General features: G+C 50.8%; 1 protein-coding gene across 1 annotated transcript; it reads left to right on the forward strand.

Annotated features, from left to right (window-relative positions):
- The first annotated feature begins 5,155 nt into the window (after positions 1-5,155).
- On the forward strand, positions 5,156-38,445 carry LOC142302832 (phospholipid scramblase 3-like). The gene is made up of 8 exons (XM_075343944.1): positions 5,156-5,251; positions 33,126-33,247; positions 33,382-33,409; positions 34,959-35,116; positions 35,398-35,547; positions 35,743-35,883; positions 37,841-37,997; positions 38,426-38,445. Exons 1-8 carry the CDS (start codon positions 5,233-5,235, stop codon positions 38,443-38,445), a joined length of 795 nt encoding a protein of 264 aa, XP_075200059.1. The 5' UTR covers positions 5,156-5,232.
- Positions 38,446-72,089: the final 33,644 nt, after the last annotated feature.

Genomic DNA, 72,089 nt, shown 5'->3' on the forward strand with positions numbered 1-72,089 from the left:
AGCTCTATGTGAGGCTCATTATTCTGTATGGAGGGCTATGTGGGGCCCATTATTCTGTATGGAGGTCTATGTGGGGGCCATTATTCTGTATGGAGGACTATGTGGGGCCCATTATTCTGTATGGACGGCTATGTGGGGCCCATTATTCTGTATGGAGGGCTATGTGGGGCCCATTATTCTGTATGGAGGGCTATGTGGGGCCCATTATTCTGTATGGAGGGCTATGTGGAGCACATTATTCTGTATGGAGGGCTATGTGGAGCCCATTATTCTGTATGGAGGACTATGTGGGGCCCATTATTCTGTATGGAGGGCTATGTGGGGCCCATTATTCTGTATGGAGGGCTATGTGGGGCCCATTATTCTGTATGGAGGGCTATGTGGGGCACATTATTCTGTATGGAGGGCTATGTGGGGGACATTATTCTGTATGGAGGGCTATGTGGGGCACATTATTCTGTATGGAGGATTATGTGTAGCACATTATTCAGTATGGAGGGCTATGTGGAGCACATTATTCTGTATGGAGGGCTATGTGGGGCCCATTATTCTGTATGGAGGACTATGTGGGCCCATTATTCTGTATGGAGGGCTATGTGTAGCATATTATTCAGTATGGAGGGCTATGTGGAGCACATTATTCTGTATGGAGGGCTATGTGGGGCCCATTATTCTGTATGGAGGGCTATGTGGGGCCATTATTCTGTATGGAGGGCTATGTGGGGCACATTATTCTTTATGGAGGGCTATGTGGGGTACATTATGATGCAAGGAGGGCTATGTGGGGCTCATTATTCTGTATGGAGGGCTATGTGGGGCACATTATTCTGTATGGAGGGCTATGTGGGGTCCATTATTCTGTATGGAGGTCTATGTGGGGCCATTATTCTGTATGGAGGGCTATGTGGGGCCCATTATTCTGTATGGAGGGCTATGTGGGTTCCATTATTCTGTATGGAGGGCTATGTGGGTTCCATTATTCTGTATGGAGGGCTATGTGGGGCCCATTATTCTGTATGGAGGGCTATGTGGGGTCCATTATTCTGTATGGAGCTCTATGTGAGGCTCATTATTCTGTATGGAGGGCTATGTGGGGCCCATTATTCTGTATGGAGGTCTATGTGGGGGCCATTATTCTGTATGGAGGACTATGTGGGGCCCATTATTCTGTATGGACGGCTATGTGGGGCCCATTATTCTGTATGGAGGGCTATGTGGGGCCCATTATTCTGTATGGAGGGCTATGTGGGGTCCATTATTCTGTATGGAGGGTTATGTGGGGCCCATTATTCTGTATGGAGGTCTATGTGGGGGCCGTTATTCTGTATGGAGGACTATGTGGGGCCCATTATTCTGTATGGAGGGCTATGTGGGGCCCATTATTCTGTATGGAGGGCTATGTGGGGCCCATTATTCTGTATGGAGGGCTATGTGGGGTCTATTATTCTGTATGGAGCTGTATGTGAGGCTCATTATTCTGTATGGAGGACTATGTGGGGCCCATTATTCTGTATGGGGGGCTATGTGGGCCCATTATTCTGTATGGAGGGCTATGTGGGGTCCATTATTCTGTATGGAGGGCTATGTGAGGCTCATTATTCTGTATGGAGGGCTATGTGCGTCCCATTATTCAGTATTGAGGACTGTTTGACGCCTATTATTCTGTATGGAGGAACATGTTTAGCCAACAATTAGTTTAGCCGATGACTTAGGCGGGCTTTGCACACTACGACATCGCAGCCCGATGCTGCGATGCCGAGTGCGATAGTGCCCGCCCCCGTCGCAGCAGCGATATGTGGTGATAGCTGGCGTAGCGAAAGTTATCGCTACGCCAGCTTCACACACACACTCACCTGCCGTGCGATGTCCCTGTGGCCGGCGACCCGCCTCCTTGTTAAGGGGGCGGGTCGTGCGGCGTCACTGCGACGTCACACGGCAGGCAGCCAATCAGAGCGGAGGGGCGGAGATGAGCAGGATGTAAACATCCTGCCCACCTCCTTCCTTCCGCATATCCTACGGAAGCCGCAGTGAGGCCGGTAGGAGACGTTCCTCGCTCCTGCGACTTCACACACAGCGATGTGTGATGCCGCAGGAGCGAGGAACAACATCGGACCGTCGCGTCAGCGTAATCATGGATTACGCCGACGCTGCACCGATGATACGATTACGACGCTTTTGCGCTCGTTAATCGTATCATCCAGCCTTTACACACTGCGATGTCGCATGCGATGCCGGAAGTGCGTCATTTTCAATTTGACCCCACCGACATCGCACCTGCGATGTCGCAGTGTGCAAAGTGCCCCTTAGTCCAAGTTTTTAATTTTGGCATTCTGTGTATGTGAGTTGCACATCCCTGCTATAGAAGGACTGTGAAGTAATTTTCCCTGACTATACACTTCTAATCCAAAACTATCCCTCTCCCAGCAGATATCCCTGCACTGAATGCAGCTAATAATGGTATTAATGGGGAAAAGTAAAGTTGTATGCCTAAAAAGGGCTTTTGGTTTGGATAGCAACAGCCCGGTGTGTAAGGCTACAATCCCTGCCTACATGCCACTAATACACTATCCTTTTTCCACCATCTTTCTCTACACTAAATGCAGCTAAGATATATATTATTAGAGAATAGGATAGTTTTTTTATGTAGTTTAAGCAGCATGCTGTGTAAGTCTAGAATCCCTGCCTACATGCCACTGATACACTATCCCTTCTTCACCATCGTTCCCTACACTAAATGCAGATAAGAGCTGTATTATTAACTAATAGAATAGCTTTTCTATGTAGCAGAAGCAGCATGCTGTGTAAGTCTAGAATGCCTGCCTATGTGCCGCCCCCACGTCAGCAGACAGGCTGCTCGGATCTGGATCCGCAGTGGCTCGAGGAGTTTCCGGACCCGGGGGTCGCGCGGACACTGAAATAAAAAGGGATGTATATGTACGGGGATTGCTGTGGATACTTCGTGACGCCACACACGGTGTTTGGTAAGGTGGAGTACCACTGCTGCTGTTGGGTAGCACCCGGGGCGATGGAATGGCAGCTGGATGTTAACCCCCTCCGTGGGTAGGGATGGATGCCCCGGGGCTCAGTGTCCAGAACACGGGAGGTGATGAGTGCAGTCCATGGCTTGGATCAGGTGGTGCAGGAGTACTCACGATATAAGGCAATAACTGACATGAGTCCAGGAATTAACCAAGTTGCTGGTAACTGGTGCCCTCGTATGCTGTGAGGACGGGCCCCGCACCCAGGGGTGTAATATGGGTACTTTTCTCCTGCCTGATGTCTGTGTCTGTGTCTGCTCCGTGCACGGATCCAGACCGGGTCCCGACAGTCGGCACCGGTGGGCCACTACCCTGTCCCGGTCCACTTCGGGTTCCCCTCAAGCGGCTGGCCTATTCCTGAGGCCCTTAATGCCCCTTTCTCCAAGCTCCACACCGGAGCTCCTTTAAGACTCCACACCTCCTGCAGACTGACTGCTGCCTGCAAACTCCCTATATAGTTCCCTCCCAGACACTTCAGACCTCTAAGCTCCGCCCACTGGTGTTGTGTGTAACTGTGTTGAAAACTCTCCAAGGGAGAGTGAGATCTGCATCAAAAAGATGGATGCAGACCTCTGTGACACCCTGGTTTTGCCAGGGCGTCACACCTACATGCCACTAATACACTATCCCTTCTCCAGAAGCTTGCCCTATACTAAATGCACCTAAGATCTGTATTATTAGAGAATACAATAGATTTTTTATGTAGCATAAACAGCATCTGTGTAAGTCTAGAATCCCTGCCTACATGCCACTAATACACTATCCCTTCTCCAGCAGCTTGCCCTACACTAAATGCACCTAAGATATGTATTATTAGATTATACAATAGATTTTTTATGTAGCATAAGCAGCATGCTATGTAAGTCTAGAATCTCAGCCTTCATGCCACTAATACACTATTCCTTTTCCAGCAGCTTGCCCTACACTAAATGCAGCTAAGATCTTTATTATTAGAGAATAGAATACATTTTTTATGTAGCATAAGCAGCATCTGTGAAAGTCTAGAATCCCTGCCTACATGCCACTAATACACTATTCCTTTTCCAGCAGCTTGCCCTACACTGCAGCTAAGAGAGATGTTGTTATGGAATTTTCCTTGAATGGACTGTTGGTTACTGTTGAACCAGCAGGTACTGTCACGCTATAACACACTGCCCCATCTCCATCAGAATTTAGGCCTAAACCGTACACTATTTTCGGGTAGAGTCCGGTAAACATGGCATCTCTGGGTCCTAAATAAATCAATCACCAAACAATCATAGTAATGCCAGTAGCCAAGATGGCTACGGCATTATCGTGATTGTATCTTCATCATATCGGACTCTCTGGGGTCTCCTTCTATGGGAATGATTTTAACACCACACCTTAAGCCTGCTTTACACGTTGCAATTTCGCATACGGTATCGTATGCGATTTGCAATGCCCCCATCGTATGTGTGGCACGTTCAATTTGTTGAACTTGCCGCAGAAACGATTAACCCCCGTCACACATACTTACCTACCATACGACCTCAATGTGGGCGGCGAACGTCCACTTCCTGGAGTGGGAGGGATGTTCGGTGTAACATCGACGTCACGCTGCAGCCGGCCAATAGAAGCGGAGGGGCGGAGCTGAGCGGGACGTAAACATCCCGCCCACCTCCTTCCTTCCGCATTGCCGGCGGGACGCAGGTAAGCTGTGTTCATCGTTCCCGGGGTGTCACGCACAGCGATGTGTGCTACCCCGGGTACGATGAACAATCTGACGTTCAATTCTAGAGAAAGGTACGATGTGCGTGCGATGAACGTTTTACCGTTCAATCGCAATCGCACGTACCTGTCACACACTGCGATGTACCTTACAATGCCGGATGTGCGTCACTTACGACGTGACCCCGCCGACACATTGTAAAATACATTGCAGCGTGTAAAGCGGGCTTTAGCCCTGGCTCTTTCCCGCAGATTCTCCATTACTGACCCCTCAGCAGGCAGGCACCATGTTTAACCAGTTCTGTAAGGAATCCTGCCCCATTACTAAAGCCTACGAACTCCAGGACCCCGGCCATTGTCAGACGTCCTGGTTACGCAATAATCAGACATTCTCCCTGAGCAGGAAATTATCAGATCTGTGCGGGGAGGGGTCGGAGCAGCACATGAAGCAGCGTGAGCTCGGAGGCTTCTCACATAGGAGCAGATCCCGGAGCAGCACCTTCATATGGATCCACATCCGGCAGGTAAGGAGCTATATCCCTTCACTTACCGAGTCACTAGCTACTTACCCGAAGAGGATCATTTCCAGCAACAGTCCAGATAAAACTAGCAGCGTAACAACCACGGCTGGAGAATGTCCAAAAAATATGTTCCATGCCTTGTTATTAGTAGTGTTAACTCTGTGTTCTCCAGCACACAGGTTTAGCGTTGTCTCCATTGTTTTAATTGTTATTTCATAAATTAATAAGACACTTTGTAATATATCTTATCAGATTAACCTTCCTGGACTGACATTTTATTTCCTGCGCAGTCAGATTTGCATGAATACAGAAATAGGAGAGGACAGTTGGTGCTTTTAACATTCCATGGAGGGAGGAGTCAGAGGCGGAGACATTCCACTGGGATCTCTCCATAGAACTTTATAGGCACCAACTGTCACCTCCTATCTCAGTAATGAGAACATTTTACACATGAATTGAGAATTTTAGAGCAGGAACAAAAAAAATAATTTCTCTAATAAAATGTTACAATTTATATTTAATTTTCCAGTGTATTATTAATTCATGAAAAATAGAACAATCGTTATTATTCAAAGGAGACAATCGATTCTGACAAAGAGTGACAGGAAGTGAAGTTATATCTGTTTTCTCACATGTGTGGGGTTAATATATCAGATCATTTCCCTCAATATTACAAGGATGTTGATTGTAATTTCACTTTACCAGACTGAATAGAAATTCTGGTGAAATTCTGTACGGAGAGATATCAGAGGGGGGAGGGGAATCTACACATCATCTGCAGCGGAAATGGAGCCGAAGGATGTAGCAGAGATGAGTTTGCCTTACTTTGCTATTGTTGTGTTGAGTCGATTGTCCAAAGAGTATTCAATACGATACGATATGATACGATGTGATATAATTTGAGGCAATACAATATGATGTGATACGATGCGATATGCCATGATACAATACGATGCAATATGATGCGATATGCCATGATACAATACGATACGATGCGATATGCCATGATACAATACGATGCAATATGATGCGATATGCCATGATACAATACGATACAATGCGATATGCCATGATACAATACGATACAATGCGATATGATATGATACAATACGATACAATGCGATATGCCATGATACAATACGATACGATGCGATATGCCATGATACAATACGATACGATGCGATATGCCATGATACAATACGATACAATGCGATATGCCATGATACAATACGATACGATGCGATATGCCATGATACAATACGATGCAATATGATGCGATATGCCATGATACAATACGATACGATGCGATATGCCATGATACAATACGATGCAATATGATGCGATATGCCATGATACAATACGATACGATGCGATATGCCATGATACAATACGATGCAATATGATGCGATATGCCATGATACAATACGATACAATGCGATATGCCATGATACAATACGATACAATGCGATATGATATGATACAATACGATACAATGCGATATGATACATTAAGAGGCAATACGAGGCGATACAATGCGATACGCCATGATACAATACGATACAATGCGATATGATATGATACATTAAGAGGCAATACAATATGAGGCGATACAATGCGATATGCTATGATACATTAAGAGGCAATACAATATGAGGCGATACAATGCGATATGCTATGATACAATACGATACGATACGATATGATACTGTATGATATGATACGATACATTAAGAGGCAATACAATTTAAGGCAATTCAATGCGATACACTATGATACAATACGACACGATGCGATATGCCATGATACAATACGATACAATGCGATATGCCATGATACAATACAATACAATGCGATATGCCATGATAGAATACGATACAATGCGATATGCCATGATACAATACGATACAATGCGATATGCCATGATACAATACGATACGATGCGATATGCCATGATACAATACGATACAATGCGATATGATACAATACATTAAGAGGCAATACAATATGAGGCGATACAATGCGATACGCTATGATACAATACGATACTGTATGATATGATACGATACATTAAGAGGCAATACAATTTAAGGCAATTCAATGCGATACACTATGATACAATACATTACGAGGCGATATGATACGAAGCGATGCAATATGATGCAATATGATATGATACGATGCGACACAATACAATATGATACTATATGATATAATATGATACGAGGCGATACAAGGCGAGGTGATAAGATACAATATGATATGAGGTGATACAATACAATGCGATGCGATACAATATGATATGATACTATATGATATAAGATGATACAAGGCGATACAATATGATATGATACTATATGATATAATATGATACGAGGCGATACAAGGTGAGGTGATAAGATACAATATGATATGATACTATATGATATAAGATGATACGATGCAATACAATATGATATGATACTATATGATATAATATGATACAAGGCGATACAATATGATATGATACTATATGATATAATATGATACGAGGCGATACAAGGCGAGGTGATAAGATACAATATGATATGAGGCAATACAATACAATGTGATGCGATGCAATAAGATATGATATGATATGATACGATACGATATGCCAGAGAGTGCCAGTGCTTGGGGACTGCTATAAGCGGGGTGTTCAGCACTTACTTTCCTCTTCAGGGCAGCATCCACCCCCCCGGCCGGTCGCCATCATACATGTAGTAGATTGGTTTCTTACATCTTCTACCTTCATGACAGACATGGCCACACTTATCCAGCTGTGCAGCCGCTGTTTCCCACAATACTCTGGCCTATCCCGCTGACTGTGACCTAGTCCTCCAGCTGCCGGGCCTATGCCTCTTCTTTCCCCCTTTCCTTCTCTCCATGGCTGCCTGCTTTCCTGTCACTGCCTCAGACGGCTTCCAGTCCCTCAACTTCCTTAGGCCTGTCCAGAAGAACTCTCTCTATGGAACATCTGTCTCTCTTATACGACCGTCCCGAGGTGAGCTGTAGGCTCCGAACCCTTGTAGGACACCTCCAGGTTACACATCAATAGCACATCAAAGGTCACACGTCACAACTCCATATACACAGTGACTACAGTGACAACACACTACACATACAGTGGCTCTATCAGGCCTCAGCAACAGGTGGCGGCGGCTGCGGCACAGCTCAGGACCCACTACATTCAGGGAAACTGCATCCCCCCTCAGCATCGCCGCTCAGCACATAGCACACAAGCGTGGCATAAAACACATAACAAAGCATAACTCAGGAGGAATTGGGGTGAGGGCAACACAACCATCTCCTACAGAGTCATTCGAGCATGGTAGTGCCCGCTCATCACTAGTTACCAGTACTGAGCACCCGAGCATGGTAGTACCCGCTCATCACTAGTTACCAGTACTGAGCACCCGAGCATGGTAGTGCCCGCTCATCACTAGTTACCAGTACTGACCCCCGAGCATGGTAGTGCCCTCTCATCACTAGTTACCAGTACTGACCCCCGAGCATGGTAGTGCCCGCTCATCAGTAGTTACCAGTACTGACCCCCGAGCATGGTAGTGCCCGCTCATCAGTAGTTACCAGTACTGACCCCCGAGCATGGTAGTGCCCGCTCATCACTAGTTACCAGTACCGAGCACCTGAGCATGGTAGTGCCCGCTCATCACTAGTTACCAGTACTGAGCACCCGAGCATGGTAGTGCCCGCTCATCACTAGTTACCAGTACTGACCCCCGAGCATGGTAGTGCCCGCTCATCACGAGTTACCAGTACTGAGCACCCGAGCATGGTAGTGCCCGCTCATCACTAGTTACCAGTACTGAGCACCTGAGCATGGTAGTGCCCGCTCATCACTAGTTACCAGTACTGAGCACCCGAGCATGGTAGTGCCCGCTCATCACTAGTTACCAGTACTGACCCCCGAGCATGGTAGTGCCCGCTCATCAGTAGTTACCAGTACTGACCCCCGAGCATGGTAGTGCCCGCTCATCACTAGTTACCAGTACCGAGCACCCAAGCCTGGTAGTGCCCGCTCATCACTAGTTACCAGTACTGAGCACCTGAGCATGGTAGTGCCCGCTCATCACTAGTTACCAGTACTGAGCACCTGAGCATGGTAGTGCCCGCTCATCACTAGTTACCAGTACTGAGCACCTGAGCATGGTAGTGCCCGCTCATCACTAGTTACGAGTACTGAGCACCTGAGCATGGTAGTGCCCGCTCATCACTAGTTACCAGTACTGAGCACCCGAGCATGGTAGTGTCCGCTCATCACTAGTTACCAGTACTGAGCACCCGAGCATGGTAGTGTCCGCTCATCACTAGTTACCAGTACTGAGCACCCGAGCATGGTAGTGCCCGCTCATCAGTAGTTACCAGTACTGAACACCCGAGCATGGAAGTGCCCGCTCATCACTAGTTACCAGTACTGAGCACCCGAGCATGGTAGTGCCCGCTCATCACTAGTTACCAGTACTGAGCACCCGAGCATGGTAGTGCTCGCTCATCAGTAGTTACCAGTACTGACCCCCGAGCATGGTAGTGCCCGCTCATCACTAGTTACGAGTACCGAGCACCCGAGCATGGTAGTGCCCTCTCATCACTAGTTACCAGTACTGAGCACCCGAGCATGGTAGTGCCCACTCATCACTAGTTACCAGTACTGAGCACCCGAGCATGGTAGTGCCCGCTCATCACTAGTTACCAGTACTGAGCACCCGAGCATGGTAGTGCCCGCTCATCACTAGTTACCAGTACTGAACACCTGAGCATGGTAGTGCCCGCTCATCACTAGTTACCAGTACTGAGCACCCGAGCATGGTAGTGTCCACTCATCACTAGTTACCAGTACGGAGCACCCGAGCATGGTAGTGCCCACTCATCACTAGTTACCAGTACTGAGCACCCGAGCATGGTAGTGCCCGCTCATCACTAGTTACCAGTACTGAGCACCTGAGCATGGTAGTGCCCGCTCATCACTAGTTACCAGTACTGAGCACCCGAGCATGGTAGTGCCCGCTCATCACTACTTACCAGTACTGAGAACCCGAGCATGGTAGTGCCCGCTTATCATTAGTTACCAGTACTGAGCACCCGAGCATGGTAGTGCCCGCTCATCACTAGTTACCAGTACTGAGCACCTGAGCATGGTAGTGCCCGCTCATCACTAGTTACCAGTACTGAGCACCCGAGCATGGTAGTGTCCACTCATCACTAGTTACCAGTACTGAGCACCCGAGCATGGTAGTGCCCACTCATCACTAGTTACCAGTACTGAACACCTGAGCATGGTAGTGCCCGCTCATCACTAGTTACCAGTACTGAGCACCTGAGCATGGTAGTGCCCACTCATCACTAGTTACCAGTACTGAGCACCTGAGCATGGTAGTGTCCACTCATCACTAGTTACCAGTACTGAACACCTGAGCATGGTAGTGCCCGCTCATCACTAGTTACCAGTACTGAGCACCTGAGCATGGTAGTGTCCACTCATCACTAGTTACCAGTACTGAACACCTGAGCATGGTAGTGCCCGCTCATCACTAGTTACCAGTACTGAGCACGCGAGCATGGTAGTGCCCACTCATCACTAGTTACCAGTACTGAGCACCCGAGCATGGTAGTGTCCGCTCATCACTAGTTACCAGTACTGAGCACCTGAGCATGGTAGTGCTCACTCATCACTAGTTATGAGTACCGAGCACCCGAGCATGGTAGTGCCCTCTCATCACTAGTTACGATTACTGAACACCCGAGCATGGTAGTGCCCGCTCATCACTAGTTACCAGTACTGAGCACCTGAGCATGGTAGTGCCCGCTCAACACTAGTTACGAGTACCGAGCACCCGAGCATGGTAGTGCCCTCTCATCACTAGTTACCAGTACAGACCACCCGAGCATGGTAGTGCCCGCTCATCACTAGTTACCAGTACTGAGCACCCGAGCATGGTAGTGCCCGCTCATCACTAGTTACCAGTACTGAGCACCCGAGCATGGTAGTGCCCGCTCATCACTAGTTACCAGTACTGAGCACCCGAGCATGGTAGTGCCCGCTCATCACTAGTTACCAGTACTGAACACCTGAGCATGGTAGTGCTCTCTCATCACTAGTTACGAGTACTGAACACCCGAGCATGGTAGTGCCCGCTCATCACTAGTTACCAGTACTGAGCACCTGAGCATGGTAGTGCCCGCTCATCACTAGTTACGAGTACCGAGCACCCGAGCATGGTAGTGCCCGCTCATCACTAGTTACCAGTACTGAGCACCCGAGCATGGTAGTGCCCGCTCATCACTAGTTACCAGTACTGAGCACCCGAGCATGGTAGTGCCCTCTCATCACTAGTTACGAGTACAGAGCACCCGAGCATGGTAGTGCCCGCTCATCACTAGTTACCAGTACTGAGCACCCGAGCATGGTAGTGCCCGCTCATCACTAGTTACCAGTACTGAACACCTGAGCATGGTAGTGCCCTCTCATCACTAGTTACGAGTACTGAACACCCGAGCATGGTAGTGCCCGCTCATCACTAGTTACCAGTACTGAGCACCTGAGCATGGTAGTGCCCGCTCATCACTAGTTACCAGTACTGAGCACCTGAGCATGGTAGTGCCCGCTCATCACTAGTTACCAGTACTGAGCACCCGAGCATGGTAGTGCCCGCTCATCACTAGTTACCAGTACTGAGCACCTGAGCATGGTAGTGCCCGCTCATCACTAGTTACCAGTACTGAGCACCTGAGCATGGTAGTGCCCGCTCATCACTAGTTACCAGTACTGAGCACCCGAGCATGGTAGTGCTCGCTCATCAGTAGTTACCAGTACTGAACACCCGAGCATGGTAGTGCCCGCTCATCACTAGTTACCAGTACTGAGCACCCGAGCATGGTAGTGCCCGCTCATCACTAGTTACCAGTACTGAGCACCCGAGCATGGTAGTGCTCGCTCATCAGTAGTTACCAGTACTGACCCCCGAGCATGGTAGTGCCCGCTCATCACTAGTTACGAGTACCGAGCACCCGAGCATGGTAGTGCCCTCTCATCACTAGTTACCAGTACTGAGCACCCGAGCATGGTAGTGCCCACTCATCACTAGTTACCAGTACTGAGCACCCGAGCATGGTAGTGCCCGCTCATCACTAGTTACGAGTACAGAGCACCCGAGCATGGTAGTGCCCGCTCATCACTAGTTACCAGTACTGAGCACCCGAGCATGGTAGTGCCCGCTCATCACTAGTTACCAGTACTGAACACCTGAGCATGGTAGTGCCCGCTCATCACTAGTTACCAGTACTGAACACCTGAGCATGGTAGTGCCCGCTCATCACTAGTTACCAGTACTGAACACCTGAGCATGGTAGTGCTCGCTCATCACTAGTTACGAGTACCGAGCACCCGAGCATGGTAGTGCCCTCTCATCACTAGTTACCAGTACTGAGCACCCGAGCATGGTAGTGCCCACTCATCACTAGTTACCAGTACTGAGCACCCGAGCATGGTAGTGCCCGCTCATCACTAGTTACGAGTACAGAGCACCCGAGCATGGTAGTGCCCGCTCATCACTAGTTACCAGTACTGAGCACCCGAGCATGGTAGTGCCCGCTCATCACTAGTTACCAGTACTGAACACCTGAGCATGGTAGTGCCCGCTCATCACTAGTTACCAGTACTGAACACCTGAGCATGGTAGTGCCCGCTCATCACTAGTTACCAGTACTGAACACCTGAGCATGGTAGTGCTCGCTCATCACTAGTTACCAGTACTGAGCACCCGAGCATGGTAGTGTCCACTCATCACTAGTTACCAGTACTGAGCACCCGAGCATGGTAGTGTCCGCTCATCACTAGTTACCAGTACTGAGCACCTGAGCATGGTAGTGCCCACTCATCACTAGTTACCAGTACTGAGCACCCGAGCATGGTAGTGTCCGCTCATCACTAGTTACCAGTACTGAGCACCCGAGCATGGTAGTGTCCACTCATCACTAGTTACCAGTACTGAGCACCCGAGCATGGTAGTGTCCGCTCATCACTAGTTACCAGTACTGAGCACCTGAGCATGGTAGTGCTCACTCATCACTAGTTATGAGTACCGAGCACCCGAGCATGGTAGTGCCCTCTCATCACTAGTTACGAGTACTGAACACCCGAGCATGGTAGTGCCCGCTCATCACTAGTTACCAGTACTGAGCACCTGAGCATGGTAGTGCCCGCTCAACACTAGTTACGAGTACCGAGCACCCGAGCATGGTAGTGCCCTCTCATCACTAGTTACCAGTACTGAGCACCTGAGCATGGTAGTGCCCGCTCAACACTAGTTACGAGTACCGAGCACCCGAGCATGGTAGTGCCCTCTCATCACTAGTTACCAGTACAGAGCACCGGAGCATGGTCGTGCCCGCTCATCACTAGTTACCAGTACTGAGCTCCCGAGCATGGTAGTGCCCGCTCATCACTAGTTACCAGTACTGAGCACCCGAGCATGGTAGTGCCCGCTCATCACTAGTTACCAGTACTGAACACCTGAGCATGGTAGTGCTCTCTCATCACTAGTTACGAGTACTGAACACCCGAGCATGGTAGTGCCCGCTCATCACTAGTTACCAGTACTGAGCACCTGAGCATGGTAGTGCCCGCTCATCACTAGTTACGAGTACCGAGCACCCGAGCATGGTAGTGCCCGCTCATCACTAGTTACCAGTACTGAGCACCCGAGCATGGTAGTGCCCGCTCATCACTAGTTACCAGTACTGAGCACCCGAGCATGGTAGTGCCCTCTCATCACTAGTTACGAGTACAGAGCACCCGAGCATGGTAGTGCCCGCTCATCACTAGTTACCAGTACTGAGCACCCGAGCATGGTAGTGCCCGCTCATCACTAGTTACCAGTACTGAACACCTGAGCATGGTAGTGCCCTCTCATCACTAGTTACGAGTACTGAACACCCAAGCATGGTAGTGCCCGCTCATCACTAGTTACCAGTACTGAGCACCCGAGCATGGTAGTGCCCGCTCATCACTAGTTACCAGTACTGAGCACCCGAGCATGGTAGTGCTCGCTCATCAGTAGTTACCAGTACTGACCCCCGAGCATGGTAGTGCCCGCTCATCACTAGTTACGAGTACCGAGCACCCGAGCATGGTAGTGCCCTCTCATCACTAGTTACGAGTACAGAGCACCCGAGCATGGTAGTGCCCGCTCATCACTAGTTACCAGTACTGAGCACCCGAGCATGGTAGTGCCCGCTCATCACTAGTTACCAGTACTGAACACCTGAGCATGGTAGTGCCCTCTCATCACTAGTTACGAGTACTGAACACCCGAGCATGGTAGTGCCCGCTCATCACTAGTTATGAGTACCGAGCACCCGAGCATGGTAGTGCCCGCTCATCACTAGTTACCAGTACTGAGCACCCGAGCATGGTAGTGCCCTCTCATCACTAGTTACGAGTACTGAACACCCGAGCATGGTAGTGCCCGCTCATCACTAGTTACCAGTACTGAGCACCAGAGCATGGTAGTGCCCTCTCATCACTAGTTATGAGTACCGAGCACCCGAGCATGGTAGTGCCCTCTCATCACTAGTTACGAGTACAGAGCACCCGAGCATGGTAGTGCCCGCTCATCACTAGTTACCAGTACTGAGCACCCGAGCATGGTAGTGCCCGCTCATCACTAGTTACCAGTACTGACCCCCGAGCATGGTAGTGCCCGCTCATCACTAGTTACGAGTACTGAACACCCGAGCATGGTAGTGCCCGCTCATCACTAGTTACCAGTACTGAGCACCCGAGCATGGTAGTGCCAGCTCATCACTAGTTACCAGTACTGAGCACCTGAGCATGGTAGTGCCCGCTCATCACTAGTTACCAGTACTGAGCACCTGAGCATGGTAGTGCCCGCTCATCACTAGTTACCAGTACTGAGCACCCGAGCATGGTAGTGCCTGCTCATCACTAGTTACGAGTACTGAACACCCGAGCATGGTAGTGCCTGCTCATCACTAGTTACGAGTACTGAACACCCGAGCATGGTAGTGCTCGCTCATCAGTAGTTACCAGTACTGAACACCCGAGCATGGTAGTGCCTGCTCATCACTAGTTACGAGTACTGAACACCCGAGCATGGTAGTGCCCGCTCATCACTAGTTACCAGTACTGAGCACCCGAGCATGGTAGTGCCCGCTCATCACTAGTTACCAGTACTGAGCACCCGAGCATGGTAGTGCTCGCTCATCAGTAGTTACCAGTACTGACCCCCGAGCATGGTAGTGCCCGCTCATCACTAGTTACGAGTACCGAGCACCCGAGCATGGTAGTGCCCTCTCATCACTAGTTACCAGTACTGAGCACCCGAGCATGGTAGTGCCCGCTCATCACTAGTTACCAGTACTGAGCACCCGAGCATGGTAGTGCCCGCTCATCACTAGTTACCAGTACTGAACACCTGAGCATGGTAGTGCCCTCTCATCACTAGTTACGAGTACTGAACACCCGAGCATGGTAGTGCCCGCTCATCACTAGTTACCAGTACTGAGCACCCGAGCATGGTAGTGCCAGCTCATCACTAGTTACCAGTACTGAGCACCTGAGCATGGTAGTGCCCGCTCATCACTAGTTACCAGTACTGAGCACCTGAGCATGGTAGTGCCCGCTCATCACTAGTTACCAGTACTGAGCACCCGAGCATGGTAGTGCCTGCTCATCACTAGTTACGAGTACTGAACACCCGAGCATGGTAGTGCCTGCTCATCACTAGTTACGAGTACTGAACACCCGAGCATGGTAGTGCTCGCTCATCAGTAGTTACCAGTACTGAACACCCGAGCATGGTAGTGCCTGCTCATCACTAGTTACGAGTACTGAACACCCGAGCATGGTAGTGCCCGCTCATCACTAGTTACCAGTACTGAGCACCCGAGCATGGTAGTGCCCGCTCATCACTAGTTACCAGTACTGAGCACCCGAGCATGGTAGTGCTCGCTCATCAGTAGTTACCAGTACTGACCCCCGAGCATGGTAGTGCCCGCTCATCACTAGTTACGAGTACCGAGCACCCGAGCATGGTAGTGCCCTCTCATCACTAGTTACCAGTACTGAGCACCCGAGCATGGTAGTGCCCACTCATCACTAGTTACCAGTACTGAGCACCCGAGCATGGTAGTGCCCGCTCATCACTAGTTACGAGTACAGAGCACCCGAGCATGGTAGTGCCCGCTCATCACTAGTTACCAGTACTGAGCACCCGAGCATGGTAGTGCCCGCTCATCACTAGTTACCAGTACTGAACACCTGAGCATGGTAGTGCCCTCTCATCACTAGTTACGAGTACTGAACACCCGAGCATGGTAGTGCCCGCTCATCACTAGTTACCAGTACTGAGCACCTGAGCATGGTAGTGCCCGCTCATCACTAGTTACGAGTACCGAGCACCCGAGCATGGTAGTGCCCTCTCATCACTAGTTACCAGTACTGAGCACCCGAGCATGGTAGTGCCCGCTCATCACTAGTTACCAGTACTGAGCACCCGAGCATGGTAGTGCCCTCTCATCACTAGTTACGAGTACAGAGCACCCGAGCATGGTAGTGCCCGCTCATCACTAGTTACCAGTACTGAGCACCCGAGCATGGTAGTGCCCGCTCATCACTAGTTACCAGTACTGAACACCTGAGCATGGTAGTGCCCTCTCATCACTAGTTACGAGTACTGAACACCCGAGCATGGTAGTGCCCGCTCATCACTAGTTACCAGTACTGAGCACCCGAGCATGGTAGTGCCCGCTCATCACTAGTTACCAGTACTGAGCACCCGAGCATGGTAGTGCTCGCTCATCAGTAGTTACCAGTACTGACCCCCGAGCATGGTAGTGCCAGCTCATCACTAGTTACCAGTACCGAGCACCCGAGCATGGTAGTGCCCGCTCATCACTAGTTACCAGTACTGAGCACCTGAGCATGGTAGTGCCCGCTCATCACTAGTTACCAGTACTGAGCACCCGAGCATGGTAGTGCTCGCTCATCAGTAGTTACCAGTACTGAACACCCGAGCATGGTAGTGCCCGCTCATCACTAGTTACGAGTACTGAACACCCGAGCATGGTAGTGCCCGCTCATCACTAGTTACCAGTACTGAGCACCCGAGCATGGTAGTGCCCGCTCATCACTAGTTACCAGTACTGAGCACCCGAGCATGGTAGTGCTCGCTCATCAGTAGTTACCAGTACTGACCCCCGAGCATGGTAGTGCCCGCTCATCACTAGTTACGAGTACCGAGCACCCGAGCATGGTAGTGCCCTCTCATCACTAGTTACCAGTACTGAGCACCCGAGCATGGTAGTGCCCGCTCATCACTAGTTACGAGTACTGAGCCCCCGAGCATGGTAGTGCCCTCTCATCACTAGTTACCAGTACTGAGCACCCGAGCATGGTAGTGCCCGCTCATCACTAGTTACCAGTACTGAGCACCCGAGCATGGTAGTGCCCGCTCATCACTAGTTACCAGTACTGAGCACCTGAGCATGGTAGTGCCCGCTCATCACTAGTTACCAGTACTGAGCACCCAAGCATGGTAGTGCTCACTCATCACTAGTTACCAGTACTGAGCACCCGAGCATGGTAGTGCCCGCTCATCACTAGTTACCAGTACTGAGCACCCGAGCATGGTAGTGCCCGCTCATCACTAGTTACCAGTACTGAGCACCCGAGCATGGTAGTGCTCGCTCATCAGTAGTTACCAGTACTGACCCCCGAGCATGGTAGTGCCCGCTCATCACTAGTTACGAGTACCGAGCACCCGAGCATGGTAGTGCCCTCTCATCACTAGTTACGAGTACAGAGCACCCGAGCATGGTAGCGCCCGCTCATCAGTAGTTACCAGTACTGAGCCCCCGAGCATGGTAGTGCCCGCTCATCACTAGTTACCAGTACTGAGCACCAGAGCATGGTAGTGCCCTCTCATCACTAGTTACCAGTACTGAGCACCCGAGCATGGTAGTGCCCGCTCATCACTAGTTACGAGTACCGAGCACCCGAGCATGGTAGTGCCCTCTCATCACTAGTTACCAGTACTGAGCACCCGAGCATGGTAGTGCCCGCTCATCACTAGTTACGAGTACTGAGCCCCCGAGCATGGTAGTGCCCTCTCATCACTAGTTACCAGTACTGAGCACCCGAGCATGGTAGTGCCCGCTCATCACTAGTTACCAGTACTGAGCACCCGAGCATGGTAGTGCCCGCTCATCACTAGTTACCAGTACTGAGCACCTGAGCATGGTAGTGCCCGCTCATCACTAGTTACCAGTACTGAGCACCCAAGCATGGTAGTGCTCACTCATCACTAGTTACCAGTACTGAGCACCCGAGCATGGTAGTGCCCGCTCATCACTAGTTACCAGTACTGAGCACCCGAGCATGGTAGTGCCCGCTCATCACTAGTTACCAGTACTGAGCACCCGAGCATGGTAGTGCTCGCTCATCAGTAGTTACCAGTACTGACCCCCGAGCATGGTAGTGCCCGCTCATCACTAGTTACGAGTACCGAGCACCCGAGCATGGTAGTGCCCTCTCATCACTAGTTACGAGTACAGAGCACCCGAGCATGGTAGCGCCCGCTCATCAGTAGTTACCAGTACTGAGCCCCCGAGCATGGTAGTGCCCGCTCATCACTAGTTACCAGTACTGAGCACCAGAGCATGGTAGTGCCCTCTCATCACTAGTTACCAGTACTGAGCACCCGAGCATGGTAGTGCCCGCTCATCACTAGTTACCAGTACCGAGCACCCGAGCATGGTAGTGCCCTCTCATCACTAGTTACCAGTTCTGAGCACCCGAGCATGGTAGTGCCCTCTCATCACTAGTTACGAGTACAGAGCACCCGAGCATGGTAGTGCCCGCTCATCACTAGTTACCAGTACTGAGCACCCGAGCATGGTAGTGCCCGCTCATCACTAGTTACCAGTACTGAACACCTGAGCATGGTAGTGCCCTCTCATCACTAGTTACGAGTACTGAACACCCGAGCATGGTAGTGCCCGCTCATCACTAGTTACCAGTACTGAGCACCCGAGCATGGTAGTGCCCGCTCATCACTAGTTACCAGTACTGAGCACCCGAGCATGGTAGTGCTCGCTCATCAGTAGTTAGCAGTACTGACCCCCGAGCATGGTAGTGCCCTCTCATCACTAGTTACGAGTACAGAGCACCCGAGCATGGTAGTGCCCGCTCATCACTAGTTACCAGTATTGAGCACCCGAGCATGGTAGTGCCCGCTCATCACTAGTTACCAGTACTGAGCACCTGAGCATGGTAGTGCCCGCTCATCACTAGTTACCAGTACTGAGCACCCGAGCATGGTAGTGCCCTCTCATCACTAGTTACGAGTACAGAGCACCCGAGCATGGTAGTGCCCGCTCATCACTAGTTACCAGTACTGAGCACCCGAGCATGGTAGTGCCCGCTCATCACTAGTTACCAGTACTGAGCACCCGAGCATGGTAGTGCCCGCTCATCACTAGTTACCAGTACTGAACACCTGAGCATGGTAGTGCCCGCTCATCACTAGTTACCAGTACCAAGCACCCGAGCATAATAGTGCCCTCTCATCACTAGTTACGAGTACTGAGCACCCGAGCATGGTAGTGCCCGCTCATCACTAGTTACCAGTACTGAGCACCTGAGCATGGTAGTGCCCGCTCATCACTAGTTACCAGTACTGAGCACCTGAGCATGGTAGTGCTCACTCATCACTAGTTACCAGTACTGAGCACCCGAGCATGGTAGTGCCCGCTCATCACTAGTTACCAGTACTGAGCACCCGAGCATGGTAGTGCCCGCTCATCACTAGTTACCAGTACTGAGCACCTGAGCATGGTAGTGCCCGCTCATCACTAGTTACGAGTACTGAGCACCCGAGCATGGTAGTGCCCGCTCATCACTAGTTACCAGTACTGAGCACCCGAGCATGGTAGTGCTCACTCATCACTAGTTACCAGTACCGAGCACCCGAGCATGGTAGTGCCCGCTCATCACTAGTTACCAGTACTGAGCACCCGAGCATGGTAGTGCCCGCTCATCACTAGTTACCAGTACTGAGCACCTGAGCATGGTAGTGCCCGCTCATCACTAGTTACCAGTACTGAGCACCCGAGCATGGTAGTGCCCTCTCATCACTAGTTATGAGTACCGAGCACCCGAGCATGGTAGTGCCCTCTCATCACTAGTTACCAGTACTGAGCACCCGAGCATGGTAGTGCCCGCTCATCACTAGTTACCAGTACTGAACACCTGAGCATGGTAGTGCCCTCTCATCACTAGTTACGAGTACTGAACACCCGAGCATGGTAGTGCCCGCTCATCACTAGTTACCAGTACTGAGCACCCGAGCATGGTAGTGCCCTCTCATCACTAGTTACCAGTACTGAGCACCCGAGCATGGTAGTGCTCGCTCATCAGTAGTTACCAGTACTGACCCCCGAGCATGGTAGTGCCCGCTCATCACTAGTTACGAGTACCGAGCACCCGAGCATGGTAGTGCCCTCTCATCACTAGTTACGAGTACAGAGCACCCGAGCATGGTAGTGCCCGCTCATCACTAGTTACCAGTACTGAGCACCCGAGCATGGTAGTGCCCGCTCATCACTAGTTACCAGTACTGAGCACCCGAGCATGGTAGTGCTCGCTCATCACTAGTTACCAGTACTGAGCACCTGAGCATGGTAGTGCCCTCTCATCACTAGTTACGAGTACAGAGCACCCGAGCATGGTAGTGCCCGCTCATCACTAGTTACCAGTACTGAGCACCCGAGCATGGTAGTGCCCGCTCATCACTAGTTACCAGTACTGAACACCTGAGCATGGTAGTGCCCGCTCATCACTAGTTACCAGTACCAAGCACCCGAGCATAATAGTGCCCTCTCATCACTAGTTTCGAGTACTGAGCACCCGAGCATGGTAGTGCCCGCTCATCACTAGTTACCAGTACTGAGCACCTGAGCATGGTAGTGCCCGCTCACCACTAGTTACCAGTACTGAGCACCTGAGCATGGTAGTGCTCACTCATCACTAGTTACCAGTACTGAGCACCCGAGCATGGTAGTGCCCGCTCATCACTAGTTACCAGTACTGATCACCCGAACATGGTAGTGCCCGCTCATCACTAGTTACCAGTACTGAGCACCTGAGCATGGTAGTGCCCGCTCATCACTAGTTACGAGTACTGAGCACCCGAGCATGGTAGTGCCCGCTCATCACTAGTTACCAGTACTGAGCACCCGAGCATGGTAGTGCTCACTCATCACTAGTTACCAGTACCGAGCACCCGAGCATGGTAGTGCCCGCTCATCACTAGTTACCAGTACTGAGCACCCGAGCATGGTAGTGCCCGCTCATCACTAGTTACCAGTACTGAGCACCTGAGCATGGTAGTGCCCGCTCATCACTAGTTACCAGTACTGAGCACCCAAGCATGGTAGTGCTCACTCATCACTAGTTACCAGTACTGAGCACCCGAGCATGGTAGTGCCCGCTCATCACTAGTTACCAGTACAGAGCACCTGAGCATGGTAGTGCCCGCTCATCACTAGTTACCAGTACTGAGCACCCGAGCATGGTAGTGCTCGCTCATGACTAGTTACCAGTACCGAGCACCCGAGCATGGTAGTGCCCGCTCATCACTAGTTACCAGTACTGAGCACCTGAGCATGGTAGTGCCCGCTCATCACTAGTTACCAGTACTGATCACCTGAGCATGGTAGTGCCCTCTCATCACTAGTTACCAGTACTGAGCACCCGAGCATGGTAGTGCCCGCTCATCACTAGTTACCAGTGCTGAGCACCCGAGCATGGTAGTGCCCGCTCATCACTAGTTACCAGTACTGAGCACCTGAGCATGGTAGTGCCCTCTCATCACTAGTTACCAGTACTGAGCACCCGAGCATGGTAGTGCCCGCTCATCACTAGTTACTAGTACTGAGCACCCAAGCATGGTAGTGCCCTCTCATCACTAGTTACCAGTACTGAGCACCCGAGCATGGCAGTGCCCGCTCATCACTAGTTACCAGTACCGAGCACCCGAGCATGGTAGTGCCCTCTCATCACTAGTTACGAGTACTGAGCACCCGAGCATGGTAGTGCCCGCTCATCACTAGTTACCAGTACTGAGCACCTGAGCATGGTAGTGCCCGCTCATCACTAGTTACCAGTACTGAGCACCTGAGCATGGTAGTGCCCGCTCATCAATAGTTACCAGTACTGAGCACCTGAGCATGGTAGTGCCCGCTCATCACTAGTTACCAGTACTGAGAACCCGAGCATGGTAGTGCTCACTCATCACTAGTTACCAGTACCGAGCACCCGAGCATGGTAGTGCCCGCTCATCACTAGTTACCAGTACTGAGCACCCGAGCATGGTAGTGCCCGCTCATCACTAGTTACCAGTACTGAGCACCTGAGCATGGTAGTGCTCGCTCATCACTAGTTACCAGTACTGAGCACCCAAGCATGGTAGTGCTCACTCATCACTAGTTACCAGTACCGAGCACCCGAGCATGGTAGTGCCCGCTCATCACTAGTTACCAGTACAGAGCACCTGAGCATGGTAGTGCCCGCTCATCACTAGTTACCAGTACTGAGCACCCGAGCATGGTAGTGCTCGCTCATCACTAGTTACCAGTACCGAGCACCCGAGCATGGTAGTGCCCGCTCATCACTAGTTACCAGTACTGAGCACCTGAGCATGGTAGTGCCCGCTCATCACTAGTTACCAGTACTGATCACCTGAGCATGGTAGTGCCCTCTCATCACTAGTTACCAGTACTGAGCACCCGAGCATGGTAGTGCCCGCTCATCACTAGTTACCAGTACTGAGCACCCGAGCATGGTAGTGCCCGCTCATCACTAGTTACCAGTACTGAGCACCTGAGCATGGTAGTGCCCTCTCATCACTAGTTACCAGTACTGAGCACCTGAGCATGGTAGTGCCCTCTCATCACTAGTTACGAGTACTGAGCACCCGAGCATGGTAGTGCCCGCTCATCACTAGTTACCAGTACTGAGCACCCGAGCATGGTAGTGCTCACTCATCACTAGTTACCAGTACCGAGCACCCGAGCATGGTAGTGCCCGCTCATCACTAGTTACCAGTACTGAGCACCCGAGCATGGTAGTGCCCGCTCATCACTAGTTACCAGTACTGAGCACCTGAGCATGGTAGTGCCCGCTCATCACTAGTTACCAGTACTGAGCACCCAAGCATGGTAGTGCTCACTCATCACTAGTTACCAGTACTGAGCACCCGAGCATGGTAGTGCCCGCTCATCACTAGTTACCAGTACAGAGCACCTGAGCATGGTAGTGCCCGCTCATCACTAGTTACCAGTACTGAGCACCCGAGCATGGTAGTGCTCGCTCATGACTAGTTACCAGTACCGAGCACCCGAGCATGGTAGTGTCCGCTCATCACTAGTTACCAGTACAGAGCACCCGAGCATGGTAGTGCCCGCTCATCACTAGTTACCAGTACAGAGCACCCGAGCATGGTAGTGCCCGCTCATCACTAGTTACCAGTACTGAGCACCCGAGCATGGTAGTGCTCACTCATCACTAGTTACCAGTACTGAGCACCCGAGCATGGTAGTGCCCGCTCATCACTAGTTACCAGTACAGAGCACCCGAGCATGGTAGTGCCCGCTCATCACTAGTTACCAGTACTGAGCACCCGAGCATGGTAGTGCTCACTCATCACTAGTTACCAGTACAGAGCACCCGAGCATGGTAGTGCCCGCTCATCACTAGTTACCAGTACTGAGCACCCGAGCATGGTAGTGCCCTCTCATCACTAGTTACCAGTACTGAGCACCTGAGCATGGTAGTGCCCGCTCATCACTAGTTACCAGTACTGAGCCCCTGAGCATGGTAGTGCCCGCTCATCACTAGTTACCAGTACTGAGCACCTGAGCATGGTAGTGCCCGCTCATCACTAGTTACCAGTACTGGTCACCTGAGCATGGTAGTGCCCTCTCATCACTAGTTACCAGTACTGAGCACCCGAACATGGTAGTGCCCGCTCATCACTAGTTACCAGTACTGAGCACCCGAGCATGGTAGTGCCCGCTCATCACTAGTTACCAGTACTGAGCACCTGAGCATGGTAGTGCCCTCTCATCACTAGTTACCAGTACTGAGCACCTGAGCATGGTAGTGCCCTCTCATCACTAGTTACGAGTACTGAGCACCCGAGCATGGTAGTGCCCGCTCATCACTAGTTACTAGTACTGAGCACCCAAGCATGGTAGTGCCCTCTCATCACTAGTTACCAGTACTGAGCACCCGAGCATGTCAGTGCCCGCTCATCACTAGTTACCAGTACCGAGCACCCGAGCATGGTAGTGCCCTCTCATCACTAGTTACGAGTACTGAGCACCCGAGCATGGTAGTGCCCGCTCATCACTAGTTACCAGTACTGAGCACCTGAGCATGGTAGTGCCCGCTCATCACTAGTTACCAGTACTGAGCACCTGAGCATGGTAGTGCCCGCTCATCAATAGTTACCAGTACTGAGCACCTGAGCATGGTAGTGCCCGCTCATCACTAGTTACCAGTACTGAGCACCCGAGCATGGTAGTGCTCACTCATCACTAGTTACCAGTACCGAGCACCCGAGCATGGTAGTGCCCGCTCATCACTAGTTACCAGTACTGAGCACCCGAGCATGGTAGTGCCCGCTCATCACTAGTTACCAGTACCGAGCACCTGAGCATGGTAGTGCTCGCTCATCACTAGTTACCAGTACTGAGCACCCAAGCATGGTAGTGCTCACTCATCACTAGTTACCAGTACCGAGCACCCGAGCGTGGTAGTGCCCGCTCATCACTAGTTACCAGTACAGAGCACCTGAGCATGGTAGTGCCCGCTCATCACTAGTTACCAGTACTGAGCACCCGAGCATGGTAGTGCTCGCTCATCACTAGTTACCAGTACCGAGCACCCGAGCATGGTAGTGCCCGCTCATCACTAGTTACCAGTACTGAGCACCTGAGCATGGTAGTGCCCGCTCATCACTAGTTACCAGTACTGATCACCTGAGCATGGTAGTGCCCGCTCATCACTAGTTACCAGTACTGAGCACCCGAGCACGGTAGTGCCCGCTCATCACTAGTTACCAGTACTGAGCACCCGAGCATGGTAGTGCCCGCTCATCACTAGTTACCAGTACTGAGCACCCGAGCATGGTAGTGCCCGCTCATCACTAGTTACCAGTACTGAGCACCTGAGCATGGTAGTGCCCTCTCATCACTAGTTACCAGTACTGAGCACCTGAGCATGGTAGTGCTCTCTCATCACTAGTTACGAGTACTGAGCACCCGAGCATGGTAGTGCCCGCTCATCACTAGTTACCAGTACTGAGCACCCGAGCGTGGTAGTGCCCTCTCATCACTAGTTACCAGTACTGAGCACCCGAGCATGGTAGTGCCCTCTCATCACTAGTTACCAGTACTGAGCACCCGAGCATGGTAGTGCCCGCTCATCACTAGTTACCAGTACTGAGCACCCGAGCATGGTAGTGCCCGCTCATCACTAGTTACCAGTACTGAGCACCTGAGCATGGTAGTGCCCTCTCATCACTAGTTACCAGTACTGAGCACCTGAGCATGGTAGTGCCCGCTCATCACTAGTTACCAGTACTGAGCACCCGAGCATGGTAGTGCCCGCTCATCACTAGTTACCAGTACAGAGCACCTGAGCATGGTAGTGCCCGCTCATCACTAGTTACCAGTACTGAGCACCTGAGCATGGTAGTGCCCTCTCATCACTAGTTACCAGTACTGAGCACCTGAGCATGGTAGTGCCCTCTCATCACTAGTTACGAGTACTGAGCACCCGAGCATGGTAGTGCCCGCTCATCACTAGTTACCAGTACTGAGCACCCGAGCATGGTAGTGCCCGCTCATCACTAGTTACCAGTACTGAGCACCCGAGCATGGTAGTGCCCGCTCATCACTAGTTACCAGTACTGAGCACCTGAGCATGGTAGTGCCCGCTCATCACTAGTTACGAGTACTGAGCACCTGAGCATGGTAGTGCCCACTCATCACTAGTTACCAGTACTGAGCACCTGAGCATGGTAGTGCCCGCTCATCACTAGTTACCAGTACTGAGCACCTGAGCATGGTAGTGCCCTCACATCACTAGTTACGAGTACTGAGCACCCGAGCATGGTAGTGCCCGCTAATCACTAGTTACCAGTACTGAGCACCCGAGCATGGTAGTGCTCGCTCATCACTAGTTACCAGTACTGAGCACCCGAGCATGGTAGTTCCCGCTCATCACTAGTTACCAGTACTGAGCACCCGAGCATGGTAGTGCCCGTTCATCACTAGTTACCAGTACTGAGCACCCGAGCATGGTAGTTCCCGCTCATCACTAGTTACCAGTACTGAGCACCTGAGCATGGTAGTGCCCGCTCATCACTAGTTACCAGTACTGAGCACCTGAGCATGGTAGTGCCCGCTCATCACTAGTTACCAGTACTGAGCACCCGAGCATGGTAGTGCTCACTCATCACTAGTTACCAGTACCGAGCACCTGAGCATGATAGTGCCCACTCATCACTAGTTACAAGTACTGAGCACCCGAGCATGGTAGTGCCCGCTCATCACTAGTTACCAGTACTGAGCACCAGAGCATGGTAGTGCCCGCTCATCACTAGTTACCAGTACTGAGCACCAGAGCATGGTAGTGCCCGCTCATCACTAGTTACCAGTACTGAGCACCTGAGCATGGTAGTGCCCGCTCATCACTAGTTACCAGTACTGAGCACCCAAGCATGGTAGTGCTCACTCATCACTAGTTACCAGTACCGAGCACCCGAGCATGGTAGTGCCCGCTCATCACTAGTTACCAGTACAGAGCACCTGAGCATGGTAGTGCCCGCTCATCACTAGTTACCAGTACTGAGCACCCGAGCATGGTAGTGCTAGGTCATCACTAGTTACCAGTACCGAGCACCCGAGCATGGTAGTGCCCGCTCATCACTAGTTACCAGTACTGAGCACCCGAGCATGGTAGTGCCCGCTCATCACTAGTTACCAGTACTGAGCACCTGAGCATGGTAGTGCCCGCTCATCACTAGTTACCAGTACTGATCACCTGAGCATGGTAGTGCCCTCTCATCACTAGTTACCAGTACTGAGAACCCGAGCATGGTAGTGCCCGCTCATCACTAGTTACCAGTACTGAGCACCCGAGCATGGTAGTGCCCGCTCATCACTAGTTACCAGTACTGAGCACCTGAGCATGGTAGTGCCCTCTCATCACTAGTTACCAGTACTGAGCACCTGAGCATGGTAGTGCCCTCTCATCACTAGTTACGAGTACTGAGCACCCGAGCATGGTAGTGCCCGCTCATCACTAGTTACCAGTACTGAGCACCCGAGCATGGTAGTGCCCTCTCATCACTAGTTACCAGTACTGAGCACCCGAGCATGGTAGTGCCCGCTCATCACTAGTTACCAGTACTGAGCACCTGAGCATGGTAGTGCCCGCTCATCACTAGTTACCAGTACTGAGCACCCGAGCATGGTAGTGCCCGCTCATCACTAGTTACCAGTACTGAGCACCTGAGCATGGTAGTGCCCTCTCATCACTAGTTACCAGTACTGAGCACCTGAGCATGGTAGTGCCCGCTCATCACTAGTTACCAGTACTGAGCACCCGAGCATGGTAGTGCCCGCTCATCACTAGTTACCAGTACTGAGCACCTGAGCATGGTAGTGCCCTCTCATCACTAGTTACCAGTACTGAGCACCTGAGCATGGTAGTGCCCGCTCATCAGTAGTTACGAGTACTGAGCACCCGAGCATGGTAGTGCTCACTCATCACTAGTTACCACTACTGAGCACCTGAGCATGGTAGTGCCCGCTCATCACTAGTTACGAGTACTGAGCACCCGAGCATGGTTGTGCCCGCTCATCACTAGTTACCAGTACTGAGCACCCGAGCATGGTAGTGCCCGCTCATCACTAGTTACCAGTACTGAGCACCCGAGCATGGTTGTGCCAGCTCATCACTAGTTACCAGTACTGAGCACCCGAGCATGGTAGTGCCCGCTCATCACTAGTTACCAGTACTGAGCACCCGAGCATGGTAGTGCCCGCTCATCACTAGTTACCAGTACTGAGCACCTGAGCATGGTAGTGCCCGCTCATCACTAGTTACGAGTACTGAGCACCTGAGCATGGTAGTGCCCACTCATCACTAGTTACCAGTACTGAGCACCTGAGCATGGTAGTGCCCGCTCATCACTAGTTACCAGTACTGAGCACCTGAGCATGGTAGTGCCCTCACATCACTAGTTACGAGTACTGAGCACCCGAGCATGGTAGTGCCCGCTAATCACTAGTTACCAGTACTGAGCACCCGAGCATGGTAGTGCTCGCTCATCACTAGTTACCAGTACTGAGCACCCGAGCATGGTAGTTCCCGCTCATCACTAGTTACCAGTACTGAGCACCCGAGCATGGTAGTGCCCGTTCATCACTAGTTACCAGTACTGAGCACCCGAGCATGGTAGTTCCCGCTCATCACTAGTTACGAGTACTGAGCACCCGAGCATGGTAGTGCCCGCTCATCACTAGTTACGAGTACCGAGCACCCGAGCATGGTAATGCTCGCTCATCATTAGTTACGAATACAGAGCACCCGAGCATGGTAGTTCCCGCTCATCACTAGTTACGAGTACTGAGCACCCGAGCATGGTAGTGCTCGCTCATCACTAGTTACTAGTACTGAACACCCGAGCATGGTAGTGCTCGCTCATCACTAGTTACTAGTACTGAGCACCCGAGCATGGTAGTGCTCGCTCATCACTAGTTACCAGTACTGAGCACCCGAGCATGGTAGTGCTCACTCATCACTAGTTACGAGTACCGAGCACCCGAGCATGGTAGTGCTCATTCATCACTAGTCACGAGTACCGAGCACCCAAGCATGGTAGTGCTCACTCATCACTAGTTAGGGTACCGAGCACCCGAGCATTGTAGTGCTCGCTCATCACTAGTCACGAGTACTGAGCACCCGAGCATGGTAGTGCACGCTCATCACTAGTTACTAGTACAGACCACCTGAGCATGGTAGTGCCCGCTCATCACTAGTTACGAGTACAGACCACCTGAGCATGGTAGTGCCCGCTCATCACTAGTTACTAGTACAGACCACCTGAGCATGGTAGTGTCCGCTCATCACTAGTTATCAGTACTGAGCACCTGAGCATGGTAGTGCCCGCTCATCACTAGTTATCAGTACTGAGCACCTGAGCATGGTAGTGCACGCTCATCACTAGTTACTAGTACAGACCACCTGAGCATGGTAGTGTCCGCTCATCACTAGTTACGAGTACAGACCACCTGAGCATGGTAGTGCCCGCTCATCACTAGTTATGAGTACTGAGCACCCGAGCATGGTAGTGCCTGCTCATCACTAGTTACGAGTACTGAGCACCCGAGCTTGGTAGTGCCCGATCATCACTAGTTACCAGTACTGAGCACCCGAGCTTGGTAGTGCCCGCTCATCACTAGTTACAAGTACCGAGCATGGTAGTGCCCGCTCATCACTAGTTACAAGTACATAGCCTTGTAGGCTAATCTGCCTTTATTTATATAATCATGCATTTCTTGCAGTCATTGATAATCCCTCTATTTTATGACTTCTTGTATATCCATTCTTAGCAAGCTGTGATGGAATGTAAAGTATGTGGGAAGTACATTGCACTCCATTATATGCAGTGTTACAGTGCTGATTTAAAACCAATGATCTGGGGCTGGGGTCTCGGTCTAGAATCAGGATGCAGTTTTATGCTTTAGTCAATAGAAGAGGGATCTCCACCCATCACATCAATTGTCTGGGATGTGGACATTGCCCTTAATATATTCATTTTTCTGGCATCTGGACATTGCCTTTAATAAATTAGTGTGTCCTCAATGTGGACATTGTCCTTAATAGATTAATTTATCCGGGACGTGGATTTTCTGATCTGATACATCGATGACGTTTTTATGGAATAAACCATTACTGTCTGATCGGCAGGGGTGGAGGTTTATACTTGAGTCTTCTCTCTTGGGTGGAGTGTGTAGCTTTGAGGAACATTCTCATAGTTTATGGATATTCTTGCAGGTGACTTGTGTAAAGTACAATACTACGGCAGACCTTTATACCGGATAGCCGTGCAGTTACCTTATTACACAATTATTGCTCACACTTCACTCTTCTGTTCTCCGCTATACAGGGCATATTACACAATATCAGTGAGGTGCTATAATTACCTGACAAGTCACAGCATTTCCAGGGTTAAATACAGAAACGTATTGTAATCTTTACAATGACAGAATTTGGTAATAATGATATAAAACCTTTTTCTGTCTATTGCTTCCTCATATCAGCCATTTCAGACTGGTGAGAATCAAACCTTCAAATAACAGACTACTGCCTCTCATAAACCTTCTCCCCACCATCACTGAAGGAGAGCTCGCACATCTTCTCCCGAAAGTGCACCTCACCACCTGCGCACTTGACCCCATCCCACCTCCTCCTCAACCTCACCACTATGTTTATTCCAGCCTTAACCCCTTTTTTCAACCTATCTTTATCCTCTGGAACCTTCCCTTCTGCTTTTAAACATGCAACAATCTCACCCATCCCAAAGAAACCTTCCCTCGACCCAACCTCTACTACGAGCTATTGCCCCATATCACTAATCCCATTTGCTTCAAAACTCCTGAAACAGCATGTCCATGCTGAACTTTCCTCCCACCTCTCATCTAACAATCTCTTTGACAATCTACAATCCGGCTTCCATCCTCATCAATGTACCGAAACTGCCCTGACTAAAATCACAAATGACTTACAACACAACAATCACTTCTCTATACTCCTACTTCTAGACCTGTCCTCGGCCTTTGACACTGTTGACCACTCGCTCTTAATACAGATCCTCTCTTCCCTTGGTGTTAGAGATCTTGCCCTCGCTTGGATCTCTTCATTCCTTTCCAACCGCACTTTTAGTGTCTTTTCCTCCCACACAACTTCTTCATCCTGTCCTCTCTGTTGGCTCTGTTGGTGTCCCTCAAGGCTCTGCCTGGGACCCTTACTCTTTTCCATCTATATATTTGGCCTGGGACAACTCAAAGTCTCATGGCTTTCAGTACCACCTATATGCCGATGACACTCAGATCTACCTCTGTGGCCCAGATGTCACATCTCTGCTGTCCAGAATCCCGGAGTGTCTATCTGCTATATCCTTCTCCTTCTCCTCTCGCTTCCTATAACTCAATGTGGCCAAAGCTGAACTAATCATCTTTCCTCCATCTCACCTACACTCTCTAACTGGTATCTATTACAAGAAGCAACATCACGCTCTCAATAGTACCCCAAGTTTGGTGCCTCAGAGTGACCCTCGATTCTGCCTTGTCCTTCATACCACACATCCAATCCCTCACCACCTCCTGCCGTCTTCAACTCAAAAATATTTCCAGAATCCGCCCTTTCCTCAATTTGCAATCTACTAAAATGCTAGTGCATGCCCTCATAATCTCCCGCCTCGACTACTGTAACATCCTCCTCTGTGGCCTCCCTGCCAACACGCTCGCCCCTCTCCAGTCCATCCTTAACTCTGCTGCCCGACTGATCCACCTCTCTCCTAAATACCACCCCACTTCTCCTCTCTGCAAATCCCTCCATTAGTTCCCAATCTTCCATCGTATCCAATTCAAACTACTAACACTGACCTACAAAGCCATCCATAATCTGTCTCCTCCGTAAATCTCCAAACTAATCTCCTGCTACACTCCAACACGTCACCTCCGGTCCTCCCAAGGTCTCCTTTTCTCCTCCTCTCTCATTTGCTCCTCATGCAACCGCCTCCAAGACTTCTCCCGAGCATCCCCCGTCTTCTGGAACTCGCTGCCTCAACACGTCAGACTATCTGCTACCCTCACAAGCTTCAAACGGAACCTGAAAACTCATCTGTTCAGAAATGCCAATAATCTTCAATGACTCAGCTGTATCACCACCTCCGGAGCTGCTGCTTCACCACCGTGCGGAACTGCCGCCCGACCAACACCCCACCTACTGTCTCCTCCCCAAAATCCTATAGAATGTAAGGCCACAAGGGCAGGGTCCTCTTCCGTCTGTACGAGTCTGTCTATTATAACTCGTATATGTATTCTGTATGTAACCCCCTTCTCATGTGCAGCACCATGGAATCAGTGGTGCTCTATAAATAAATATTAATAATAATAATAATAATAATATTGGGACAATGTATTATTCTCTGTTGTCAGCCACTTCAGGTCTGGAGTGGCTGACTGCTGGATAGGAAAAGACAAATCTTTTACTTCCTGGAATCACTAATTTCAGGCTGGTAAGACATAGGTAGACTTCAAAGCCTGGAAATTCAATCTGTTGTTCTCTGTTATCAGTGTGAGCAGGGGAGAGGCTGATTGCACCATATTTTTCCCGGGTATAGGCGTTCAGAATATGGAGAAACTGACAATTTGAGAACTAAATACAAGCTATTGTCTTTTGTTGTCGGCCGGCCCAGCTCATAATGACTCCTTCCCCAGTTACTGTACATATTACACTTCAACAATTGGACCAATCAAGTGATGGTGGTACCACCAATCTCTTCACTACAAGAGATGGGGTAGGGACGTCATGTCTTGGACTTTACCTCAACTCTATCACTTTCAGAGTTTAAGTTTCTGCTCTGGAGCCCCTCTAGATTATGTGCACTGCCTCACAAGAGTCCAGAACTCCATATCTTGTGTATATGAACTAATAGACATTATTATTTGTTGCTCCATACAGGACAACCCTGGAACAAGCATTCTCAACCTGTCCAAAGCCAACCTCAATGGCAGAACGCAGCCTCCGTCCATCTCTACAACCCCCGGGCGGTGGTGCCCCCCGGACTCAACTGTCTAGTAGAGGTAAGAGATCGTCTAAGTCACTGATCCCTGAAGGTAAATGGCGTCATGTACAATGTGACAGTGGAATATCCACAAGGATACAACATCATGTAAGCAGCGTATGGTCAATAATTCATCTGTTTCTTTACCTATAGGTAGAAGAAGTGATCCTGCATAAAAAAGGTGAGAAGATGGAACCATAAGTCCTTATATCACTATCCCTTAAAGTGAATCACTACAAATCCTCTGCCTAGACACAGAGTTAAAGCATGCCTGTTATTTTAGGAGACTTTTCAGTACGTCTCCTATATAACTTATTGTCTCTGAGCTGGTGGGTGGAGACGTGCTATGATGTCTCCCATACACAGCACACACAGTGTAACTGTTATTTCAGTCCCTCCCCTATATGATTTATTGCCTCTGAGCTGGTGGGTTGAGAAGAGCTGCTATGATGTTTCCCATACACAACACACACAGCGTACCTGTCATTTTAGGAGACTTTTCAGTCCATCCACTATATAACTTATTGTCTCTGAGCTGGTGGGTGGAGTAGAGCTGCTATGATGTCTCCCATACACAGCACACACAGCGTAACTGTCATTTCAGTCCATCTCCTATATGACTTATTGCCTCTGAGCTGGTGGGTGGAGAAGAGCTGCTATGATATCTCTTATACACAGCGTACCTGTCATTTTAGGAGACTTTTCAGTTTGTCCCCTTTGTGCCGCTCGCTAATCAGTCTTGGTATATGGATCTTTATTGGCAATGTGTTATGGGAAAAATTCTACAACTGACCTCTCCCCTGCAATGAAAGATAACGATCTACCCAATGTGTCACTCATTGGACGTAGCACAATAGGTCAATCTCCGACTTTTCATAAGTAGAAATGAGAAGATGAGTGAACCTAAACTGAGCTGTAAAGTTCACGGTCCATACTGAACCCTTTGTGTTTGGTGCAGAACCCCGAACCCAGATGTTTGACTGTGCATCCGGTTCCTATTCGGGCTCGTCACCCAAATAAAGCCCGTTGAAAGGTTGCAGATCAGTGCAGATGCTTGCAAAAGGTCTCGGCATCATGGTGCCACATTGTGCTCTGTCACCTTGTTCGTGCATGCGCAGAACATTCCTGGCTTCCATCAAAACCGAGAACATGAGAGGCCCTGGGATTTCAGAGCAGGCGGAGGCGATATGAGGATTCAGCTTTGAACGCATGACAGTGAGGAGTTTAATGGTGGGGTCATCTTAAAAATGTTGTTTTGAAAATAGTAAGAGACCCTATATTGGCAATGAATAACTTCTTGGTGAAACACATTTCCAGGAAAAAAAATAAGTGAACAGGTGAATAATAATTCTGCCTGATCTGCTCATCTCTACTAATGAGTCTTGCAGCATGGACCATTAGCTAAGCCAAACACCACCTATGGACCTGTTTGGGTCTGTTTCTGGGTGCTGGCCCTCATCAATATAGCGGTAGGCTTTGGCCGAATCAAAAAAGGCTTAAGCTTAAAATTGTGAGCCAATATAAAGAACTAGAAGATACTGGTGAAAGGTCGTGTAAAGACTTGATTGATAAACAAGTGTTGGACTTTAGTTTTCAGCACAGGTGGGCGATTCTTGAGAAAACGTGTTCTCTTGTTCTTCTCAGATCCAATCAAAGCCACCAAATGTCCATCCAGTATTGTGCCGAAATTGCTCTTCAAATTTCCAAGACTAACTAAGTATATGGTTTAGCTTTCATTAACAGTTCGGAGCAGACTCTCTTCACGATTCGTCGTGAGTCCGAATGTTGTGGACCGTCCTTCAATCTGAAATTACAAGATCCTAAAAAGAGGGATGTGGTTGCATTATTTACTGACTCCGGGGAAGGCTGCTGTGGAGGAAACTCTCACGTAAGCTCCAAACATACCAACCCCGATCACATTTAGGAATATAATATTGTTACATTTTTCATGTTAATTGCTGATCCTCCATCTTGAGAGGGGGGTTCTAATTAAAAAAAAACACATTTTTAAATCTAGTGATTAGCTGCCATGTAAAGGTCGATTTCTCTGGGAGGTTTAAGAGCCAGGACCGTAGGGTTCAACTGATCACATCGACACATCCACAAACAGCATCTGTGGACACAATCTGTGACAAGACGTAAATGTCTGAATTTCTTCTCATCCTCCAGCTGAAGATCATCGTTCTTCCTTCACACATAATTGGTTATGTCCAAATATCAAATTGTTCTCGAATAATGAGAGTCTCGATCCAGATGAAGTTTGGAGAGCCGGCGTTCACTGCTGAGCTGCCATTATCTGGCTCGATAGACACAATCGAGGTGAGAAGCAAAGTCTGCCAAACACATAAAGCTTAGCTGCTTGTAGTAGTCCCGATTCTCTCACCTTTTGTAGTTGCATCATCCATGCTGGGTAATATCTGGTGAGGTCCATCCTTGCCAAGATTATGGTGGGACTATGGTTAAATTCTCCTGAATGTCCTGGTCCAGTGATTGTGTTCATATCCTTTTCTCCAGATAGTCAGTGTAAACGGGTCTTGCCCAGTGGCCCAAATAATCAAGGAGGGGGAAAAAAAGTCATCCAAAGTCATCTTCAAGTTCCCCATGGACATGGAGGCTACTCTGAAAAGTGTTATTTTAACGACTTTCCTCTACATGGTGAGTCCAGATGTCACAGATAAACATTTACATCCACCGAAGGCAGCCTGCAGAAAAGATGGTGGGAGCCGCGGCCAGTGGGAAAGATAGTGAAAGCCCTGGCTAGTGGGAAAGATAGTGAGAGAACCAGCCAGTGGGAAAGATGGTGAGAGCCCTGGCTAGCAGCAAAGATGGTGAGGGACTCAGCCAGCGAAAAGGATAGTATGAGCCCCGGCCACCGAAAAGATGGTGAGAGCCCTGGCAAGCAGGAAAGATGGTGAGAGCCCCATCCAGCAGGAAAGATGGTGAAAGCCCCAGCAAGAGGGAAAGATAGTGAGAGCCCCAGCAAGAGGGAAAGATAGTGAGAGCCCCGACCAGCGGGAAAGATAGTGAGAGCCCTGGCTAGCAGGAAAGATGGTGAAAGCCGCAGCTAGCGGTAAAGATGATGAGAGCCCCAGCTAGCGGGAAAGATGGTGAGAGCCCCAGCTAGCGGGAAAGATGGTGAGAGCCCCAGCTAGTGGGAAAGATGGTGAGAGCCCCACCTAGCGGGAAAGATAGTGAGAGCCCTGGCTAGCAGGAAAGATGGTGAGAGCCCTGGCCAGCAGGAAAGATGGTGAGAGCCCTGGCCAGCAGGAAAGATGGTGAGACCCCTGGCTAGCAGGAAAGATGGTGAGACCCCTGGCTAGCAGGGAAGTGGTGAGAGCCCCAGCTAGCAGGAAAGATGGTGAGAGCCCCAGCTAGTGGGAAAGATGGTGAGAGCCCCAGCTAGCGGGAAAGATAGTGAGAGCCCTGGCCAGCAGGAAAGATGGTGAGAGCCCTAGCTAGCAGGGAAGTGGTGAGAGCCCCAGCTAGCAGGAAAGATGGTGAGAGCCCTAGCTAGCAGGAAAGATGGTGAAAGCCCCAGCTAGCGGGAAAGATGTTGAGAGCCCCAGCTAGTGGGAAAGATGGTGCGAGCCCCAGCTACCGGGAAAGATGTTGAGAGCCCCAACCAGCGGGAAAGATGGTGAGAGCCCCAGCTAGCGGGAAAGATGTTGAGAGCCCCAACCAGCGGGAAAGATGGTGAGAGCCCCAGCTAGCAGGAAAGATGGTGAGAGTTCCAGCCAGCGGGAAAGATGGTGAGAGCCCCAACCAGCGGGAAAGATGGTGAGAGCCCCAGCTAGCAGGAAAGATGGTGAGAGCCCCAGCTAGCAGGAAAGATGGTGAAAGCCCCAGCTAGCGGGAAAGATGTTGAGAGCCCCAGCTAGTGGGAAAGATGGTGCGAGCCCCAGCTACCGGGAAAGATGTTGAGAGCCCCAACCAGCGGGAAAGATGGTGAGAGCCCCAGCTAGCGGGAAAGATGTTGAGAGCCCCAACCAGCGGGAAAGATGGTGAGAGCCCCAGCTAGCAGGAAAGATGGTGAGAGTTCCAGCCAGCGGGAAAGATGGTGAGAGCCCCAACCAGCGGGAAAGATGGTGAGAGCCCCAGCTAGCAGGAAAGATGGTGAGAGCCCCAGCTAGCAGGAAAGATGGTGAGAGCCCCAGCTAGCAGGAAAGATGGTGAGAGCCCCAGCTAGCAGGAAAGATGGTGAGAGCCCCAGCTAGCAGGAAAGATGGTGAGAGCCCCAGCTAGCGGGAAAGATGGTGAGAGTTCCAGCCAGCGGGAAAGATGGTGAGAGCCCCAACCAGCGGGAAAGATGGTGAGAGCCCCAGCTAGCAGGAAAGATGGTGAGAGTTCCAGCCAGCGCGAAAGATGTGAGAGACCCTGTCTGATACCTGCTGGGGGAAACAAGTATTCTGTGTAAATTTGGAGCTACTCTAGGATATCTGTTGTCACTTCTTCTACCAACATCAATAGAACCACGTCGACAAGCTGACACGTGGGGTACAGGATAATGACGCTGACAGTAGATGTAGATATATGTGAGACACTGGTTACTTTATATTTCTGTGTTTATCAATTGTTTTATGTTGATTATTTTCTTATTATTTTCCATGCACAGAGATATCAACTGAATAATATTTCCAGCAGCAGCTCCTCGGATGATGACAGTGGGTGGGGCGCTGCAGGTGGAGCTTTCTTCTTTAGCGATGACAATGGTGGATTTTCGGATCATGGAGGTTTCAATGGCGATTGTGATGGAGGAGGAGACTGGGGAGGTGGAGGAGGAGATTGTGGTGGAGGAGGAGGGGATTGCGGTGGAGGAGGAGGGGATTGTGGGGGTGGAGGAGGGGACTGCGGGGGAGGCTGTGACTAGTTGCAACTCTTTTTTTTTTTTAACACCATGTTTCGATCCACATCTGAACATCTTTTTACTATTGGATCTGTTCTGCTCAGATTATGATTTACGTCATTTTCCAGTCCGACTTTCACATCATCGATCTGCAAATCCTGCTCCAAGGTTATCAAAACTTTTTTTTCTGAAACTTCTAGAATAACTCAGTTACTTTTTGGATTCTAACATTTCAATAATCACGATACATCCTTGTCGTAAAGTCCTTGTTGAGCCCGCCCGCTGAAGAGAGTAATACTTTTCGAGCTTTGTAACTTTTTTCCCTTTCTGAATTTTGAGCTGGTTTATTTCCAGGTTCCGTTGCACGGAATTAGAGACGTCAAAGTGTTTAGATCATGTCTCTTTTTCCTGTAAATTTACCTTGGAATGAAGTTTTAAAAAGAATCCAGTAAAGTGATATTACTTTATATCCTGCGTGCTGTAAAACAAGCAACTCCAAAGTCAAGTCACGAGCACAGGACACAGAAGACACGGACCGTTCGGAGCCAAGATCATGGTTTACGAGCTTTGTGTTACTCTGATGAGCAAACGTGGAACAATGTTTTGAATTTATGACTTTCCAGCTCAGTGACCTGACAAGAATCTGCAGAACTAGTCATATGCTAAATAGTCGCAAGTCAAATTTATGTATGAGATAGCCAAGATGATTGAGTATAACATGAAGGTCGTCTCATGCTCTAAGCTGTAGTGGATGGTTAGATATGGAGCCTGAAAGACAAAAGTGAAAAACATTGTTACCCTTTTGCTTGTCTGTGTGTGTGGGCACATACTACTCCTATGAGGTGTTTGGAGGGAAGGAGCTGAGCCCTCATTGCTCTAATACCTGTTGCATTTTTCAGTAATTAATTGTGTGGGGAAATCATCCAAACATCACTGGAAGTTATACAGACGTTGAACCAAATAAAAACATCCATTCCTTTTTGGTATATCCTGGCCTTATATTGAGAGCCCTGGTTGATCTTTGCTATAAAGTCTTCTCACCTCTATATCTAGTAAGCAGAGAGCAAACAAAAAACACATTTCAAATAAAAGTAATGTAAATGTGTACCCAAAGTCATGGATAATGGCTAATACAGAAATCAAGATTCAAAGAGAAAAAATTCTGTACAACAACAGCCAAGTCATTTAACAAATACAATTCTTTATTGGAAAATTGTTAAAAATAACAAATACAGATGTTTTAAACAGTGGTCAGCAGGTGGCGCCAACAGACCAAAACTTCCCCGGAAGAAGGCGTATACCGAAACGTGCGTGTAGGACTGTGCCGGCGCTCTCACCAACACGAAGTGTTCACTGCTGTTTATTTTGTGTTTATTTCAAATTTATAATTTTTTTGTTGGGATCCTCCTTACTCCGCTCTGACAGTAACGGCAGGCCTTGTACTGCTTTGACTCTTAGACCATTTTGGTTTTCTTATTTTTACATATTCACTGTCAGAGGTCCTTTTGGATTGATGAGAATCCCTACACCAACCATTATCCTATGTTACAGTTCTCGTGTTTTGGTTTGTTGGCGCCACCTGCTGACCACTGTTTATAATATCTGTATTTGTTATTTTTAACAATTTTCTAATAAAGAATTGTATTTTTTAAATGACTTGGCTGTTGTTGTATAGATTTTTTTTCTGTTTGAATCACCTCTATAGCTGTGTCTGCCTTTCTACAGTCTTTTTATACTACAACTATGAATATCAATGCTGCTTCTTGTTGCCATATTCATGTCATGCTGTCAAGGGAGGAATTTGGGTAAAGACTGCTAATGGAGTCTTCGTTTGGGATATACACAGACGGTGCCGTATTAGCTGTATATCAGTGCCGATATATCAATGTATCAGACAATGAATACATGAAACATGTTCTCCTTGAGCCAGCATCATCAACTGAACTCGTGTATCGCAAGACACCCAATTATACAGTTTGCATCTCTAACCTTGAAGCTAGACAGGGAGTACTTTTACTCCTTAATTTCTCACAGCACAGTTTGTTTCTTGTACATTCTTTCTGTGTGAAAGCTACTGATAAGACTTTGCAGTTTCACATTCTGGCTTCATTATCTTTGGTTAACTCCATGACTTATACAACTTAGAATTATACTATGGGTCTATGCGATGGCTACATAGACAGACAGATAATTATGCAACTACATCTACATTTTGATTATTTATATACACAGATATTCTTATTACGTTTGAACAAACAAGCTATAGCTCAGGCGACCTCCACAATGCCACTGCAAAGTGTCCATGTGTGCAAGTGACCTTCCACCATATTGACTGAAAATTCTGAAAAAAGGCAGCGGTGGATGAAATTGTAATCAATAGGTGGTGTATAGAGATGTGGGCCACATTTGGGAAAAGGATCTCTGGGCAGCAGGGTGGATCCCTGATTTTAATGTAATGGGACAATGACGATTAGAGAGGGTGCACACGACCATCCTCCCATTATGATGATTATAATCTTATCAGAGTGGGATCAAAGTATGGAAAAATAATCTATCTCCACTTACTACACGTCGGTGATAACCGGAAGTCAGCCGAGTGCGGGGACATTTTTTTCATTGACCTATAGAATTTAATGGGCGAGAACAATCCGATATTGGAGGAAAATCGTGGATGCTGCATTTTTTTAGCACATGCTGAATGGTTCGGTAAAAAAAAATCCTTCATCCATTGAATAACATTGACCGTAGTGCGAGCCGTTTCTTTACAGTTAGAGCAGTCAGACTGCGGAATGCCCTACTACAAGAGATAGTAATGGCCGACACTGTAACAGCTTTTATATCAGGACTGCATGATTTCCTCACAACACTGTTGGTTATAAATGATTTGGTGACAAAATGTAGAATTGGTGGAGGAAGGTGGAACTTGGTGGACCGAGGACCTTTTTTCAAAGTATGTAACTATGTAAAATATAAGGGTATAAAAATTAATCCAATATATAAAGCTGAGTGTATGTGTGTTTGTACAGTATGTATGTGTGTGTGTGTCCACTAGAGGAATCCGCACCGTCACATTTACAATCACAAATGTTTGCACAGACGCCTCATGTGACTCAGGGAACGTCATAGACTATGTTTTGACCGGAGAATTTAACCCCGCGCTTTACAGGAAAGGGTACTTTACACGCTGCGACATCGCTAGCGATCTCGTTAGCGATGTGAAATTCTAGATCGCAAGTGCGATCTTTCGAGGTCGCACATGCGTAAAATGACCTATGTGCGACCTCGAAAGATCGCACTTGCGATCTAGAATTTCACATCGCTAACGAGATCGCTAGCGATGTCGCAGCGTGTAAAGTACCCTTTACTCTCCAGAAAAACTCCTTACCTTAAACTGAATGGAGCTGTGAGCTATAGGTTATTAATAGCAGCTGTGATTAGTTGCTATAGCAACAAAATAAATTATTTTATATTAATATATTATTATACTAACAATCTATATATATAATTGCCTTATTCTGTCTGTCTGTCTGTCTTGTTCCAAAATTGTGTCACCGTGACAGTGTCATTACAGTGTCGGATTGGCCGCTGGGCTCGGCCTGGCCCCCCCCCTCACGGATTGGCCGCTTGCCTCGGCCTGGCCCCGTCCCCCGCATGGATTAGCCGCTCGCCCCGGCCCTCCGCACGCATCGCCCGCTCCAGCGTACACCGGCTGCCGGTACACATGTGCAGGGAGCCGGCATACGCTGACACCTCGCCCGCTCAGCCTCGCTCCAGCGTACACCGGCTCCCGGTACACATGTGCAGGGAGCTAGCCTACGCTGACGCCTCGCCCGCTCGCCCCCGCCACACGTTGGCACACTCGGCCCCGCCCCCGGCGGACATAACCTTGCAATGCTGGGATCGTGACGAAGCCGGTGTATGCTGGTAACCATGATACACATCGCGTAACTATAGGAAATGCTTACCTTAGTTACCCGATGTGTATCATGGTTACCAGCGTATACCGGCTCCCGGTACACATGTGCAGGGTGGGAGGTGCGCAGCATGGGGGATGGAGCACGATGGGGGGTGTGCAGCATGGGGGATGGAGCACAATAGGGGGTGCGCAGCATGGGGGATGGAGCACGATGGGGGGTGCGCAGCATGGGGGATGAAGCACGATGGGGGTGCGCAGCATGGGGGATGGAGCATGATGGGGGGTGCGCAGCATGGGGGATGGAACACGATGGGAGGTGCGCAGCATTGGGGATGGAGCACGATGAGGGGTGCACACCTCCCCACAAAACACACACACACCGCCACACGCGCACCGCACAACACACCACACACACACACACTGGGAACCAGAAACACCGCCCAACACAGACACCCACACACACAGACAACGCCGCACACACACAGACAACGCCGCACACACACAACACCCAACACACAAACACCGCGGCATACATAAATATACGCACATACCGCGCAACACACACACTGCACAAAACATACCTCCCCCCAAAACACACACACGCACTCCACACCCACACAAACCGCGCAACACACACAGCACCACACACACAGAACGTTGCAGACACACTGCGCTCCACAAACAACGCAACACACACAACGCAACACACATACAACACCGCTCTCACCCCCCCCCCACACCCAGACAACACCCAGAACATTTACAGCGCCCTACACAAACACTGGCAACTACACACAACAACATCTATCTATCTATCTATCTATCTATCTATCTATCTATCTATCTATATATATATAGATATATATAAATAGAACAAAAATCATACATTAACTACACAATACGTAAATTCTAGAATAACCGATGCGTTAGAATCGGGCCACCTTCTAGTATATAATAATTAATAATATAATAATATATGTCGGTGGGGAGACAGAGACAGACAGGGAAAGACACAGACACACAGAGACAGACACAGAGAGACAGAGACAGACAGACAGAGACAAACACACAGACAGAGATAGACACAGAGAGACAGACACACACAGAGAAAGACACACAGAGACAGACAGACATAGACAGACAGACTATCAGGGCCAGGCGGTCGGGCAGACCCAGGAGGTGGATCCACTGGGCCGAACTCTAAGATGGTGGTAGGAGTCCGGTAGCTGAAGCACTATGGATAGCAGAACAGTCCGTGCACGTGAAGGTAACGGAGAAGTCCCTGGGACCACGGAGTCACAGATGGTAGTCCGGGTGACGTAGCTCAGGTTCGGAAGCCGAGATGATGTCAGGCAGGGTCCGGAACCTTGTGGAGCGAGATGACAGGTCACCGCAGGGATCCGAGATGGTACGGACTGTCAGATGGCAGACGGACAGCGTGCGGGGTTCGGGATTCAGCAGAACCGGATGGCGAGGCAGGATCAGCTCTAGAAGAGAGATACGTGAGTATGGCACGAAGACACAAGGAGACCTGACTCCTAGCTTGGAAAACACGAAGATCAGGCCCCGCCCCCTTGGACAATAAACCCCTTTATACCCTGTACCTGATTAGCCTCATTTCCTGTTAATGGACGCTGGCCCTTTAAGAAAGGGTCAGTGACCGCGCTCGCGCCCTAATGCGCATGCGCGCCGCCCGGGTGCCAGAAGCCAGGGAAGGAGGCTGAGAGGAGGACGCAGGGGAGCCGGCCAGGTCCTGGGAAGCCGTCGGGCGCCGGGATCGGGGACCAGGGGGCCTAGGAAGGACGGACACCGGAGGCTGGGAAGCGGGGAGCGTGGCAGGTGAGCCGGGGAGCGGGGGTGAGGACCCGGGAAGGGGAGCCGAGGACCCGGGGAGCGTGACAGTACCCCCCCCCCACGCCCCCCTCCCCGCAACCGGGACATGAAGGCACGGATCAGAGGAGTGCCCACGTTCTCCCTGGGCTCCCAGGACCTATCCTCAGGACCATACCCTTCCCAGTCCACCAGGAAGAACTGCCGGCCTCGAACGGTCTTCATGGCCACGATATCCCTTACCGCATAGATGTCGTCATCGGCAATAGGTGGAGGAGCCGGACTGGCAGCAGCGGAGAATGGACCAAGGACCACTGGCTTGAGCAGGGAGACGTGGAATGAGTTGGGTATTCTCATCGTGGCCGGGAGCTGTAACTTGTAGGAGACCTCGTTGATTTTGGTGAGGACCTTAAATGGCCCGATGTAGCGAGGACCCAGCTTGTAGGAAGGTATCTTCAATCGGATGTACTGGGAAGCAAGCCAGACCAGGTCACCAGGAGAGAAACACGGAGGGTCCAGACGCCTCTTGTCAGCGTGTTTCTTCATCCGCTGGGAAGCGCGCCCAAGGGACGCCTTGACAGAGTCCCAAATGGTAGCGAAGTCACGGGCTACAGTATCAGCAGCAGGGACATCCGAAGAAGGGGATATAGGCAATGGGACGGAGGGCTGAAGTCCGTAAACGACATGGAAAGGAGATTTGGAGGACGACTCACTGATGTGGTGGTTATGGGAGAATTCAGCCCAAGGCAGAAGCGTGGACCAGTCGTCGTGATGGGCGTTGACATAGTGACGTAAGAAGGAGGTCAAGATTTGATTGACCCTCTCCACTTGGCCATTAGACTGAGGATGGTAAGCAGAAGAAAAGTCCAGAGTCACTCCCAGATGTTTGCAGAGCGCCCTCCAGAAGCGGGAGGTGAACTGAGTTCCTCTGTCGGACACGATGTGGGATGGAAAGCCATGCAAGCGGAAGATGTGATGTATATAGGCTTCCGCGAGTTCCTGAGCAGAGGGCAGTCCGGCCATAGGGACGAAGTGAGCCATTTTGGAGAACCGATCCACCACGACCCATATGACTGTGTGCCCGGAGGATAATGGCAAGTCCGTAATGAAGTCCATCGCTATGTGTTGCCACGGAACTGAGGGTATCGGCAGAGGCAGAAGACGGCCATAGGGCAGGTGTTTGGGCGTCTTGTTCCTGGCACATGAGGGACAGGCAGAGACAAAAGCAGCGACGTCCGTGCGAAGGGATGGCCACCAGTAGTGACGTACAATCGCACCCCATGTTCTCTTCTGGCCTGCATGACCGGCTGTTTTTGAGGCATGACCCCAGTGTAACACTTTTTGCCTGTCAGTCTCAGAGACATAGGTCTTCCCGGGCGGTATCTGGGCCAGGGTGACAGGAGCCACCGGAATAATCTTGCTAGGAGAGATGATAGGTTGGGTAGTCTCTTCCTCCTGCTCCATGGGCATGAGAGACCTAGACAAGGCATCAGCGCGTACATTCTTGTCCGCGGGTCTGAAATGGAGCTGGAAATCAAATCTGGCAAAGAATAAGGACCACCTGGCTTGCCGTGGGTTCAGTCGCTGAGCGGACCGCAGGTATTCCAGGTTCTTATGGTCCGTGTAGATAATCACGGGGTATACTGCTCCTTCCAGGAGGTAGCGCCACTCCTCCAGAGCCAGTTTGACCGCCAATAGTTCTCGGTCACCGATGGTGTAATTACGTTCAGGCGCTGAGAAGCTCTTGGAGAAGAAGCCGCAAGTCACCATCTTACCGAAGGAGGACTTCTGCATGAGCACTGCTCCGGCTCCCGAGGAGGAGGCATCCACCTCCAAGGTGAACTGGCGGTTTAATTCCGGTCGGTGGAGTACAGGAGAGGAGGCAAATGCTCGCTTCAGAGAGCAAAACGCGGCGTCGGCCGCAGGTGACCAGTCCTTTGGATTAGCCTCCTTTTTGGTCAAAGCGGAGAGAGGAGCAGTCAGGGCAGAGAAGTGAGGGATAAACTGGCGGTAGTAGTTGGCGAATCCCAGGAAGCGTTGGATTGCCTTCAGTCCAGAAGGAGGAGGCCAGTTGAGAATGGCGGAGACCTTCTTGGGATCCATCTGCAGTCCAGTGTCAGAGATGATGTACCCCAGAAAGGGGAGAGAAGACTGCTCAAAGACACACTTCTCATATTTGGCGTAGAGACGATTCTCTCTCAGTCTTTGTAGAACCAGCTGTACGTTCTCTCTGTGGGTCTGGAGGTCCGGAGAGAAGACAAGGATGTCATCCAGATAAACTACTACACAGACGTAGAGGAGGTCCTGGAAAATGTCGTTCACCAATTCTTGGAAGACGGCAGGAGCGTTACACAGGCCGAAGGGCATCACGCAGTATTCATAGTGCCCATCGCGAGTATTAAACGCAGTCTTCCATTCGTCCCCAGAGCGAATACGAACTAGGTTGTAGGCACCCCGAAGATCCAGTTTGGTGAACACACGGGCTCCTCTGAGCCGGTCGAACAATTCGGGGATGAGCGGCAGAGGGTACTTGTTTTTTACGGTGATCTGATTCAAACCCCGGTAGTCAATGCATGGGCGTAGGTCACCCTCTTTCTTCTTAACGAAGAAGAAGCCTGCTCCCGCAGGAGAGGAGGATCTCCGGATGAATCCCCTTGCCAGGCTCTCTGTGATGTAGGTAGACATGGCTCTGGTTTCGGCTGGAGACAACGGATATATCCGTCCTCGAGGTGGTGTTGTTCCGGGGAGCAGGTCGATGGCGCAATCGTAGGGACGGTGTGGCGGAAGTACTTCAGACTCCTTTTTGTCAAAAACGTCTGCGAAGGACCAATAGGCCGAGGGCAGTTCCGGTAGGTTCTCTGGAACCGGAGGTCGTCGGATGGGTTGTATGGACTTCAGACACTTCTCATGACAGGCAGAGCCCCATCGGGTGATTTCGCCAGTGCCCCAGCTGACTGATGGTTCGTGTGTCCGCAACCAGGGAAGTCCCAGCAGGATTTGATGGGACATGTGTGGGAGGACGTAGAGCGCGATGTTCTCGGTGTGAAGGGCACCGATACGCAGTTTGACCGGCCTGGTGACCCAGGAGATGGTATCAGAGAGGGGTCTCCCATCCACAGAGGCTATCACGAGGGGTTTGTCAAGTGGAGTAACAGGCAGCTGGTACTTGTCCACCGTGGTTTGCTGGATGAAGTTGCCTGCTGCCCCGGAATCGAGGTATGCCTCAGCCGTGAAACGCGTCTCTCCCGTTGTTACTTGCACAGTCCACGTAACCGGGTCTGAGAGAGTCCCAGCACCTAGGGTGGCCTCTCCTACCAACCCTAGGCTTTGGAGTTTCCCGGCCTTTCCGGACAGGAGCGTAGGAGGTGAGTGCCCTCTCCGCAGTAAAAGCAGAGACCCTTGGCGAGTCGCTCTGCTCGACGTTGTTCAGACTGCCGTACTCGGTCGATCTGCATGGGCTCGTGGACGGGAATCCCAGCTGATGATGACTGAGGTGTGGAGGGTTTCTGTGGAGGAGAAGAATGCCGTACCGGACGTCTCTCACGAGACAGCTCCTTGGAGCGCTCCTGAAAACGAATGTCCACTCGAGTTGCTAGGGCAATCAGGGCATCTAGGGTGGAGGGCACGTCACGACCCGCCAACTCATCTTTGATGCGACTCGAGAGTCCTTCCCAGAAGGCGGCTGTTAGGGCCTCATTATTCCACCCGAGTTCTGAAGCCAACGTGCGGAAACGGATGGCGTATTGGCCCACCGTCAGTGTTCCTTGACGTAAGCGGAGAAGGGATGAAGCAGACGCAGAGGCGCGTCCCGGCTCGTCAAAGGTGCTGCGGAAGGCCTGCAGGAACTCTTGAAGATCCTTGGTCATAGGGTCCTCCTTCTCCCACAAGGGGTTCATCCACGCCAGTGCCTCGCCCTCTAGGTGGGACATTATGAAGGCGACCTTGGCTTGGTCGGAGGTGAACAAATGTGGCAGCTGCGTGAAATGAAGGGAACATTGGTTTATGAAGCCCCTGCAGGTCTTGGGATCTCCGGCATAACGAGGTGGTGAAGCCAAACGGAGTCGGGAAGCATCCGAAGAGACGGCCACGGGTGCGGGAGCCGTGGATTGACTAGTGGAGGCCCGGGATGCTGAAGGCGTAACTGCCGCTTGTAACATATTCAGGCGGGCGTCCACGGAAGACATAAAGTTCAGCATGCGGGTCTGGACTTCACGCTGGCGTTGGAGTTCCTCTTGCAAGGCCGCTAGTGCTGCAGCGGGATCCATGGCCTGATCTTACTGTCAGGGCCAGGCGGTCGGGCAGACCCAGGAGGTGGATCCACTGGGCCGAACTCTAAGATGGTGGTAGGAGTCCGGTAGCTGAAGCACTATGGATAGCAGAACAGTCCGTGCACGTGAAGGTAACGGAGAAGTCCCTGGGACCACGGAGTCACAGATGGCAGTCCGGGTGACGTAGCTCAGGTTCAGAAGCCGAGATGATGTCAGGCAGGGTCCGGAACCTTGTGGAGCGAGATGACAGGTCACCGCAGGGATCCGAGATGGTACGGACTGTCAGATGGCAGACGGACAGCGTGCGGGGTTCGGGATTCAGCAGAACCGGATGGCGAGGCAGGATCAGCTCTAGAAGAGAGATACGTGAGTATGGCACGAAGACACAAGGAGACCTGACTCCTAGCTTGGAAAACACGAAGATCAGGCCCCGCCCCCTTGGACAATAAACCCCTTTATACCCTGTACCTGATTAGCCTCATTTCCTGTTAATGGACGCTGGCCCTTTAAGAAAGGGTCAGTGACCGCGCTCGCGCCCTAATGCGCATGCGCGCCGCCCGGGTGCCAGAAGCCAGGGAAGGAGGCTGAGAGGAGGACGCAAGGGAGCCGGCCAGGTCCTGGGAAGCCGTCGGGCGCCGGGATCGGGGACCAGGGGGCCTAGGAAGGACGGACACCGGAGGCTGGAGAGCGGGGAGCGTGGCAGGTGAGCCGGGGAGCGGGGGTGAGGACCCGGGAAGGGGAGCCGAGGACCCGGGGAGCGTGACACAGACACAGAGAAAGACCCACAGAGACAGACAGACACACAAAGACAGACACACAGAAAGAGACAGAGAAAAAAAGAGACTGGGAGAGAGGCAGAGAGACAGTTACTATCTCGGGCAACGCTGGGTACTACAGCTAGTAAGGGCATAAAAATTAATGCTAGATGAAGATCCGAGTCGGAATGAAAGTGGTGGTTGGAAAGACCCGTCTGTTGGCAATCAGGGACTCTCTAATATCGGGGGAGGGATCTCCTGGATATGGAGGTATTTTTTGTCTGTAGCCTTTTTTTGATATTTTGTATTGTTTTGTATGCAGCCTTTTTACAAGTTTTTAATATTTTGTATGTTTTGTAGTGTCTTGTGACATCCTTGTCATCACCATCTTATTTACTTTCTTCTCTTGTGTGTATTTTTCATCATCCACAATAAACTGTATTATCCCATGTAACTATTGTGCAAAGTCAGACTTTCCTGCATCTCTGAATTTGCTGTAAAACAACATTGTTGCCCTCACTGTATAAATAGAGTCCGCAATTCATCACTTTCAGTTTTTTACGTTACTTTCCTTTTTTGTCTTAGGCTAGTTTCACACTTGCGTTGAACGTTATCCCTTGCATTGCGTTGTGTGACAGATGCAACGGATGTGTTGCATATAGTGGCACAACGGATGCAACGGATGCTGCAAAACAACGGAATCCGTTTTTATTTTTTTTTTTTACAGTTTTACCGGCGGCAGACTATTGTGAACGATCAGCTGATAGCTCCCAGTAGCCGGCCGCCGGGTGATCAGCTGACTGCTCCCTGCAGCCGGCCGCCGGGTGATCAGCTGATCGCTCCCAGTAGCCGGCCGCCGGGTGATCAGCTGATCGCTCAATGTAGCCGGCCGCCGGGTGATCAGCTGATCGCTCCCTGCAGCCGGCCGCCGGGTGATCAGCTGATCGCTCAATGTAGCCGGCCGCTGGGTGATCAGCTGATCGCCCAATGTAGCCGGCCGCCGGGTGATCAGCTGATCGCTCCCTGCAGCCGGCTGCCGGGTGATCAGCTGATCGCTCCCTGCAGCCGGCCGCCGGGTGATCAGCTAATCGCTGTCACTTGCCGGTGCCCGGGCATGCACAAAAAAAGAGCATGCGCAGTGAAATCCAGAGGATTCCGCTGCTCAAAACAACGTTACATGCTGTGTTCCTCCCGCTGGGTGGAAGCAACGGAGCGTCACCCATCGGAAGCAACGCAGGTCCTTTTGGTACAATCCGTCATCCATACAAGTCTATGGGAAACAGTGGAATCCGTTAACGGATTCCGCTGTTTTCCAAAAGGGCGTATAGTAACGGAAGGAAAACAACGCAAGTGTGAAAGTACCCTTAGTGTTTACTTTTCTGTTGTCTTCAAAATGACACACGTGCTGCAAATGAAAAAACTCAATTTTTCTGTCTTGAACTTTTCTTTTTTTGCACTTCAAACTCACAAATTTTACAAAATACTGCAAAAATTGCATCAAAATCACAGCGGGACTGGACTGAAATTGCGCCATTAGTAAATCCTCAGTGTAACCATATGATATATTTTCTAACTCACGGCACCCAAAGTAATCCTGGCCCACCACAACCATTTCCCACAGCCGTCTTGCCGGCTCTCCTGTGAATGACGGCAGTGAGCCGATGTTCTTTCCCTTTTTTACCTATACATAACCATACTGTGACATTGCTGGATAGAGCGCAACAGCCTAGATGATCGCAGGGGAATAGCAAATACAGTGAAAAGTTAAAAAAAAAATGTTTTAAAAATATATATAGTATATGCAAAAATTGTATTCACCTCCCCTTTTCCTTAGTCATAAATAAATAAAATAAGATACAAAAAAATAAACACAAGTGGCATCTCCATGATCATAAAGGTCTAATCTGGTTTTAATCTATGGATTTAAAGATTGAAGGAAGTTTTTTACCTATTTTTGGAGGTGCCGTCCTTTTTGAAAATATAAATTGATTAACTACGGTGAGACAGCGCCACTCGGTGTAACGCAGCTGGCATCTAGATAATAATGCACAGGCTCAGCTCCTGAGCCCGCCCATATAGAATGTACTGTCACGCGCTATATCAGGAAGGGTTTTCATGGCCTGAAGGTCAGTCGTATTTTACACTTTTTCTTGTCAAAAGATACGTTTTTGGTGTAGAAATCTCTGCAGATAATGGTTAACGTGTGCACAAACCCTTAAGGGTGTTGGGAGACAAGTACAGACCCCAATGTGTAGATCATCCCTGGGTCTTCTGACCAAAACTAAACAACTTCACTAGCAGATATGGGGTAGACAAGTTTGGGTTTAGAGACCCAGGGATGAACCACACATTCTGCTCTGTACTTGTGTGGCGCCCCTAAAGCTTCAGTCGCCACAGGGTACTGCACCTCATTTAAGGTGCGGTATTCATCTCGGGTAAGGAGGGGGTTAATCACCGGTGTTTCCACATTTTACCATACATACAGCTTAGGTGCCTTCACACTGGGTACTGGACTAGGGTAGGCTAGGGGGTGGCCATCACGAGACATGGGACTTTCCTGGTCACTAGGACATCCACCTGGATGGCGGGGACCACTTGGGGCAGGAGTAGGAGCAACCTGGACACTCACGACAGTCAAGTCGGGACTACAGTTTTGGCGACACAACACCACTTTCTTCTTTGTTCTCTCACAGGGCCTGCGGCTTAGAGTGGGAAGCTCGGCCCGGGTTCCTCAGGTGACCGGTATCTCCCGGGCAATCTAAAGATGGTGAATAAAAGACCTGGAACCGCAGCAGTTGACTCAGCCTTTTGATTGCCAGCGCCATCGCCCCGCACTTTGGCGCCATTGGCCACTACTCCCCTCATCACCCTCCCCGAGGCCGCTCCACCTGTGGGGAGCAGAAGCATGCTTACTGCGATATTATCCGCCCCGGAGGACAGCGACAGCAGCGGTAGCTAATCCCTGGCCACACCACAGGTGGTGTCACGAGACAATCATCCTCACCCTCATCCACTACTACCCTCATCCTCTCTATCCCATCCATCCCTTCAGTGGACACTCAAGGGTCACAAAACCGGGCAGGCCACCTGTGACATCCCCCGACCCTTCACCGGCCCGGTGACAAGTATCCCCCCAGGCCTCGTGGGGTGCTCCACTTGCACTGTGACACATGAATGTGCGATTCATCTTAACAGATAAACTTTAAAGAAAAATGAAGGATTTATTGGCGTTGATTGGCTAGTGAACTGTGCAGTGGAATGGCTTTAATGTTGAGAATGCAGCTCCTGTCTCAGGAGTCCAGTTTTGCAAACCTTATCTCACGACATGTGCCATGACCTTGGGTGTGCACGCATAGAAGTGTCCCAGGCCGGGTCAGAGACAGGAGTCCCAGATTAGCGTGATAGACCCAGGACTTTCAAGTTGTAAATGAGAAGGGGACCAGACTGGTGACAGTAAGTAACACTTAATTTATTTCTTAATTTTTAGTTGCCCTTTACAGTTCAGAAAAATTGCCTGATCCACACTAAAGCGAATTACAAAAAATCCGCATTTTGGCAAATGTGGATTTTTGCACAATTCTAGTAGAATTAAATTATAATAGACTCCTGTATATTTGCTCATCTCTACAGACTAGTGATGGGTGAGCATACTCAACACAGCTCATTACTCTATCGAGTATCGTGAGTGCATGGGCGCCATGCTAGTATCCCCGCCCCGCATGCTTCATGGTTGTTAGGCAAACACTCAACATACGGGATTGCCTGCCATAAACGGTAAGGCTATGTGCACACAGTGCGTTTTTCGCTGCGTTTTTGCGCTTTTTTCGGGTGCGTTTTTGGCCTCAAAACTGCATGACTTTGCTTCCCCAGCTAACTAAGTCTGAGTTTTCATTTTTGCTGTTCGCACACAACTTTTTTTTTAAGCTGCGTTTTTGAGCTTAAAAAAAAAAAATGGACATGTCAATTCTTTTCTGCGTTTTTCTGCGTTTTCCCCCCATGCAATGCATTGGAAAAACACAGAAAAACGCAGAGATCAAAAACGCAGCAAAACGCAGCCAAAAACGCACCAAATCGCGGTAAAAACGCATGCGTTTTTTGCTGCGTTTTCTTGCCACGGGCACGTTTTTGTGCGTTTTTAGCGGCCAAAACCGCACAAAAACGCAGCGTCAAAGAAACGCAGCGTGTGCACATAGCCTAATGCAGTAGACATGTTGGCTGTGATTGGCTACCTGCATCGCATTCTCCAGTTTATACGATACCCGGAGGCACGATGCTCGGCATTCTGTCCTCTGGAAGCAGTTCAGGGAGGGTTGATTTAGGGCACTCTTCACACGTTCACGCTTCCAAAACTGTGGTGCCCCTGATGCTTCAGTCGCCACAGAGTATTGCACCCAAATTTTGGTGTAATGCTAAACCCAGATCCTGAAGAGGTCAGTCCCGGTTTCACCACATTACACACTGAAATACACACTAGGTTGCCCCCGTTCCCACTGGTGACTGGGCTAGGGTCGGGTAACAAAGGGGTTGCCAACAGAGTGGCATTTACAGGATGCCCTCCAACAGGGGCCCCAGTCCCACTAGCTTAGGACCTGGGAGGGGGGTGGTGCAGTAAGCAGGGGAAGTTAGGAGCCAACACAACAGTAAGGAGTTCTCCAGCAGGAGAGCAACGGAGCAGACGTGTCTTACAGGTGCTCCGGTGGGAAGATGAAGTTCACACGGTTGTCGTGGGGAAAATGAATCTGCTCCCCACGGAATCGACACCACAGAGGGCGGCAGGACCCTATGGAAGATCATACTCCACATTGGTTTTCCAGAATCTACCTGGACGGGGAACGTTTCAAGCTTCTCTGACCACAAAGTACCCAGGAGCACAGTGCCATATAGGATCTGGGGCCTTGGATGACTTTAGACCCCACAGCGGACCCACAGCACCTGCATACAGGGACAAGAGTTCTACTCGTGAAACCCAGGGTCCCCTCATAGCTTCAAGCCAGGGGATCCACAGACAGGCGTTTTAAGGAAGGTACTCACAGAACACCACACCGGACTGATCTCTAAATACGTTCGGGTTCGACGGAGCCCATCATAGCAAGTGACTGGTATTACCTGGGTGAGCGGCAAAGCACTAAAAGTGAGTAAACAACCTGGAACCGCAGCCATAGACTCTGTCTCTTCATTACCGGTACTGCTGCTCTGCGCCTCGGCGCCCGCCATTACTACTCCCCTCATCTTCCACCCCGGGGCCCACCCCACCTGTGGGGAGCGATACCATCTGTGACGCTCTGGCAAATCCAGGTAGTCACAAAAAGAGTTAATCCTCCTTCGCAGCTACACAATCCTAACACAGATGTACAGCAGCCAATCAGACCCTACTCACCCCCTCCCCAGGAAAAGGGAGGGGGCGAGAGGAGTTAAAGGAGTTGTCCGACATTAGCTTACCAAACATTTTTGAGTTTATCTGTGCTGTATTGTCATATAAATCACCCCTACATTGTTATTTTTTGTTTTCTAACTTTTGTTCCTCTTGAATTATCCCTTTATTCTCTGCAGCTCCTTGTTTACATTCAGCTCCAGCAAACTGACGTCTTCCTGTGCCACACCTCCCAGGCAGAGCTGGCACCGCCCGGCCTCAGTGTCCAGCCTCGCACCCTGCCCGCCCCCTGCACACACATTCCCTGTCAGTATTCTGCCCCAGCACCTGATTTGTTATCACTCTAGCATTGGAAATAACAGCCCCACATCGGGCTTTGCACCCGACACACATATCGGGCTCTGCGCCCCCCACACACAACGGGCTCTGCACCCCCCACACACATCAGGCTCTGCAACCCCCCCCCCACACTCACACACAAACGGCGCTCTGTACCGACCCCCCCACCATCGTTCTGTACCGACCCCTACCCCCATAGGGAACACATGTAGGCTACATTCACATGACCGTTCCGTTTTTGCGGTCCGCAAAAAAAGGTCAGTTTTTTTCACGGATGCATCCGTGTCATCCGTGTGCCTTTCGTTTTTTTGCGGACCGCAAAAAACAGAAGCAGCAAGAAAGATAAATAGATGAGTAGATATAGAGATGGATAGATAGATATAGAGACAGAGAGATAGACGGATGAATCAATGGGATAGATAGATAGATGAGAAAGACCTATATAATGTCCCACCCCCTGCATATTCTAAGCTGGCACCCTTTAGTGACTTTCATGTGGCACTAAAGGGTGCTTAGCCTTGGATTTAGCCAAAATATAAATAATTTAAAAAAAAACCACGTGGGGTCCCCCTTATCTTTTGTAGCCAGCTCTTGTAAAGCAGATGGCTGCAGCCTGCAAACCACAGCTGGCAACTTCACCCTGGCTGGTAATCCAAAACAGAGGGCACCTCATGCTGTTATTTTAAATTATATAAATTTAAAACAAAAAACGTGGGGTTCCCCCCAAATTGGATCACCAGCCAAGGTAAAGCGGACAGCTGTGGTCTGGTATTCTCAGACTAGGGAGGTCCACTGTTATTGGACACTCCCCAGCCTAAAAATAGCAGGCTACAGCCGCCCCAGAAGTGGCGCATCCATTAGATGTGCCAATCCTGGCACTTGGCCCAACTCATTCCATTGCTCTGGTGCGGTGGCAAACGGGGTAATATATGGTGTTGATGCCAGATGTGTAATGTCACCTGGCATCAAGCCCAGCAGTTGGTGATGTCACAAGTCTATGAGATACCCGACATCACCAACCCAGTCAGTAATAAAAAAAAAAAAATAGACAACAAAAAAAGTTTTATTTGAAAAAACACTCCTCAAAACATTCCCTCTTTCACAAATTTATTGACAAGAACAATAAAATCAGGGTCCGGCGTAATCCAATAAGGGGGTCCCACGACAATCCATACCATAGTCACTGTCCCAGTCAATGAAGAACAGAATGTTCCCCATTGTCTGGGAGACCAGTGCAGTGACCTGAGCTAACATCAATAGGTCAGCCCAGGTCACTGCAGGGGATGACGAGCGCTGCTGCCAGGAGGTTAGATGAGATCATCACCTGCTGTGACGATCTCCTGCTCTACTGACGTCAGCGCCGTCGCTGACTTCTATGCCCGCCGCGTTCTCAGCAGTATCGCGAGAGCCCGTGACGTCACCGCTGTTGACAGTCTTGGGCCGCCCGCGAGACGTGACGTGAGAACACGGTGGGCATAGAAGGCAGTGACAGCGGTGACATCAGGAGATCATCACAGCAGGTAATGATCTCATCTAACCTCCTGCCAGCAGCGCTCATCATCCCCGCGGCTGCACGCACTGTGAGAAGCTGCTGATGCACTGAAGAGAAGGGGGCAGTGACTCCACACACTGTACCCGCCCAGCAGGGCGGCAACAAGCTAATCCCAGATTTGCATGTCAACATGGTCATGCCCATGTTGACATGAAATGACCGGAAGCAGCAAAATCGCGGCAAGAGCGGTCACATGACCACTCTGTGCCGGGGAGAGGGGCTGACAGCAGGGCAGGTAAGTGGTCACTATCTACTTACCTGCCCCAATGTAGCCCAATAGGTAATAATAAAAAAAAGTCAAAATAAGCCGGATAACCCCTTTAAGGAAGTGACAGAATTTAGTTCAGTTGTGCTGTAGTCAGTGGAAAGCTGACAGGGGAGGCTTGCAGCTCCCTGGAGAAAGTGGTAGCCGGGGTTGGAGCCCTGGACTACCGGACTGGGTGGCTGTGAGGGCCACAGGCGACGGAGATCTGGCAGCGGGGAACCTGAGGCGAGAGGGACCCAATCTGGAGGCCGTTCAAACGGACTAGTCCAGACAAGAGAGAGACAGACATAGTGTGGAAGGAAGAGCCCCTGGCTGTACATCTGGGTGTGGGACTCGAAGACACCCGCCAATGGTGACCGGCCATTTGGCAAGTTGGTTTACAAAGGATTCTGTGTTTTCTGACCACACACATCAGCCTAGCTTCATCCAACACCAAGACAACCGAACTGTGAGTTTCCTGCTCCATGCAATCCCTGCCACCACCACAACTCCCAATTGGTCCCCGGGACTACACCTCCTGTACCCGTGGAGGGGATCCCACCTTGCTGCCCCACACCATCTCATCACCGCAACCCACGGGTGGCGTCACAGACTATCCCCCTTTACATATTCCCCTTTTGTTGTGGAGCCTGGGATCACAGTCCGGGTCACGCCACCGTGATACCTCTAGAAGCGACCCCATTGGCCCGGCTCTGAGTACCCCCTATCCCAGGGTGACACACATCTATAGCTGCTACCACCATCTGCCCCAGAGGACTGCGATAGCAGCGGCGGCCCATTCCCTGGCCGCATACCACAGGTGGCGTCACGACAAACATTCACCTCACTACTACCCCCATCATCCTTCCCCGGCCATCTTCTGTACCCCTCGGGGTAACGGAGCCGGGCTAGGCCACTCGTGACTGCGACAGTCAACGGCTCGGCAACGAGTAGGTTAACCACCTGCCCCGTGGGGCACAACAAATACAATGTGGTGTCATTGTTTTTTAATGTATTGGAGACACAGTCACATGCATACGTGGTAAAATAGGTGTTGATTTTCACACGGAACGTGTGTCCATGTGAACCACACAAATGCTGTACATGTCTATTTTTACCATCAGTATGGATGAAAAGGGTCAATATATCTCTATGGGTCCATGAAGAATGACAGAAAATACTTAATTAAGACTGCCCAGGTGATTCACCCATACACATCAATAGCAAAGGGAAGTTCCATATTAAACAGCGGGATCATCCAAAGAACAGTATTTTGTGATATACAACTTGTTCCTGATAATTCAAGGCAGAGGTCAGACTCCACTGGAGAAATCTCCTTTCACAACAATACGGGTCAAATTGTGGAAAAATTATACTCAATACCTTCCTACAATGACTCTACTATATACCTAATACTGACCCCTACCTGCCAACGGAGGGTATGACACCGTAACTTGTCTGGGCACCCCTGTTCCTCGTCGGCTAACCCTCACTTACCCTTCACTTAACCTACCAATCTACCATAGGAGATCTGCACCCATTGCACATATATTATTAATTACAAAATTGATAGCTCGTGGTCTATCGGCTCTGTTTTCACACTAGTGCCGGATTATTGCACCCTAATCAAATAGTGCAAAGCACCCAACCAGTTGTATCAGTAAAATCACCCACAATGTTTTAGACTTATTTGTTGGATACAGATACAGATCATAACCTAAATTGCTAGCCGTGACCACTCTATTTTATACTTGTCATTCACTACACTCTCGTTCTTAGAAGTAATGGATAAAAAGAAGAAGGCGGAGTTGGATTCTTTTTGCATAAATTTTCAAATATATTTATAAGTACAGTGAAAAAGAGGACATGGGACGTTTCGGCCTAATTTTACGGCCTTTTTCACGCCAAATTACTGAAAGAAGGTGAAAAAGAGTAACAATGAATAATACAATAATTTACATAAATACATATTTACATAGAATCATATTTTATATGCTTGATCAAATGGATTTCCATATGCATATGTTGAGGACAAGAATTGAGTATACAAAAATACTTAATTCAGCCATTTCGTAGACTCAGGTATATAGTTCAGTAGATGTGAACTAACACATATTTGTGAATGCTTTTGTTTCTTACTAACATGTATATATGTATATTATATATTCAATGTATTTTCCTTAGACACAGTATATACTAGTATATATATATATATACAGCTTGAAGTCGGCTGCCGCTTCCTGTTTTGCACATGGGACGATGGACAAAGAAATTCCTGAAGCCTAGACTGACCAATCCAAGGAGGATGTGTAGATCTCTGTACGTCATGAAGCCCTGCCCTGCGATACTTGATTGGACTAAAACTTTTGTTTACACCCCCTTACTGCTCGGTCTAGAGTTTTTTCAAATAATAAAGATCACTTGGTCAGTGCCAGTCATGGAGATAGATGTAACTGACTTGCTGTCCAGTTATTCTTCATTCTCGTGTGCACACATGACATTTTAATTTGAAACAGCAGTCAGATCCCGAGAGATCTTTTGAGTCTCACCATCATCATCGTCATTTTTGAACTTGACACATAATAGTAACCAGATGAGCGATTCACAACAGTACAGTTTAGAAGAGGCAAAAATAACCATATATTGGTATAGGAAGCCCAAAAATGAGTACAATATGAGTCCAGACATAAGATAATAAAGGTAACGTACCTCCACAAGATGATTGTTCAGAAGAGTATAGTCAAATATGAAAAAGAAGAGGTTGGGGAGAACATCCACCGAGAGAATATAATGTAAGAAGTCACTGGAAGCAAGATCTGTCAACAGATGACATGTATGTTACTGCATAGTCTATACCTGTGCATTTACGGAGTAAAGGACTGGTAAGCTACCTGATTTGTATGTTGCATTAGATAATTCTTTGGTATGAACACGTCTTTTGGTGTGGGGGAGATAGATTAGTTGGAATCTTGCAATTTCTGGTACCTTGATGAATACGAGAGTAGTAGTTAATATGACTGGGTCTATAAGTCACTATTTCGTCCTACAGTAATATATACCAGTACCTTGTACTTGCTGTAGGTTATTATCACCTTAAATGCAAAGTCAATCACTAAGGTATAGTGGGACGTGCTTCCGTCTATAACAGGATTTATTGGAAGCAGTGTGTGATTAAAGAACAATATTTAAAGGTATATGGAACCATACCACATGCTTAAGACAATCATTGCTGGGGAGAATGTGGGAATAAGTCCCATATTGTGAGGGCTGGGGAGGACTGGTAGGCCCAGGAGGTGGATCCACTGGACCAAGCACCCCACCTGGAGGGCAGGGTACACGGTAGCTGAAGCACTAACGTGGCAGGAACAGGTGCAGGTATCAGGAAGCAAAGACAGGACCAGGTCACTAGGGTCACAGCGTACGTTAAGGCAGTAATAGGAAACAGGAACAAAGACCTGAGCACCTCGCTCACAAGACAAGGCATAGAAACACAAGCGATGATCAGGCCCCGCCCACATGGAGAGGCCGGTCTTATATACTCAGCACAGCCTCAGGTCATTTCCTGTTGCAGCAGTGCTGGGGCTATAAGACCAAGTGAGTGGGCGCGGCCCGGTCCTATACAGAACATTAGTCAGAATCAGACTCCTGAGACCAGGAACAGGACTCTGGGGAGCAAGAGCGGGAGCGGCAGCCATGACTGATGGACACGTGGACTGGATCAGTGGGTAAGGAGTGGTGCTGGGACACGGGGAGCGTGACACATATATTTCTCTAGGTACTTGTAGATGTAGAGGGGTTTAACATATACTACCTGTGTGACATTCAAAAAGAGTACACTTGCACAAGGTACTGGTATATATTACTGTAGGATGAAATAGTGACTTATAGACCCAGTCATATTAACTACTACTCTCGTATTCATCAAGGTACCAGAAATTGCAAGATTCCAACTAATCTATCTCCCCCACACCAAAACACGTGTTCATACCAAAGAATTATCTAATGCAACATACAAATCAGGTAGCTTACCAGTCCTTTACTCCTTAAATGCACAGGTATAGACTATGCAGTAACATACATGCCATCTGTTGACAGATCTTGCTTCCAGTGACTTCTTACATTATATTCTCTCGGTGGATGTTCTCCCCAACCTCTTCTTTTTCATATTTGACTATACTCTTCTGAACAATCATCTTGTGGAGGTACGTTACCTTTATTATCTTATGTCTGGACTCATATTGTACTCATTTTTGGGCTTCCAATACCAATATATGGTTATTTTTGCCTCTTCTAAACTGTACTGTTGTGAATCACTCATCTGGTTACTATTATGCATATGGAAATCCGTTTGAGCAAGCATATAAAATATGATTCTATGTAAATATGTATTTATGTAAATTATTGTATTATTGATTGTTACTCTTTTTCACCTTCTTTCAGTGATTTGGCGTGAAAAAGGCCGTAAAATTAGGCCGAAACGTCCCATGTCCTCTTTTTCACTGTACTAACAAATATATTTGAAAATTTATGCAAAAAGAATCCAACTCCGCCTTCTTCTTTTTATCCATTACTTCTAAGAACGAGAGTGCAGTGAATGACATTTTGACTGATAGTTGGACCACGGTCCTCTCACTTGCACCTCTAAGGAAATTCCTTCTTTTGGGCAGTGTGCACACCATATATTTGCTTACTATTTTATACATGAGCATCACTCATTAGGTGCATATTACATGCTGGTACAATGTCAGTTTCACATTCTTGCCCCAATGGACAATTATAGATGCCATTAGAAAAATAAATTACTCCCCTTAAGTTGGTGTGTGACGCCCTGGGCAAGCCAGGGGTCACAGGTCATAACACCACCACACCCTACACCCCAGTTAGGAACACCTAGGCTAACCAAAAAATCCTTGTTGCCTTCCTCCAGGGGCTGATGTCCACACCAGGGGGTGGGCCAGGCAGTTGGCTCCGCCCACCGAGGAGTTCACAGCCCTGGAGGCGGGAAGAACCTGGCAGATAGAGTTTGGAGGAAGAAGTGGAAGGAGTAAACAGTGGAGTTAAGTGAGGGAAGTGAAAGTAGAAGGAAGTGAAGTGGTAAAAGAGGAAAGTAGGAGTAGTGACAGTTTGAAAAGCCTGAAGTTGGTCCGGGTGTGTGCCCCGGACAGTGACAGCAAGGTCAGCAGACGGCGGTGATAGCCTGCAGGGGGACTGCTCGGAGGTTGCTGGAAGGACCGCGGACGAGTGGTGACCCGGCGGTCTGGAGCAGTATACGAAGAACAGTCAGCACCAGGGCAGGGGCCTTTCGGATCCCGGCAAGGCTAGGAGTTGCCATAATTTGCCAAATCCGTCAGTGAAGGGGACGACTGTCTCCCAACAACCAAGTCCCGATTGAAGGCAACAGTCCAACCGTAACAGAGAGACACCACCACCGCCAGGGCACCAGTTTCTCAGGGCCAGCGCCTGCGGGCAAAGTAGGGCTCCTCTGGCCCATATCCAAGCCGGGGAGCGGGTTACCGGTGGGAACCCATCGCAACCATCATCATCTTAGGTGCAGGAAAAGGGACCGTCACTGTCAACTACTGGGGAAAAGCAAGTGCAGCCGTCTGTGGGAACCGTCTTTCCAGCCGTGTGTTTTACCGAGAACTGTGTCATCGTCTCAGGCTGAGTGAGTACCACAGTGCCGCAAGGCACAGCGCTGCCCCCGCGTCCCTGCGCCCACCAAGCTCTGCATCTCCCACCTCATCACTGGGCCCCGGGACAACCAACCCCCTCCCCACGGAGGGGAGGACTAACATCTAGCTGCTCCATACCATCACTCCCGGGATCCCCATACAGAGCAGCGGTGGTGTCAACAAATCACCACAACCGTGGGTGGCGTCACGGACAATAAACAATCCCCACACCCAAACACCCCCTTTCACTCACGGGCGAGGAGCGCCGCTAGAGTCCCCGGGATCCGGCCCATCTCTCGAGCCATCGAGCAGCAGCAGGCCGCAACAGCCGCGGCAGCCGGACCCGAGCAGTGGGAGAGCGCGGCGTCCCCTCCTCCGCCCGCGACAACTTGGCGTCACGAACAGGATCTTACCGCTCTGCCGTTGGGTAGAGGTGCGCCTTGTGACCGCCGGAGGTATCCGGCTGAAAAATTTCAGACGTCGCCATCTTTGTCGCGAAAAGTTCCCGCTCGAGCGTCTTCTCGAGTAGCAGAGGCGCGAAGGCCAGAAACCCCGCCCCAATAGAGGAGGGGCCGGAAAGAAGCTAAGGGGGACGCGATGGCGGCTGGCTGCATGTGAACGCAGCTATAAAAGCAGGGACGCCAGGACTCTGCGGACATCTTGTTCCTGGGAGAAGCCGCCAGCAACATGTGGATGCCGTCCCGCGACACCATAGCCCCCGCGCCTGGAACCGCGGCGTGGGTGGAGATCCGGACCGCGCAGCTCTACCAACGGCTGCAGGTCAGGATGCAGCTCCTCATGGAGGAGTGGGAGACCGACATGGCGGACGTTATAGCAGCCGTGCGGAGACGCGAGGAGGAAGCAGAGGAAGGGAGGGTGAGTGACCCACGCCCCGATGCCCTTGAAGGGCCGGTCATCGCGGCTGCGGGACCCGGTCCAAGCCCTCTTCCCCCGCTGCCTCCCTCGCCACCCGTCTCGGAAGCCGTGACCCCGCCACTAGGCCCGCTACCACCACAACCGGTAGCGATACCCAGCATGGCCGCCCAGGTGGGACGACCTGCAGCCGGAGCCCGTAGTCGACCGGAGGTGTTGCCCTGGAAGGCTCCGAAAACCGCACCGGAGGCGTCTCCAGAGAAAGTCCCTGAGCCGGAGCTGATGACCCGCTCCGTGCCGAAGACCCAACCGCGGGAAGCCCCTGTGCCCATCCCCCACACCTCGGCTGAGGTTGCGCCGGGTTGCCGCTGCAAGGCGGCGTCCAAGGTCAAGACGCCGCGGGACCCGCCGCCCAGATCCCTGACAGTCGGCAGCGTCCAGAATGTCCCGCGAGGCCCGACCCGTGCGCCGGAGCTCGCAGCAGCGCCGTATTGGGACAGGGAGCCGGTACCGCTGGGCCTGGAGATCGGTGAGAGGGAGAGGAAGAAAGCGGAGCTGGTGGCCCGAGCAATTAGAAAAAAAGAGAGCCTCCGTCAAGCAACGTTCCGTGTCCGGGACCCGCTGTATGAAGGGCAGGTGAGGAGGTTTGATGTCCGCCGGGGCTATGGGTTTATAGATGAACCGGGCCTGGAGGCCGAAGTGTTTGTAGCCCGGCGGGATGTGAATGCCCACCTGCCTGAGGAGCATCCCGGCCGTAACCTAATGCCGGGCGACATCGTGCAGTACACCCGGCACTGTGGGGAGAGGGGGTGGTTCGCGCTGGACGCTAAGCTAAGGGGCAGCCAGGAGTCCTGAGTGAGCGCCGCGCCCCCTCCCTCAGGTGATGTTGAGGACTCGGAGTAAAGGCAGCGGAGCACCGTTGCACCGTCCCCGTTGGGACCACCAGTCTGAGTATGTTTACAAGTTTGAAAAAGTTTTGCAAAAATGAGAATGATTACCGAAGCTTCACCTGATTCACCGTGATTGAGAGAACCGGCCGTTGCCGGCACCGTTGTCCCCGTGGGGACCGTTTAAAAAGTTGCATAAGGTACTCCTTATGGACAAGCCCGTGAACTTGCAGGGCAACCACAAACGTTAGTGGAATGTAAATAAGTTGTTTTACCGTTACCGTTTCCGCAGTGCCGCCTCCGGAGAGGCAGGTTGGAGGGAGGGCCCGCAGTAGAGCCGGCTGGGGCCCAGCCACCACCGGAACCGGTGGCTACCCTCTGGAGGGGAAGGACAGATCCCGCTCGGGTAACTTGTGCTGGACTTGGGTCAAGGGGTGCTGCCTGGGTTTTAGGGGCAGCATCAGGGCCAGGTTACTTGGGTGGGAGAGAGTGGAGACCGTAAACCGTTTGCAACGTTTAAGAACTGAATCTCCCGATGTGGGATGATGTCATAAGTTGTATGTGTGTTATTCTTTTTATATATTTTCAGAAAATAAAACCGGTGTTGGACGGGCAGCCCGCGGACGGTCTGCATTTTGCTAAGGGGGAATGTGACGCCCTGGGCAAGCCAGGGGTCACAGGTCATAACACCACCACACCCTACACCCCAGTTAGGAACACTTAGGCTAACCAAAAAATCCTTGTTGCCTTCCTCCAGGGGCTGATGTCCACACCAGGGGGTGGGCCAGGCGGTTGGCTCCGCCCACCGAGGAGTTCACAGCCCTGGAGGCGGGAAGAACCTGGCAGATAGAGTTTGGAGGAAGAAGTGGAAGGAGTAAACAGTGGAGTTAAGTGAGGGAAGTGAAAGTAGAAGGAAGTGAAGTGGTAAAAGAGGAAAGTAGGAGTAGTGACAGATTGTAAAGCCTGAAGTTGGTCCGGGTGTGTGCCCCGGACAGTGACAGCAAGGTCAGCAGATGGCGGTGATAGCCTGCAGGGGGACTGCTCGGAGGTTGCTAGAAGGACCGCGGACGGGTGGTAACCCGGCGGTCTGGAGCAGTATACGAAGAACAGTCAGCACCAGGGCAGGGGCCTTTCAGATCCCGGCAAGGCTAGGAGTCGCCATAATTTGCCAAATCCGTCAGTGAAGGGGACGACTGTCTCCCAACAACCAAGTCCCGATTGACGGCAACAGTCCAACCGTAACAGAGAGACACCGCCACCGCCAGGGCACCAGTTTCTCAGGGCCAGCGCCTGCGGGCAAAGTAGGGCTCCTCCGGCCCATATCCAAGCCGGGGAGCGGGTTACCGGTGGGAACCCATCGCAACCATCATCATCTTAGGTGCAGGAAAAGGGACCGTCACCGTCAACTACTGGGGAAAAGCAAGTGCAGCCGTCCGTGGGAACCATCTTTCCAGCCGTGTGTTTTACCGAGAACTGTGTCATCGTCTCAGGCTGAGTGAGTACCACAGTGCCGCAAGGCACAGCGCTGCCCCCGCGTCCCTGCGCCCACCAAGCTCTGCATCTCCCACCTCATCACTGGGCCCCGGGACAACCAACCCCCTCCCCACGGAGGGGAGGACTAACATCTAGCTGCTCCATACCATCACTCCCGGGATCCCCATACAGAGCAGCGGTGGTGTCAACAAATCACCACAACCGTGGGTGGCGTCACGGACAATAAACAATCCCCACACCCAAACACCCCCTTTCACTCACGGGCGAGGAGCGCCGCTAGAGTCCCCGGGATCCGGCCCATCTCTCGAGCCATCGAGCAGCAGCAGGCCGCAACAGCCGCGGCAGCCGGACCCGAGCAGTGGGAGAGCGCGGCGTCCCCTCCTCCGCCCGCGACAACTTGGCGTCACGAACAGGATCTTACCGCTCTGCCGTTGGGTAGAGGTGCGCCTTGTGACCGCCGGAGGTATCCGGCTGAAAAATTTCAGACGTCGCCATCTTTGTCGCGAAAAGTTCCCGCTCGAGCGTCTTCTCGAGTAGCAGAGGCGCGAAGGCCAGAAACCCCGCCCCAATAGAGGAGGGGCCGGAAAGAAGCTAAGGGGGACGCGATGGCGGCTGGCTGCATGTGAACGCAGCTATAAAAGCAGGGACGCCAGGACTCTGCGGACATCTTGTTCCTGGGAGAAGCCGCCAGCAACATGTGGATGCCGTCCCGCGACACCATAGCCCCCGCGCCTGGAACCGCGGCGTGGGTGGAGATCCGGACCGCGCAGCTCTACCAACGGCTGCAGGTCAGGATGCAGCTCCTCATGGAGGAGTGGGAGACCGACATGGCGGACGTTATAGCAGCCGTGCGGAGACGCGAGGAGGAAGCAGAGGAAGGGAGGGTGAGTGACCCACGCCCCGATGCCCTTGAAGGGCCGGTCATCGCGGCTGCGGGACCCGGTCCAAGCCCTCTTCCCCCGCTGCCTCCCTCGCCACCCGTCTCGGAAGCCGTGACCCCGCCACTAGGCCCGCTACCACCGCAACCGGTAGCGATACCCAGCATGCCCGCCCAGGCGGGACGACCTGCAGCCGGAGCCCGTAGTCGACCGGAGGTGTTGCCCTGGAAGGCTCCGAAAACCGCACCGGAGGCGTCTCCAGAGAAAGTCCCTGAGCCGGAGCTGATGACCCGCTCCGTGCCGAAGACCCAACCGCGGGAAGCCCCTGTGCCCATCCCCCACACCTCGGCTGAGGTTGCGCCGGGTTGCCGCTGCAAGGCGGCGTCCAAGGTCAAGACGCCGCGGGACCCGCCGCCCAGATCCCTGACAGTCGGCAGCGTCCAGAATGTCCCGCGAGGCCCGACCCGTGCGCCGGAGCTCGCAGCAGCGCCGTATTGGGACAGGGAGCCGGTACCGCTGGGCCTGGAGATCGGTGAGAGGGAGAGGAAGAAAGCGGAGCTGGTGGCCCGAGCAATTAGAAAAAAAGAGAGCCTCCGTCAAGCAACGTTCCGTGTCCGGGACCCGCTGTACGAAGGGCAGGTGAGGAGGTTTGATGTCCGCCGGGGCTATGGGTTTATAGATGAACCGGGCCTGGAGGCCGAAGTGTTTGTAGCCCGGCGGGATGTGAATGCCCACCTGCCTGAGGAGCATCCCGGCCGTAACCTAATGCCGGGCGACATCGTGCAGTACACCCGGCACTGTGGGGAGAGGGGGTGGTTCGCGCTGGACGCTAAGCTAAGGGGCAGCCAGGAGTCCTGAGTGAGCGCCGCGCCCCCTCCCTCAGGTGATGTTGAGGACTCGGAGTAAAGGCAGCGGAGCACCGTTGCACCGTCCCCGTTGGGACCACCAGTCTGAGTATGTTTACAAGTTTGAAAAAGTTTTGCAAAAATGAGAATGATTACCGAAGCTTCACCTGATTCACCGTGATTGAGAGAACCGGCCGTTGCCGGCACCGTTGTCCCCGTGGGGACCGTTTAAAAAGTTGCATAAGGTACTCCTTATGGACAAGCCCGTGAACTTGCAGGGCAACCACAAACGTTAGTGGAATGTAAATAAGTTGTTTTACCGTTACCGTTTCCGCAGTGCCGCCTCCGGAGAGGCAGGTTGGAGGGAGGGCCCGCAGTAGAGCCGGCTGGGGCCCAGCCACCACCGGAACCGGTGGCTACCCTCTGGAGGGGAAGGACAGATCCCGCTCGGGTAACTTGTGCTGGACTTGGGTCAAGGGGTGCTGCCTGGGTTTTAGGGGCAGCATCAGGGCCAGGTTACTTGGGTGGGAGAGAGTGGAGACCGTAAACCGTTTGCAACGTTTAAGAACTGAATCTCCCGATGTGGGATGATGTCATAAGTTGTATGTGTGTTATTCTTTTTATATATTTTCAGAAAATAAAACCGGTGTTGGACGGGCAGCCCGCGGACGGTCTGCATTTTGCTAAGGGGGAATGTGACGCCCTGGGCAAGCCAGGGGTCACAGGTCATAACACCACCACACCCTACACCCCAGTTAGGAACACTTAGGCTAACCAAAAAATCCTTGTTGCCTTCCTCCAGGGGCTGATGTCCACACCAGGGGGTGGGCCAGGCGGTTGGCTCCGCCCACCGAGGAGTTCACAGCCCTGGAGGCGGGAAGAACCTGGCAGATAGAGTTTGGAGGAAGAAGTGGAAGGAGTAAACAGTGGAGTTAAGTGAGGGAAGTGAAAGTAGAAGGAAGTGAAGTGGTAAAAGAGGAAAGTAGGAGTAGTGACAGATTGTAAAGCCTGAAGTTGGTCCGGGTGTGTGCCCCGGACAGTGACAGCAAGGTCAGCAGATGGCGGTGATAGCCTGCAGGGGGACTGCTCGGAGGTTGCTAGAAGGACCGCGGACGGGTGGTAACCCGGCGGTCTGGAGCAGTATACGAAGAACAGTCAGCACCAGGGCAGGGGCCTTTCAGATCCCGGCAAGGCTAGGAGTCGCCATAATTTGCCAAATCCGTCAGTGAAGGGGACGACTGTCTCCCAACAACCAAGTCCCGATTGACGGCAACAGTCCAACCGTAACAGAGAGACACCGCCACCGCCAGGGCACCAGTTTCTCAGGGCCAGCGCCTGCGGGCAAAGTAGGGCTCCTCCGGCCCATATCCAAGCCGGGGAGCGGGTTACCGGTGGGAACCCATCGCAACCATCATCATCTTAGGTGCAGGAAAAGGGACCGTCACCGTCAACTACTGGGGAAAAGCAAGTGCAGCCGTCCGTGGGAACCATCTTTCCAGCCGTGTGTTTTACCGAGAACTGTGTCATCGTCTCAGGCTGAGTGAGTACCACAGTGCCGCAAGGCACAGCGCTGCCCCCGCGTCCCTGCGCCCACCAAGCTCTGCATCTCCCACCTCATCACTGGGCCCCGGGACAACCAACCCCCTACCCACGGAGGGGAGGACTAACATCTATCTGCTCCATACCATCGCTCCCGGGATCCCCATACAGAGCAGCGGTGGAGTCAACAAATCACCACAACCGTGGGTGGCGTCACGGACAATAAACAATCCCCACACCCAAACACCCGCTTTCACTCACGGGCGAGGAGCGCCGCTAGAGTCCCCGGGATCCGGCCCATCGCTCGAGCCACAGAGCAGCAGCAGGCCGCGGCGGCCGCGGCAGCCGGACCCGAGCAGTGGGAGAGCGCAGCGTCCCCTCCTCCGCCCGCGACAGTTGCAGTCTGCACCGCCTCAACGCGTTTTCCTGCCCTAAATTTCGGATCATCAGGAGGCCTGGAAGAAAGGGAATAACAACCACTTCTGATGCTCAGATATCTGCTATGGTAGCGGCTGCCGCCATAAAAGTGCAGGCTTAAATAGATTATATCCCTGATTGTAAACTGCCAAAACACCGGATTCTATTCAGGCTCCTGTCTCCAGGAGTCAACTGCACATGTCCCTGCTCGCTCGGACACTAGAGCAAACAGCCGCCCGAATGCGCATGCCCCAGTATCCATAACGACCATCAAAGACTTCCTGTTTGATATTCTCCACGTCACTGCGCATGGGCAGTGGGACCAGGAAGTCCTCTATACATGAGACACTGTGATGAGATCCCCGCCGCCTCATGCGGCGTCATGGCAACCAAGCCAACTTCCTGCATAGTAACAATATGTCACCACTAGTGATGAGCGAGTACTAAAAAGCTCGGGTGCTCGAGGCTCTGGCCGAGCATCCCAAGATACTTGTGTACTCGGCCCGAGCACCGAGCCCAATGTTATCCTATGGGAGACCCGAGTATTTTTATGAAATGACCCCCGGCAGCATGTAGAAACCCTAAAAATGTCACCAAAGTCTCAGAAGAGTGCTCAAATGACATGGCAACAGCATGGGGAAGACCCCTTGAAGCATTTATCACTCAAAAGTCACAGCTATGAACAATTTTGTCTGCGTTTTACGCCATTTTTACGGACTCACCAGAAAACCTTCAAAAATGACACCAAAATGAATTTTCCTGGCGGAAATGTTAAGGGCACATACCCAATAGTGAGATAGAGCTGGTGTATGTTACTTTTGGAGATTACATGAAAGATTTTACGTGAAAACATTGTGTGGCACTCCGATGTCCCTGAGAAGAGACGTACATAAAGGCCTCTTGAGTCTAATGTGCCCATTTTGAGGAAGTGAGTCTTTGTAGTATTTTCCTTTGCCAGGGCAGTCCAAAATTGTGAGGTTCACCAATGCCCCTGCATACAGACGTGCATGAGGGCCTGTAAACCTGAAGTGCCCATTGTAAGGAAGTGGGTCTATTGTAGTATAGCCTTTTGGCAGGGCAGCCAAAAATTGGGAGGCTCCACATTGTCACTGGATAGAGACGTGCATGAGGGCCTGTAAACCTGAAGTGCCCATTGTAAGGAAGTGGGTCTATTGTAGTATAGCCCTTAGGCAGGGCAGCCAAAAATTGGGAGGCTCCACATTGTCCCTGGATAGAGATGTGCATGAGGGCCTCAAAACATTGTTCCCATTGCAAAGGAGCGGGTCTCTTGTCGTTGTAATGTCCATTCTGAAAGAATGGGCGAAAAAATTTACCACTGGGGGTATACCTGAAACAACGGCCTAACTATTGTAACGGTCATCATGGTGGCGCATGAGGAGAAGTAGGAGCAGTCCAGCGATTATCCAAAGTCCAGAAGTGTGTACCCATGGGTGAGTGGAGGTACATGGCAAATTCCCGTTACAAACTTTAAATTCCGCTCTCATTTGCTGGTGGTGTGGTGAAGTCTGGCTCAATCCAACCCTTGTTCATCTTGATCAGAGTCAGCCTGTCAGCATTTTCAGTTGACAGGCGGGTGCGTTTATCTGTAATGATTCCACCTGCGGCACTAAAAACACGCTCTGGCAAAACGCTAGCGGCAGGGCAGGCCAGGACTTCCAAGGCGTAGAGAGCCAATTCATGCCACGTGTCCACCTTGGATACCCAATAATTGTAAGGCACAGAGGAATGTCGGAGTACAGTTGTTCGATCTGCAAGGTACTCATTGAGCATCTGGGCAAACTTAGGATTTCTTGTGGCACTTCCCCGCACCTCAGGGGCTGTGGTACGTGAAGGGCTGAGAAAACTGTCCCACATCTTAAAGACTGTTCCCCTACCTCTGGCGGATTAGACTTGTGCCCCTCTCGGCTGTACGCCTTGGTTGTCCACTGATTCCTGACCTATGCCGCTAATGTTTTGTGAGGGGAATGCTTTGCCTACTTCCGTGACTATGGCCTTCCGGAACTGCTGCATTTTGGCTGACCTCTCCGCCTCGAGAATAAGAGACATAAAGTTCTCCTTGTAGCGTGGGTCTAACAGTGTTACCAACCAGTAATGATTGTCGGCCAAGATGTTCTTAACGCGAGGGTCACGAGACAGGCAGCTTACCATAAAGTCAGCCATGTGCGCCAGACTCTTAACAGCCAGTACTTCAGTATCCTGACCAACACGATGACTGAACATGCTGTCCTCCTCCTCCTCCTCCTCATCTACCCTGTCCTCTAGCCAGCCACGCTGAACCGAGGATATGACTGGTGTGCATGTCATATCCTCAATTTGGCCGGAGAGTTGCTCCATGTCTTCATCCTCCTCGTCATAGTCCTCCACTGCACGTTGTGATGAGACGAGGCTGGGCTGTGTGTTATCACCCACACCCACTACTGTTTCTTGCTCCAACTCATCGCGCTCCGTCTGCAATGCATCATGTTTGTTTTTGGACAGAGACCGTTTTAGAAGGCAGAGAAGCGGTATGGTGACGCTAATAATGGCGTCATCACCACTCACCATCTTGGTGGAGTCCTCAAAGTTTTGGAGGATGGTACATAGGTCGGACATCCATTTCCACTCCTCAGGTGTTATGTGTGGAGTTTGACCCATTTCCCGACGGCTTAGGTGATGCAGGTACTCAACAACTGCCCTCTTCTGCTCACATATCCGGACCAACATGTGCAGAGTTGAATTCCAACGCGTGGGGACATCACACACCAGTCTGTGAGCCGGAAGATGCAAACGGCGCTGAAAGCCGGCAAGGCCGGCTGAAGCAGTAGGTGACTTTCGAAAATGTGCAGACAGGCGACGAACTTTTACCAGTAGATCAGACAGCTCTGAGTATGACTTTAGAAACCGCTGAACCACGAGGTTGAGCACATGGGCCACGCATGGAACATGTGTCAGCTGGCCTCGCCTCAAAGCCGCCACCAGGTTCCGGCCATTGTCACACACGACCTTTCCTGGCTTTAGGTTCAGAGGTGTGAGCCAGTGATCTGCCTGCTGTTTCAGAGCTGTCCATACCTCTTCTGCATTGTGGGGTTTGTCACCTATGCAGATTAGCTTCAGCACAGCCTGTTGCCGCTTCGCCGA

The sequence above is a fragment of the Anomaloglossus baeobatrachus genome, chromosome 4, assembly GCF_048569485.1.
Source record: "Anomaloglossus baeobatrachus isolate aAnoBae1 chromosome 4, aAnoBae1.hap1, whole genome shotgun sequence".
Taxonomy (NCBI): Eukaryota; Metazoa; Chordata; class Amphibia; order Anura; family Aromobatidae; genus Anomaloglossus; species Anomaloglossus baeobatrachus.

What these genes read in the sequence shown, in the direction of transcription:
- LOC142302832 (XM_075343944.1), top strand. An exon ending in AGTGATCCTGCATAAAAAAG is followed by an intron (nt 33,410 to 34,958) that starts GTGAGAAGATGG and finishes TATATGGTTTAG; the next exon opens with CTTTCATTAACAGTTCGGAG. An exon ending in TAACGACTTTCCTCTACATG is followed by an intron (nt 35,884 to 37,840) that starts GTGAGTCCAGAT and finishes TTCCATGCACAG; the next exon opens with AGATATCAACTGAATAATAT.